We start from the raw sequence: 72,089 nt of genomic DNA, 5'->3' as shown, positions 1-72,089 counted from the left end.
CCACTCTCATGTCTGTAATCTAAACATTAAGTCACAGCAGACAGTCGATTAGCTTAGCTAATCATAAAGAATGGAAATAGGGGGGAAATGGCTAGCCTGGTTCTGCCCAAAATTTGATAAATCTGTATAACACCTCTAAAGATCACTAATCTTGTTACAATGAGGTTAAACCGGTAAATCTTTGACTAATATTTTTTCTACTTTTATGTTTTTTTTTCTGGACCTAAACTATGGAGACGTAACCTATTAATTAGTAAGCGATAGAAGTGCTGGGATGGGGATTTTGTGACCTTTGAAGTTAGCTGGGCTAGTTGTTTCCAGCCTATGTGCTGAGCTAACTAGCTGCTGTAGTATGATATTTAGCGTACAGACCAAGTGGCAACCTCCAGACCTGAAAAGTGAACCAAATTTAAGCTTTAGCTTGGATCAATCAGATTTTCTTTACTGTGCAGGATAGGCTTTCACAAAACAAAGCAAATTTATTGTTTGAATTAAAAACATTTCAACTTGTGTGACTTCGTAGAGATATGAATATCATGTAGTCGCGTCCAATCGTGCATTTTCCTTGACTTTGTAATGGAGCCAAACAAATAAATTCACCTTACACCTGGTGTGAACATAGATAATTGGTTGTTTTTTTCCGGTGAGTACATTGTGTATTAAGCCTGTTTTTTCCTAGCCAAATTACACAGTTAAAGTCAAATACAGATGCACTTTGCTAACATAGCCAGCTAGTGCTAGCATCAGCTAGTAACTAATGGTAGATGACCCACTGGGCTGGTAACCTGTCCAATATCCCCAGCTTCACCCTCTTGTTCAAACATGATCACTTCAGGCTCTGAAAAACAAAAAATGGTGACAGCCAAAATGCCAAACTTGAGGACTCAAAACTGTAGTCCAAAAGCCAATGAGTGGTGTCACTGTGGCGATGATAACTTCTTTTAGAAGAGTGCTATCAATCTTCTTCTCTTGGAGAAAAAAAAGAATAAGCTTATGTCCCAAACTGCTCAACTATTGCTTTAATTCCTCACCTTCTGCCCCCTCGACTGCTCTGCCCTCAGCAGATCAGCCCTGCTGCGCTTTTCACATTTGCACATGATGGCCAGGTTTTAAGCCTGCCTGTTACATTTCAGTGGTCGACCCTCTTGACACACAGGGACGTGCACGTCCGCTGACTCACCAACCTGCTCGTCTGTCACAGTGATTAAGTGTGATCAATGCTGCACAGCAACCATGGCTGTGCTAATGTACGATAATAAGGCCTGTACAAAAGGAGCCGGCAGAGATGAATAAAGTGGCTGAGACAAAGAGAAGTCACACATAAACTTAACATAGGCTCTAAATTATAGGGCGTTGCTTTGATGCTATATAATGAACTCGGTCAAGGTCCAAGGTGCTCATATGTGGTGTTCAGGCACACCAAAGTACACTTAACATGTACAGCGTATGTAGAAATATAGGAAGTAGAAGAGAGAGAGTTTAACTGCACCCTTACAACATTGTATGTGTATACTGTCAAGTATGGTGTAAATATCTGAGAGTATGGGAACAGAGAACACGACTGTGAGTGTGACTACACAAACGGAGATGGAGAAAGAAAGAAAGAAAGAAAGAAAGACAAAGAAAGAAAGAGAGAGAGGGGAGAGAGAAAGTGGGACAGACAGCAGCGACACAAGCTCTTAACTCCCTCCTCTCCTGCTACAACCCCCCTCGTTCTTCTCTCTCTTTTGCCACCGAGGGGAAGCGAAGGAGGTCACCCACTCCTACGAGCACTCAATCAACCTGCGCCGGTGACCTTGCTCGTCCTGGATTCAGTGCCCGCTCCCTCTGTTTGTCTGCCTGCTAGGCTGCCATCCTGCTGCCATCTCTCTGCAGTCGGTGCCAGGTTACACCGCCAGGAGCACAGAAGTGCCGTTCCACCAGATGCACACTTTTCTGCCCGCGCTGTGCCAAAATTTCAGTGGCAGACAGCTCTGTTTTACGTCAGTGTTTCATATTAAGGGAGGTCTTTGACAGGGATCATGACAGAACATGCCCAGGTTAATTAGTATGTGGGGGATCTTCTCCCTCTTTATATGCAATGGTGACGTGCTGCTGGAAAGTGATTTATTCATTATGAAGGGGTGGTTTCGCCAAAGTTAAACTGGGTGACTGAGCAACATGTATATGCAGCATCAAGTGTCAGAAGATCCTGTGAATTACACATGGAGACCGTGTCAGATATTGACATCATTGACATAAATTAGTACTCCAACTAACAATGATTTTCATTATTGGCTAATCTGTTTTTTTAAATTATTCGTCCATACAAATATAAGACACAGAACGATAACAAATCATTATTTTCACTGTCATTTCTAGATTAATAAATTGCTCTATAAAATCTCTAAAAATATTTTATATTATTTAAAATACTTAAAAAAGATTTTTAATTAAATATAAAAAATATATTTTTTAAATATTTCTGTGAATAATTTACCTTATAATTCATATTTTTAATTTAATTAATTTAAAATTAATATAAAAGATAATAAAAAAATAAAAGACTAATCCAAAAATCCAATATATTTAATACTTCGACATGAAACAGAGAAGCAGAAACGTTAACCAACTTGATTTTTTTTTAAAGTAGTTGGTTATTCAATTCCTGTTGATCAAAGAGACATGCCCATTACAATTTTGATATATTAAAATGTTGTATTGTTTTATATAAAAAAACACAGCATGTGTAATCCAGCAAATCTACACAAATATTCTGCTAATTATCACAAAAGAATAAGGAAAACAGCAAAGTTCCCATTTCAGAAGCTAAAATCTGAGAATATTCAGCATTTTAATCATACTCCTCTTTATGTCACCCCAAAAGAAGTGACTCCTTAAAAGAAAGTCAAATTTAACAAACATGCGGTGTGCCAGCAGAGTGACATGACAGTTTTAGTTTAGGAGAAAGTGTCACCACTGAATCCTGGCAGCATCCCAACACAACAGATGGCCAAAAACATATAGCTAAAGTAGAAATCTGCATGCCATTGCTAAATGAAAGGTGCAGCTTCTCGTCTCCAAATAGTAAATTTTTACAAGCATCATTCCCATACTGCCACCCCCAATTTGACTTTGGACCATAGGTTAAGAAGTGTTTTCCAATATAGAAAAAGAGGAGGGCAGGCTCACAGTGAGAATCGCTGTAATATTACAAAGTCAGACTTGTATTACAAGACGGTTACCCAATACTGTAATAATGGAGGAAACAGCTGAACTCAGCCAGCTACTGCTAGGGTGCAAATTAACACACAAGGCTGCAGATATCTCTATCAGCTGTGACAGTCAGGTCACATTCCTTTGTTATGTGCTGTCAGACGGGCCTTCCCCTACGGAAAGTTAGTTTATAACTGTGGATACAGCTGCAAAGATGGCTCCGCTGACCACAGCTACAAAAGGCATGGAAAGACAACACATGGGCCGAGGCAGACGAGGGAGGAGTGAGGTGCGGAAAAAAAGGATATGTTTTTCTGAATGGATGGCAGGAGAGCTGAAGACTCTTGGACTTGGTCATGGATTAGCTTGTCCAGTTTGTAGATTGTGTGTGTGTGTGTGTGTGTGTGTGAGAGAGAGAAAAAGGGAGAGGCAGACAGAGACAGGAAAGTGAATGTAATTCATCTTTAAAAGGGCAGATTCCTCTGTGATGTATGGTGTGCAGGGTGCAAGTGTGTGTATGTGTGTGTTTGTGTATTGTAGAAATGGGCGTGGGAGGTGTAAGCTAGCTAGCAACAACTCCTCTTATCGCTCCACAGAGCAATGTGGAGAATGAGGATTCTGGGTTCAACCCTGCTGATCAAAGACACAGGGAGAGGCTGATATAAACCCCCCCTCCAGTCCTCTTCCTTCTCAGCTCTTTCACTCCCTGACACACACACACACACACACACACACACACACACACACACACACACACAGAATTACAAGCTCAGCAAACAGCATGTAGGCTAATGCTATGAGTAATAACATTAGACTGAAAAAAGGCAGAGATAGTTTAACTGAATATGTGAGCTGGACATTTTTAAATGAAGAATAGCACCGGTTTTAGCCATTACTGAGTCCAACACGCAGTATACTGAAGAGTCAGTCTGCAGCATTTTATTATCAATGAATCCACTTCATCACTCGTTTAGCCCATTAAATGTCAGAAAATAGTGGAAAATGCCCACACTACAGTTGTTCTGATACCAGTATCAGAAAAATACCTCAGTTACAGCATAAAATGCTGGATGGGTTTTTGGTGAGGTGGTGGTACAAGTCTGATTTCACATTGTCATATCATTAATCAGCTACGCGACAGAGTAACAACAACAAAACGTGTCATACGCTACCCGAACATCCTGCCCTATTGGTACTGCGCTTTTCCATCTCCACCAAGGTTGTTAGGTTTTCGGTTTCCTTTTGCCTGTCCGTTTTTCTGTCAGCAGGATTACTGAAAAACTTTCAGCCTTAATTCAATGAAATTTGGTGTAGTATTGACCAAGGAAGAACCAATTTATATTTTGGAGCGGATATGAATCACAGAATGGAAACACATTTTTTTCCCACTTTCGTTAACATAACAAGACAGGCATTTGTGCTGCATTCATGTGGTGTTGGAATAATAAAAAATTAGTCATTTCATGGCTCAACTGGTCCGTTTCCTTTTGTTGTCACGCAAATACTTAAAACAGCTATATCAACCTGTTGTTTAAATGCGATAAAATACAAAACTTGTTTGTAGTTTCCATGTGGTTTCCAAATTATGACCTAAAGCTCACAAACAAGCTGAAGTTGAAGCCAAACTCAAGAAATGGGACCATGTGAGAAGCATGTGAACGTGCCATTGGCCTTGGCGGAGGTCTCCGCTTTCCGAGTGCCATTCTAGTTTTAGTAAATGGGGTCGGACCTACAGCATCATGCAGACAGAGTCAATATACACTAGGCCCAGGCTGCCTGATGAGATTAACTACAGTCAGAGTTATGTATTATACAAATTAGTTTTAAATTTGCAACTCAAACTGCAGCACTTTGCACTTCACAGTCTCATCACAATGACTGTGTGCAGAGACCCAGGAGCCTGACACATAACTGCCTGTGTGGGTGTGCATGCATAGAGAAGGTGCGAGAGGGATCGAGTGTGCGGATGTGTGTTTTTGTGCATATTAAGTCCCTATAGAGTCACTGTTCTGCTCCTCAGACTAACAGTATGTCTATGTGTTAATTCAATAAAGGAACAGCAGTGGAGTCTAAGCCTCTTAATAAGCAGTATGCCTTGTTTCTCTGTCTCCCCGTCTCACTTATTCGTTCCCTCAGTCCGTTCTGCTTTCCCACCTATCCATCTGCTTTATCCTCCCTTCGTTGTCTCTTTAACGCACGTCTGTCTCCATATGTTCATTCCTCCTCTGCCTCTCAACCTTTCTCTCCACACCATCTCTTACTGTATGCGTTCCCTCCCTATTCCTATGTTTCTTTTTCTCCATTTATCTCTCCTTTCATCTGCCACAGTCTCCTCCTCCCCCTTTCTCTCACCCTCCCTCCACGTTTCTGTTCTCGAATGTGAGTGGTGGGTCTGCGGGGTCCTTGTTATCCAGCACCTATCCAGACACCCCTCAGCTGGGAATCCAGACAGCCAGACAGAATGACAAAAGACGACCAGAGAGGAGCAAAGACTGACAGCTCGGCAGCTACTGCCGCAAGACTGACAGGCAGGAGGAAAAGCATTAATAAAAAAAAAAAGCAAATGGACAGGAGACGTCCGCAGAGGCAGCATTGAGACACACAGACGAGTAGTTTGACAAGCAGACAGAGAGGCTGTCAGTAAGAGACTCCCAAACAGGTAGGAAGACAGATAAAGGCAGGCAAGTAGGACGTAGACAGGTAGGCAGAGCTGCCAGACAAGCAGGTCATTACAGGCCGGTGAGTAGCAGCCAGCCGAGCTACGAGCCCAGCATCCCAACAGGCCAGAGGGTCAGTCGTTGCACGGCTGATGAACACTGCCTCTGTCTGGGCCTGGGATGGTACTGCAGGCATTAATTGATCCCTGCATAGAAACGAATAACCCTTTAATTACTGCATGTTCAGCCGAAGACTCAAAAAAGGCGTTATCTCCTCCTCACACCTGGACAAAGGCTTCAGGTAATATAGGACGACTGGAGTGCAAAATAGTAAACATTAAGATCACTCTGGGATTCAGGTTCAGCTCAACCAAGAACATTCAGAATGTTAGTGGGGACATTGCTATTTGAGTTTTAGTTCACAAACTGCTTCATAGCAGAGCTGAAATGTTGAGGCAGGTAATCGATTAGGTGATAGACAGAAAAGTAATCTGCAATGATTTTGATAATCAATTTACTGTTTGAATATTCTGGTTTCAACTTCTTAAATATTACTATTTGAAGATTTTCTAATAACAAAATAAATATATTTTGGTTTTGGGCTGTAAATCTGACAAAACAAGCTCAATGTCAATATCCGGTATAAAGAAATTGTGAGGGAGATTTTTCACTATTTAATGATTTAAAGAAAATCCCTGTAATATTAATTAATAATAATAAATAATTAGTGAGTAGCAGTGCTATAAGATATATGTGGTTTAATGTGACTGACTAATACAGTTAAAACATATATATAATAAAATAAAGAAAATCTTTCAATCTAAAGCAAACAACCAACAAAAAAAACATATTTAAAATGATTTAAAGAAACATTTAAGTATGAACTAATTTGACTATAACCTTAACCACAGTCCCAGTGGCTTCCTATACTAAGACCTTGAAAAGGAACTGCAGTCAATTTAAAATGAAAACATTTATCCTATGATGGAAAGGAGACCACCACAAGAACAAGTCTAAAAAACTAATCTTGGGCTGTATAAATCAAGCCTACTTTCTTTGTAAAGAGAGACTTATTATATACAGAAAATCTTAAATATTCTGATGTGCCCATAGACTTTGAAAATGGCCCTGGCATTTCCCCTTCTTTCTTTTAATCCTCTGTCGAAATGTGTGTGCTAATGTGGGGCTAAACATTAAAGAATGGCACAATCTTCTCTGCCTCACTTCATAATATTAGAAACAGTTGTGAGCGTCCACAAACTAGACTGTCATTGAGCGTTGCTGAAATATGTTGCTATAATTCAAGTCAGGAGGAATATGTTAAAACATATGCATTTCCTTAACTGTAACGTAATAAAAACATCATGTTACAACAAGAATGTCCTGGAAGAGTGTTACAGTGACACTCAGGAAGTGAATTTACCAGAACCAGGCTCGTAGCACTGCTGCAGTGCTCCAGTTTCACCATATGGTGAAGATTTTACTTCAGGCAAACGCCCTCTGATTCCAATCACTCTGACTCAGCAAAATCGGCTGCCGTTCCTCTGTTCAACAGATGTGGCAACAGCTTCCTTCAGAACAATCCACCCCAAAAGCACAAAACATGCTAAAACTTAATTACAGCACCCCAAGTTCTTAAAATACAACACTAATAGACTGTCTGAGGGTTAAGACCAACAGATTTTTTAGTGCGTAACACAGCCTACTTGGCAGAACTTTCAGTAGCATTGCAGCACCTTCTTTCTTTCATCACAAAGTTAAGAAACAGTGTGCTTGCTGTAATCTTTACAGTCTCTGCTGCCAGCTATTTCCACAGGCTATGTGCATTTTTTTCTAGATGGTCTGTCACCCAGATCCCTACACCCTGGCTGTCTTCCTACTGGGTCAAGTCACAATGACAGGAAACTAGGAACCTTCTTCTTTGGGAGCGATACAACTGGCTTCATGGAACCTCAGAGAAATCAATGTGTTCACATCCTCACAGCCTAAAAAACAACCATTAAATACTATCCATCATTTCCAAAAAGTTGAGATAATTCTAACTGCCAAGGAGTCATTAAATTTAATGCTGCCAAAAACAAAAAAATAAATCCCAAATGAAATCACGCTGGCATAAATCTAGCCTGACTGAGGCAAATTTTCCAAAAGAGCCTTGTAGTTTCCATCTTTTACCAATTTTCACTGGTGGACTGTAGGTAATTGTTTTAATTTACCAGAATTCCACACCCCCAAAACAGCCAATTTATTTATGTTTTGTACTGGTTAGCTCTGGCTGTGGTTAGCTAACCACAGGCATCCTCATTTACTTGCCAACATACTGTTAAGATCAATCAAGAAAAGGCATGCGAAAAGACCAAACAAGAGGGAGATGAAAAAGACATGCCTGGAGGTGAGTCACAGAGGAGAAACAGCAAGCTAAATGCCTGTCTGAACTGGGTGTGCAATTTATCATGCTCTGCAGGAGGTCATTTAGAGGAGGAGGAAGGGGGACAGGATCCTATTGACACAATACATATCATTAGCTGTTTGTATGGAAGAATGTAAAGGAACAGAGAATTTGGGCCACATTGAAGTTGGCCTTTGGGATGTAAAATCACTAAAATCTAACTGGTTCATCATTAGTTTTGTTTCCATCAACCATTTTCTAGGCACATTTTCAAGATTCGCATGAGAAAAGCTTGACGGAAACACCAAAATATGATAAAATTTCCAAAAAGGCACATAAAGGTTTTAACACTCGCCTGAGGGAGTTTTTTGTGTTTTAAAAAAAATTGTTATTGCGCTAAAAGGGAGATGGAAACACTTTTCCAAATTAGTTCTGAAGTAGCAAACATTTAACATTAAGCTGTTTCCTCTCGGTCAGAAAACACAGAAAGAAAAAGAAAAAGAAGAAGTTTCTGCTGTCAGTGTCTTCTCTCATGGGTGGCCAAAGTTGTCTCATGAGCAACCTCTTTTGTTGTTTTTTCTTGCGTGCAATCTCTACTTCTTCCACGGTTTACTGATGGATTATACTACAGCAATACATTACACTACCATCTTGATGGAAACATCCCCAATTCGCATTTTCTTTATTGCAACATTTCAAAATTTCGCTTAAAATTTGATTACACTAATGGAAACACAGCTGTAGAGGATGTTTTTGCCAAATGGGAAGAAATCCCCTCAGGGCTTTGCTAAGATATTGCGTTCACAAGAATGGGAACGATTTGAGGTTACAGTGACTTTGACCTTTGACCATGGAAATCTAATCAGTTCATCCTCAAGTCCAAATGGACATTTGAGGGAAATTTGAAATTCCCTCCTGGTGTTCCTGTGATACTACATTCACTATAATGGGACAGACGGATGAACAACCTAACAACATAATGCCTCCAGCCAAAGCTGTTGCCAGCAAAGAGACATAAAAATATAAAGTGGAATATTACAATTTAAGTTAACTTGGAGTTACCACTTGTACTTACAACTAGGCCAAGCATTTGGCTGCAGCTTCCACATGGAAACACAGGAAGGATTAGCAATTTAGGACAGCAGATTCAGAATGATGGTGATTTTTTTTTTGACAAATGTCTATCCACTACCGCAATGTGTTTGCTTTGGTCAGCTGCAGGAGGTTGAACTAACCACAATCCTCCTTCCTGTCTCCCTCCGAGTCTCTTCCTGTTCCAGGCTAACAAACCATTATGTTGCCAGATCAATCGAGACGTTGAATGCTAAATGACTGGTCACGCTGGAAGCAGATGAAATAACTGGTGGTGATTCACATCCCAGAAATGTGGCACTAAAAGGCCTGGAGCTGATTTCCCAAAGCTATCTCAGCACTGGAAAATGGAACTTGTATTATCAAAGTCTTTCTGGCCTTCAATACATTAAAATAACTTGGGTGGTCAGTGTACTAACACGCTATTCTAATAATGTACTCAACTTTAGTTAATACATGAAGTACAAGCAATGAGCTGAACTTGACCCATACAGTAACTGCAATGCAGATGTAGCAGGGCAAGCAGTCTGCTTATTTGTTCAAATGCAGGATGTGGAGAAAGGGTCCATTGAGACATATAAGGGAATTAATCACTTACCAAGATTACAACATGTAAGAGACACGCTGTTTCTTAACAATTTTACCACCCCCATGAAATTATACAGCAAGACTGTCACAGCTACTGTAATATTCAAGGGGAAATCCACCCTAAAGAAAACACTTTTCCCCCTTGACTAAAATTATGTTTAGTCAAGATTTGTGAATGTGAAGCAGCCTCTCACTAAGCTAACTGTGAGAGTATGTGAGCTGATCCAATGACAGTGAGTAACAGATGTTTAGTGTTAACAAGAACTTTACATGAAAAAACAAGCACTTTTTTTTTGTGAAAAGCATCTACTCATAACAAAATGGGTCACATGGATGTGAAAACAGAAAAAAAAAGTGTAACACTTCTTGTCAAGGAAGCAGCTACAAGCTTTAAGCTCATGATGACATGACAAATTTGATTCCGGGTTTTTCGGCTTTCTGGGTTTGAGAGAGTGTTCCTTGGGATCACAAATATTTATTATACTGTCTAAGACCAAATAAATAGCATATGTGAATTCTGCTTTGGAGTGGATTTTCACTGTAGGGCAAGCAAAGTTCATAAAGAGTGATCACAGTTAGGTTACCACTGACATTGTGGGTCAGCTTTCTGGAAACTAATGTTTGAAATCAACAAACACATTAAAATTCACATTCTTACAATCATCCATCCATCAATTTTGTAAGCTACTTGTTTTGTTCAAGGGTGAAAGCTATTTCTGTATGACACCCTTCATTTTGGTATGTGATGTTTCTCTTATTTCTGACACGTGTCTAAAAACCGTATGAACAGTTAAACTGGGTTTAAAGGCCACATATTGTTAAAAGTAAGATTTAAATGTCTTTTTCTGATTTTTACCCTGAATCTGTAACAAAGTTTTGAGGGATATAAAGCAGATCTGTGTGCTTTATAAATACTGTAATAGTATTGAAATGCTAAATCCATGGAAATCCCTTTATGTGAGCCATAGGACTTCTGTAAGTTTGTGATGTCATAACTATATTTTATATAGGGAGAAGATGCAGCTACAGTTCTGTTACAGTCATACCCGACTGCGTGAAAGTCAAGGACGAAGGGGGCTTAAAGAGGCAGACGCTAAATCGGAGCATTTCAGACAGAGGGTGAATACAGGTATATTCAGACATACAGGATGACAAAAATGTGTTTTTTGAACATTAAAGCATGTAAACATGTCCCTGTAGAAACCTGAAATACAAGTATGACCCTGAAAATTTGCATAATATATCCCCTTTAAACGCAAAGTGCTCAATGACCTTTCAATCCCTGTTTTAAGTGTCTGTAAACACCAGAAAAGTACGACATAATCTTCCTCCCCTATCATCACCATCTCTCCTCCTCCAGTCACATTTGCCCTTTATATCAACAATGAAATTCATACAGATGGCTGGGGAACATCAAAAGCTACTTCATCCCTTTGAAAGTGAATGATCTGATGTTGTATACTTAAAAAAAAACACCCAAAGCTCTACTTAGAATTCAACTACAAAGTCTCATCAGAGCACACGAACGTGGATTTCACCAGAGATTATGACCTCAATCTATTATTGACATGGTGTCTGTGGACATGAATGATTTAGTACTATTAGATGACATTAATCAGCTTAGTAACTGTTGCCTGCAATGATATCTTTAGTTGCATTCTAAATGAAACAGTTTGAACAGTGTGCCAGTAAGTGCCTCTGTCTCCCAAGTCCTTGGGAATGAACCCATTGAACTCCCATAGGTGTGTGGAATAACTTGAGAGAGAGAATCTGAAACCAACTTCCCCATCTAGTGGCCAAAAGAGGCCATTGCTTCTAGTTAAATGAGAGTGTGAAATCTGAAAAGGGCTTACTGCTAAACAGTTGAAACTCTTAACTACATTCATGATGGGTGAAGATAAACACGGAAGCTGTGACCACAAGGTAGAAGAAAATTTGATTTATTGTGGTTCTTAACAATTTGTTGTTGTTACATAATCAAATCATAATTTTTTGGTTGGGTAGTCTGTGAACATACAATTTCTAAACAACACATTTGATAGCTCAAAAGAGCAACTCATTACAACAACAGTGTTCCCGTTTCTCGAATATTAAAACACAAAAAATATTATAAATTTATAAAAACTATATTTTCAGTTATTGGAATACTAGTAAAATTATGAAATAGAAGAACCATTTTCAGTAACGATCACTGAAGCAGTAGAACAGCTTGGTTTGGTAGTTTATCTAAAACAATTGCTTAAGATCACAAAAGACTAACAAATTAATATCTGGCAATATAAAATCTGAATATAAAATACAAAATAAAACCTATAATAAAAAAACAAGCAGCTTGCAAATCTACCATCTTTAACCTAAGGGAGCATTAAGCTATTTGATGTTGAAGCTTTCCATTGAAGCTAACCTAGAGTAAGTTTAACATTTAACTACTTCCAGTAAGGTTTTAAATTAGAAAATAAGACAAATGCTGATGAAACAAATATTCTAAGCATGACTACTATCCACAATTGTACATTAGTAAATGAACATTGATTTCTACCAGTCCTATAAGATTAACAGCAGACGTCTGGCTTACTCGTCAGCGTCTGCGAACTGGTCTGGCTCAGTGGGACTGTTGAAGCAGGACCACCGGAGAGGGCGTCGGTGGTGTACAGCTGGGCTGTAATTGGCTGTAACTGGCAGGTCAACTGTGTCCCTCTGCTTTAGTGTCAAGTCCCGCAAAGAAAAATGGATGACATCTTGTGGATCTGGAGGATGCATAGAATACCAGTAAAACATCTGTACTTGGCTGCTTGACCTGAATCTTAAGAGCAGTTTTCATGAGCTAAACGTTGAATAAACCTGAAATCGACTGTTCATACAACTATATATATATATATACACACACACTATATATAACCCCTACTGCAAAAAATATAACCCCTACTGCAAAAAAGGCTAATGTTCATTCATTTACCTTGAATAAAATACATATAGTTACTAGAATATATTTCAGGTATTTTGTAACACCAACATATATTCTGAATATAGTGCTGTGGAGGTTGAAAGTGTACTTTTTTTTTTTACCGTAGGGTGTGACACCAAAATTGAGCTTTTCCCAGTCGGTCACTTTGACATCTAGGATCTCATTTTCCCAGTTTTCCTCCTCTACTGGAGGCATCGCTGGAGGTGCTTGGTTCTCCGGCCAGCCTCTATAAAAACTGAAAAATGTATACATCTTAAACTAACTTAAGCATTCCAAAGTCTGGCAAATCTATTCCGAGCAAGACACAAAAGGAAACTGTATGGAACCATATTCAAAACTATTCACCATGCACTAACTTGAATTGCACAACTTTCCGTAAGAATCCGCCAAAAACACAGTGAAGTTTGCAATTTATACAATGCAGCAACAGCCTTGTAACAGTAACTCTGTCATATATAGGATATTTGACTGACATGTGTGAGTAATAATGCCTGATGTACATTTTGGACAGATATATTCAAAGCAGCTGTCGAGAGGGTGCCACACCTTTTCTTCTGTTTGCTTCTCGCCTTTCTTCTCTGGTTATTTTCTTTTGTTGACAGGCTGGGTTGTGATGACATTTGGTCTGAATTGCACAGCGAAGCAGCAGTGTCTAGACTGATGGCCCCATTCACCGAGCTACCAGCTGGAGTTCGTACGCTGCGGTCCCTGCCAGCTGCTGAAGCATCAGCGACAGCTGAAATCGTGCTTCCATGTTTCCCAACTGTCCTTGGGGGCACTGATTTTACACTCTTGCTCTTGAATCCATGGTTAATATAACCATTAACTACGAATTTTGGTTTGGTATCGTTGAATGTGCCAGCTGTTGTATTCCCACTGGTTCTAGTGTCAGCACCTGCCCAGCCATTGTGAACAACGGCTCCATTAACTAAACCTGTGCCTGGGACCTGACCGTTGGCTTTACAGGTGTTGTGACGCGTTCCACGTCTTCTATTCTCAGAGGCCATACCATTCTGAGGCATCACGTCACCTGTAATGAATAATCTGAGGGTTAAATATACAAGTGCTCAACTCAGGGTTGAACTTCTACAAAAAAATATATATCATATTTTAGATATTCGCACAATTAAATTAGGTTCATTCATGGATTCAAGGATGACTGCTAATGATTCTGTGGATCCCATAACCAAGGCCCTGTGTTAGAACATCTGGGTTGTACTGGTCAGAAATAAAACAATTATAAAATTCAAATAATAAAAAACCCCCAGCTCATTTAACTTACCCCTGGGACATTTTAAAATGTGTTGCTAAATACACTAGAATTAGCACAAGAGCACATACTGTACAGCATGTGGTTTATTAATGAAAAAAATGTTGTGGAAGAATACCTCAGACAATTTAAATGATTTGGTTTCTGAGTAAATGTTGGACGTAGCAAGCACCATAGTTGCGTGATACATCACACCCCTCCATCTTTTCCTTTTACTGTTTGGTACTAGATACATTACTTGGCCACATTATTAGATATAGACCCATTAGACCCAGTAAACAGCTCTAACACATATTCTGCCTTTTCAAAGCTATTATGGCTATTTTTTTGTTGTTAAAACTGTTAAAACTTTCCAAGAAGTGGTAACTCAACTATCTGTTCACCACTGAGGTCATAGTTCGTGATGGTGTTATACTAGACTGTATTATATCGAAATTAGTTTTTCTTCCACTTTCATGTTTGTAAATAGGGTGGGCAAAACAGAAGCAACACCTTAATACAATGCAGTTCAACACCACTGCGAACGACAACCTAATCGAAAATAAAAGGTATAATTAATGTCTGAGCTTGTATTGGAGTGCATTATATTGAACAGGTGTGTATCATAATTAAGTGGTCATTGAATGTAACGTTATACTGCCAATTTAAAAACTGAAATCAAATACACTCGGTAAGGTCAAAACCAACTGTCAATTAAATCCTCCCACTATCGTTTTAACAAGTTCATGAGTTCACATCGACGTGAATCAAAAATTAAAAAAACAGCAAAACTTTTGGTAGTAGTCTTTCCAGCCGCCCATTGACTGCCAGCTACCTGCTAGCATCGCTCATTGGCTAACTTAGCCTTGTGACTTGTGCTTACCATGGGGAACAAAATACAGCTAAGAGAAATCCCAATAAAGCTAGCTCAATTAAAGATCAATCACACAACTTAACTCTGACTTTCTAATTTCGCTACCTCTTACCTGTAACTGTAGCCTGAAGCACACCTGCCCTGTGCAGCACCTGTTTATATACAGTCTATGTGCAGCACACGACGTAGGAGTGGCACGTTCAACTGACTGGAAACGACCGGAAGCCGGGGTTGCCGACTCTTTCGAGTAATTATTCGCCGATAGGTGGCGCTAGAAAACAATAGCATTTTTGTAGAGTTAGGTGTTTATATTCAGTTTTAAAAGGTTTGAAGGAAAACACTTTACCCCTTGGAAACTTTAAATATTACTCGTCTGTTTATTTGGAGTTTGTTCTTTAGTCGGGGACAACAGCAGTTAGTTAACGTTAATTTAGGGACAGAACAGTGACCTTGCGGAACCAATGAGAAGGGTCTAACTGCAGTCTCACAGGCTACAAGACACGCCCATTTTACCACCCCTGACAGAACTTCCAGTAAAATATACTTACCTTCATCCAAACCACACTCTTTTACTGATCCTAACCGAGTAGATTAACTGTGTCATGTCGTTTATTAAAGTACTGTACTGTAATTTTGACCTACTTGTAGTCTGCTTTTCTTAAGTATTTCCATTTTGTATGCTCACAGTACACATTTCAAAGGGAAATGTTGTTTTTATTGCACCCTGAGAAACACTTCCAAATACAACCTGCTTTCAATCAATAGTGACCAGTATACATTTTTACATCAGTCATCTAGCTGAATAATCATGGAGTATTTAAATGTCTCTGCAAATGTTTATATTTACAGAACAGCATGTACAACACAGTGCCAGCTGAGACATCAGAAGCATACACCACTGCAGGCATAGAAGAAAGTGAGTTGTACACACACACACACACACACACACACACACACACACACACACAAGGAGAAAAAAAACACAATTTGAAATGATTTCATGAGCCAGCATCACTGCCAAAGCCATTTTTATTGCTGTTTATAGTGACTACATCACATTGGATAGCCCTAATGATTCAAAATTTAAGAGCTACAAGAAATGGGTTGGTGAAAAATTTTACAGCTTAATGTATGGTTTAAATTTACTTTTTTAAAATCTAGAATGGCACGAGCAGCTATAGAATGAAAAGATTTGTGAAGCAAAACAAGACACAAATCAGCAGGTATTGGTAAATAAGTTAATATTGCTCATAATGCTCACCATTTAGTTTAAGTTAGGAAGACAGTTTACAACCATATAAAAAGCCAGGTTAAAGCAGATCGAAAAGCAATGGACTTACCGTGACTAACCAAAAAAAAATTGAGAAATGAAACAAATTACCCCCCACTGCATTAAAAAAACCATAACATTGAGAAAATCCCCAAAATGCTAACCTGACCTGCGTATCATACAAAGCATTGTGCTATACCGCTTTTCTAACAGGACACCTAAGCAATCACAAGTTCGTTCTTGATAAAACTGTATAAAATAGTTTTCATAGTATCAATCTGAAAAAGAGTGGTGAGTGGCACATAAATACAAATTATCACTATAATTACAACATTTACAAGTCAAGAAAATATGTCAGACAGAGACATAGAATGAACCTTCAAAAAACTATGTAAATCTATAGCAACATCATCTTGAAAAATGTCCTCAAAAGGCACAGACAGAAGAAAAGGTGAACCATGCAAAAGGAAACAGATTTTTCTTTTGTGCAAGGAAGCAAAACTCAAGTTTAAAATAATTACATAATACAGCAGATTGTATTGTTTCCCTTCGCCACATGATGCCCTCTTCATTACAGTACGGAATACTGTACATGTGTGTTACAACAAATCTTGACCAATTACAGTGATTTAAAGTCAAAATGCCTTTTTGGCCTCACAGAGAGTGAAATATCCAGTTGTACATTCGTGATATTTACAGTATTAGAGAGTTTGAGGGTTTTAAAAATAATCTGCAACCTGTAGGCTTCAATGAAATTGCTAATCCAGTTTTTTTAGTTACCAAAAGGTGAGTCTCCTGTGCATGCTCACGTACAATATTTGAGTTTATTTCACTGAGCATACAGAGATGATCCAGTAAACCGTTTTACAATGGCTACCAGTCACTCCCGACGTGAATCCACCACAAACCCTGTACATTCATATCCTTTTATTTCTGTGCAACATTGTTGGGTCTATTGCTAGCAACAGTGTAACCTTCTCATGCCAATGCATTGCCAGCAAATAGCAGCCATGGAAGTTACAGTTTAAAGACACTCCTTGGTTGCAGCTTCTGCTCCATAAAGTGACACTCTACTACCCATCTGAATCAACTAAGGGCCACTTCTCAGTGAAAAAAAATCACTATATTGGACTGATTGACACAGCAAGGTTACTGGAAGACATGTTCTCAGGAATAAAACATATTCACCTTCAGTTATCCATCACCGACTTCACTAAAACCCTCCTTTGCTCGCTTACATGGTCCAATGTCTGACACCTCACTTCTTTAAAGAAGCAATGCTTTGCTTTACATTTTCTGCTTCTTATTTTCTTTCTCAGACCACTTTTTGACACTTTTCTCTTTCCTTTCTTAAAACGTGCCTTTCCAAATACGTCGTCAACATGCATTCTTCAGAGAACACCTACATGACAGAGGAGAAAAAAGGGGCCGTTTGCAGATCAGGCAACACATGGCTGGTCTGCCTTCATGCCTCTGAGGGTTAGGTTTACAGTCTGTCTGCCAGCTTGTTTGTCTGTCTCACTGTATTTTCCTTAAACATCGTACCGAACTGTACAATACAATTAATATTACACCAGGGTACAGTAGAACGCACATCAGGTTTGTTACATTGTTCCGGTTTTTATGTCCAGGTACATGTGTCCAGTGTACTACATCCAGTCCATCCTCAAAGCATGTTGAGTGCAGGATATTCAGGAAGAAAAATCACCTGTTTTTGCAGATGAGATAAAAGTTGTGACAGAAACTACAGTTCACAGCATAGACAGTGAATAAAAACAGAGCAGAGTAGATGAAGTTGAAGAGTCACAGTAGTATGACCTGCAGTCAGAGAGCAATCCCTGGTTGAGAAGACTCCCTTTAGCTATTTCCCGCCACAAACAGCAGGGGGCGATACGAGTCTATATATATGTTCCAGTTTCTAAGACGGCTCTGGTCCTCTCTGCTTTCCTGTACAGATTCCTGACTCGGGTTGCAGTTTCTGATCGGACAACTGGAATGATCCTCATTCTCCCGAGACAGGGAACGATTCTCATTCCAGTTGAGTCACTGCTAGTCGCCTTTGATCTCCAGGATGGAGGGGTTGTGGTCCAGGATGGACAGGATGATTTTGTCCATGTACTGTCGCAGACGTATGTTGATTTCTTCCTGCTCCTTCAGGGCTTCCATTAACTGGGGAGAGAGACGTATGTCAAACACTTTTTCATCTCAGTTTACCAACACAAATTATACGTTTTTTTAGTTTTACTCTGAGATGACAAGTGACTTCATAGAAATAATTTGTTACAGGAACACCTGCTTCAGTCAGGTACATTAATTATATTTGTTATGTATTTTATCTTTTCTTTTTATTTCACTGTGTTCAGCCTGTTTTGGGTGCTGGGTGTGGAGCTGCCAGCTAATGGCTAGACTCCATAAAAACATAGCGGCCAGGTGCCAGATCATAAGCATGCACATAAGGAGAAGCTACAAAAATGGTAAACACAGTGCAGAAAAAAAATATTATCATTATTGATTACACTCAACCTTTTTCTCGATTAATCTATTAATCATTTGGTAAATTATAATTACAAAATAGTACATTTAGGCCATAACAATTTTACTAAAGAAAGAAAACCAGCAAATTCCTACATATATTGTTCATTTTTGCTTAAAAAATAATTGATTATCAAAATAGTCGCCAATTTATATTGTTTTTCTTGTCTAGTGATTAATTGTTTAATCCACTGTTTGGTTCAGCCCTTCTGCTGCTGTGGGTACAGATTACATAATGCCTCTGCTATTTTATACATGAATAGAATATTTTAATGATGTTCCACTGTTGTTGTCTATGTGTGAGAAATGACCTCCATATTATGCATAATACATTCAAATCTACAATAATGTAATATCCAGAACACTGTCATGCTGTGCTGTGCCCCAGAAATACAGTTACACTCTAACTACTGTATGTACGTGATGAAATCCACTTAAAGGCATAATATGTTACAGTTCCGTATATTAAAAACTCAAAATAGGACTAGACCTATGTTATGTATTGTGTAAAGTTGTGTGCAACCAAAACTAATGCATACAGTAACGTTATAGCGTTACAACGAATGGTTAGTGAACTCTTCTGATGGAATGTTAACAAGTTAACACTAAGTTAGCTAAAGTTACTCGCACCAATTTTATTTAAATAACGTGAATGAATGTCACTATGTATATTAGAGTAACAGATGGATTTTTTATTTTGTTATTGTTTAGAGTGAGAGACCCCTAGTGTCAGAAATTACATACTTTTCATGGAGGAAGTAATGTGTGTATATCTTTCTCATTTTACCTGGTCTCTGGAGGCATTTTCTATCTCAGCAGCTAGAGACTGGGCCTTGGTCTGTGTGGCAAACAGGTTCTTTGCTTCATATAGACTAAGGCTGAGGATCTGGCCATTAAGCTCATCGTTCTGCTCCCTCAGCTTCTGGTTGTCCTAAAAATACAGAATCAGGGAGGAAGGTAGAGGAGAGAGAGATAGACAGAGAGTGAGATAAGTATCTGGACTACACAAGTGTAAAATGCTTTCCAAAAATAATGGCCGCTACTCAAGCCTCACTCAAACCTCATGACAAAACAGGCACTTGGTACCTCATCCAGCAGCAAACACAGCATCTATTTTGGCAACACCTACTGGACGTAACATGGGTTATTATGCGTGTTACAGAACAAACTGCTCCCCTGCTTTGTCTGGTGTGTTATGAAAGCTCCATGATTAAGTTGCCTTTGAGTGCTGACAAGAGGTCAGTTTGCTTTTCCCTTGCACCATCAGTGAGGGAATTGCAGCACTGACCCCAATTCAGCTCGAGCAAGTTCACTCTACTCCATTGTGATTAGTGGTTAATCAGGAGGTCAAAGGTCACAGAAGCAATTTTACCATCAGACCAGGACGGAGCCGAGCCCCAGACAACACCAGGTGCTGGAATTCAGGGGGGAGAAAGTCCTGGGACACAAATCGCTGGACACACACATACAGACATTTACAGAAGTGCACAGGCAGGCGTAAAATAGTGAGCTAATCCTAGTGGATGTCACAGGGCAGTGTCTCTCAAATTAGATAATTTATCCGCATAATTTGTCCGACCACGGACGATAAAATTAAATTGTTCTAAGTCTAAACCTGCAGGAAGCACCTCAGGATAAAAAAGTTGAGAGAGACAGGCATAAAAAGAGAAATATCTGCAGATTGAAGCTGAAATACAACCGTTATTATCATCTCTATTCTTGCTTGCCTGCACTTAGTGTGACAAGTTAGGTCTAAGGCTACAAATGGGAATTTTATCATCTTTGTCCTTGATAAGATACAGACACTGTACAAATCATCACTTCTAACTAACTGGCTATGCACCACTTATAGAACTGTTTCATGGCTTGGTGGTTTTAGAAATGTCTGCCTATAATAATATGGCCTTTTCTGTCGGCTTCAGAACATGGAAGCATCAATTCATATGCATAACATCAGTGAATACAATAAAATGACTCTGCAGGCTTTAAGGCAACTTCAAGGAGCTTTAGCATCAACTTTACGAGTCTTATCAGAGATATCTTAAAAACACTCTAATCTACTCCCAGGTCTCTGATATTTACTTTGCACCAGGTCTGTACACTTTGCAGGACTGGAAACACTAACATGACATTTGAGTCTGGCAGGCAGACACCTAGAGGCAAATGTCATAGTATCTGGAAATACAGAAACTAAAGAACAGAGAAAATTTACAGAGCACATGTACTTTGCAGCAGGTACTAAAGTGTAATGAAGCCGGGTTAAGCTCCATAACCAAACTATCAGTGCAACATGTCGTGGATGGTGCTGTAGTTAAGAGGGGATTTAAGGGGAACAGGTGAGCCAATGTGATTGATGGTTATTGTTACCAGCACTGGTAATGTAAGGTAATATATTCTGCCTAAACCCACCCTGTTTCAGTGTGATACACATCTGCAACCATGGACAAAACAAAAGTGTGGCTTGACTTATAAAATAAGCGCACTCCCTGTTCCTCTGGCAATACACACAACAATGTGTCATGGTAATGGAAACTATTATACTCCCTGTAAGAGCAAGGTTAAAGGGATAGTTCAGATTTTTTTGAAGTGGGGTTGTTTTAGGTACTTATCCATAGTCAGTGTATAACCTACATTAAATGGAGGTCATCACGCTCCTAGTTTGGAGAAGCAGGAAAGAGTACTAAAACGAAAAATAACCAATGTACTAGTGTGGACGGAGGAAGCTTAGTTTATGCTTTATTTACAATATTTTCACCACTTTACCTTCCTGGTAAAGCAGTTAAAATATTCCACATATAGTGTACACTTAAACTGAAACTGATGTTTTTTTAGGTGGCTTAAATCTGTTTTGCTGCTACCCCCATCTACTGTAGGTAATGCACTCAATATGGATTTGGGCCTGGTACAACCCCACTTAAAAAAAAACAGATTTTTGCAGTGATAAAAATAACTCAGGAAGCCCACCTCAATCCCTCTGAGGTACTTTGGGCAAAATTTCAAGGCGCTAATTTGTTGATTGTGTTTGAAAAATACTTCTTTGAAATATTAACAATCTGCTGCTTTCAAAAAAATCAACCATGATGTGTATTCTGTGAGAAACCAAGTATTCATACATAACAGGCAGCATTCAATCTGTGAGGATATCATTATTATAGCGTGCTTTGAGACTTAACATCCACGCACATCTTGTACTCTTCAGTGCATCCAAACCAAAGCTGTGAAACAGGCGCCGACTCACTTTCCATTCTCTAAAATCAATGTGGAAGCCTTTTATGATTACCTCCACATGTTAAAGCACACTCAGCGGCTGCAGTAGTCACAGAGCTGACTGTGCACAACAAAGAGCCTTGAACAGAGTCTTTCATCAGTACCTGCTTAAGCCTCTTGACCTCGTGCTCGAGCTCCACCTCTCTGGTCCTGCTGTTGAAGTCTGCCAGCCCAGAGGAAGAGCTGCGACTGCGGCCAGGCCTCTCGGTCTCCAGCTTGAAAAGCTGCAAATGCTCCAGCTCTCGACGTAGGTCCTCTATCAGCTACACAGAGAAAGGACAATGAACACTGGTGTTATATAATGCCAGTGCAGTATATTGTAGGTGTAGGTGTATGAGGCAGCATAATTGCAGTGAGACAGAGAAGAGTGAACGAGAGGAAACAGAGTGAGCAGTAGAACAAACAACCCACTCTTTGCATGTCTGATTACATAAAACAGTCCCTCCCACCTCCTGCATGTCTTCCTTTTCTTTCTGGAACTGCTGTCTGTTCTGTCTCAGTTTGTCCATCATTTTCCTGTAGAGGTCCATCTCATCTTTCAGGCGCAAACTGGTGTCCTCCAACTTGTCGGTCATCCTTTGCTTCTCCTGAGAAAGAATGGACATAAACAGACAGTCAGTTTACAGTTTTGTGTTATATCTTCCTATTTACAGTATGCAATCTTTCAAAGTCTGAAAACCCAAAGACATACACACATCTACAGTGATACAACATTTTTCGTATAACAGCATAGATCTTTGGTATCAAATATTTTCAGCGTGCATTAATTCATGGTATTTTCACAAACAAATATATGCAGTGCTGTGCAAAAAAATGCTGTAAAATAAGAATGCTTTCAAAAGTAGAAATGTTAATAGTTTATTTTTTATCAATTAACAAAATGCAAAGTAAGTGAACAGAAGAAGAATCTAAATCATCACCCTTTGCCTTCAAACCAGCATCGATTCTTCTAGGCATTTTTACCACACCTGCCTAAGACTTTTGCACAGTACTGTACATATAGAGCTAAGCTCTCTATTTTCTGTGACACACATTCTTGATTTGTGAGCGTTGACCACCGTCTGTTTAAGTGTTATTTACATAAGTACTGTCAGAAGACATAGGTGTTGTTTAACACCCAGTGGCACACCCTATGTTATACACAAAATGACAGTTCCTCATTATCTTTTTCTGTGTGTCTGCACACATCTTAATCACTATTTGTCATTTTTGAAAGGGACAGTATGACTGTTGACTTGCATGTGAAAAAGCAAAATGGAGGATAATACTGATGCAGCAGAATGAGAGATATAGTCTTTCTTCTTCCTTGTAAAAACCTGGTGCTTGCTTTACCCACAATGCAACTCTATCTCCAATAATTTGCTTGCAGATTTGGGTGTGTTATGCTAGAAGCAGCTTATGTAGCCTTGAGCTGCTAGCCTCAATCAGAGATGACGACAGTCTACAGAGGTCTGGTATGTACACTTCTTTCTACAACCCTTAAGCGTAAAAAAATGTTGGCATACTGTAAAACGTAAGTAAAAACAGAATGCATCAAATTCAGAATTCAGAGTGTATATTTACAAAACCTAAAGTTTATCAGTTTATCATAAAATATACATTCTTTGTAAAGTTTGCAATATAATGGAAATCACAAAGGCAATTATCACATTCTGTTTTGTTTAAGTTTTAGACTTTTTGGGAATAGGGATTGTAACTTCTCACCCCCAGATTTATGTCATTACCTAACTTCTAGTCTGATGCTGCCTCAAGTGACATCACTTGTGTAATTTTATCAGATTCTATGTGGCTCCCTTTTAATGTAAAAATAAGGACAGAATAAATAAAAGACAAACAAAATAAAAGAAAGCAAACATACCAAGGAAGATGAAAAGTAAACACAGCTTACCTCATCCAGTTTCTCTGTCTGTGACTTGAGCCGGGACATGCTGAGAGACATCTCGCTGTTCTCCTCCTCCAGCTGCTTCACTCTAAAAACACAATATCCTGAACATCAGTTTACTTTTATACATTTAAGCTGAGTGTGTCTCTTAATCAGCTTTAAGAAAACATCCACAGTATATGCTGCAGAGGCAACTGACTAACCCCAGGAGGGATCTGTGAGCTCTGTTTAGCATACAGTTTTACATTCTGCATGATAGCTGAACAAGCAGACACGATTTAATAGCAAAAAACACTAATCTAAACTGTACCTCAGCATCTGACAATACACAATAAAATCATACATTTGCATATTAATAAAAACATGTAAGAGTGAGTTTCTCACCGGTTGGTCAGCAGCTCTATCTGTGTGCTCTTGTCTCTCTCCATCTTGCTGTAGGACTCTCTGTGTCGTCTGAGCTCCTCCTGCAGATTTAGTTCTGCTCGCGTCTCCTGGTCTTTCAGCTGCTCCTCGAGCTCATGAACCCTGAGATGATGGACACGTCAAACAAAACTCATTCAGTTCAGGATTACAACTGAGCTGATGGTTACTTCTTTTGAAACAGTGAATACTGAGTTTCCACAATGAGAAGTTACAGAGAATGACCTGTGAAATATACTGTGATAATGGGCTGGTCACTTTTTGTTCAAACATAAATCATGTATATTTCTGAAACCCAGTTCTCTGACTCTACCTGTGTACGAGCTGTGTGTTCTCCTGCTTCAGCTTGGACTTGATATCACCGTTCATCAGAATCTCATTCTCGAGTTCTGCCACCTTCTTCTCCAGAGCGCTCACCTGACACAAACAGAGACAGTTCACTAAAACCTGAATTTGTACCATTAACACAATTATATGTAAGGATTTAAGATGATGTATGCTGTCAAATGCTGGCCAGTCTTCAGCTGTATAAAATAAGAGACTGTAGCTGCCGTGACATCACCTATTGGTTCTTGGACTATTGTTTTAAAGCCTTGAGTTTGGCATTTTGGCCATCTTGATTTATGGAGCCAGAAATGGCCATATTTGGAGAGGATGGATCTGACTGTGAACCCAAGGACACTATGCACGCCCATGTATACCTGACTGCACCTGGTTCCAAGGCTACGCCATGCACAGTAAGCTTCCATAATTCAAGGTAAACCAAAAACAAGTTTATGCTATTTAAATCTACAGTGCCATGTATACGCATTGCACACCTCTATCCTGATTAACGGGTTGCCTTGTCAATCCCAAGAAAGTCACACCCTAAAGCATACCTTCTTGTATTGTCTATTTTATTCCAAATGGGACAATAATCTACAAAAAGAACATCAAGCTAAATTAAAGAAGACTTGAAACTAGCGATTGGGATCATAAACTAATTAGAAAAATGTTTACTGAGGTAATACATCAAGCGTAAGTAGGGTAATTTTGAGGTGAGTTGCCCCCTGCTCACCATTAGAAACATCCCTCAACAAAACTGTAAATATCACATAGGCACTACACAACATTTTCCAGATTTCATTAAAAAAGTATTTGTGCAACTCCCAAGGTTTTAAAGGCATGAAAATTTGCAGACGTAAGAAGAATCCTGACAAGGCTCATCCTCCGTACATCCACCAGAAACAACTGTGTGTTACTCTCTGTGATGTTTGTGCCAAGAGCATAAAGAATGCTGAAGGTGAGATATATTTAATCTTTTATGACTTTTCACAAGAGCTTAGTTAAATAAAGGTCAGATCAGCATATTCATACCTTCTCATTGATGTCGATGTCACAGGAGTCGATGCTGTCTCGGAAAAGGTCTTCTGTGCTGCCGTTACTGCTGCTCAGGTTGCTGTTGTGAAGCAGCTGCCTGCTCAAACACACAGAGACACACAAAGTTCAGGAATCTGCTCTGAATAGATTCAGGTGAGGACCAGCTGGTTTCACACATACTGTATTTATCTGAGTGTGTGTGTGTGTGTGTGTGTGTGTAAGAGAGAGAGTGTAAGTGAGTGAGGTAGTGTGCTCTGCTCTGCAGTGATCATACTGTGTGATTGCATAGATGGTATAGGACTGTTAGGACGGTGCCAAGCAGAGAAGATGGTGCAAACAGAATTTAAATGAAGACAAGTGTGTGCGCACACACGCACATGCACACACACACACACACACACACACACACACACACACACACACACACAGCTGTAGATACCAACACATGTGTGCATATATTTGACTATGTCACACAATCAAGTGTGACATGAATGTGACATGCCGTAATGTGACTCCAGCTGCCCTATTTTTCCTTCTGATGGAAATAACAGCAAGCTTCTGATCCATTACTGTGATTAGCAATGAATGGAGGAGAGGAGAGGAGAGGAGAGGAGAGGAGAGGAGAGGAGAGGAGAGGAGAGGAGAGGAGAGGAGAGGAGATAAATGACAAAAAGAGGAAACAGAAAGGAGACTGAACAGATAAAGAGAGCAATAAACTGAAAGAAGTAATCAAACCAGACAGAGAGAACAGTAGAAGGAACAAGTGGAGAGAGCCAAACCTTATATTGAATACATAGATCAGGGCTGACAGGCCATTTTCACTCTGTCACTATAACTCAGTTACTGTGGGTGGAAATAGGACAAAATTCCAGATACAGAACATTTCACTCAGTACAGACCAACAGGCTGTGAACAGAGAGACATGGCTGACACTGAAAAAAGCTGTTGTCCAGACTCTCTTGTTCTAAACTTCAGAACAAAAAGAAAAGATCCTACAGCACGCCTGCTTTCAGATGAGATTAATTCAGTGTAGATGTCGTGCGTTTTCACTGAATAACCGGTTACTAATTAACTGGTCGGGCAGCTGAGTGATAACTAATCTTTCTGTGTGTGTGTGTGTGTGTGTGTGTGCGTTTGTGTGCCTGTGTCAACAAACAGAGTAAACACGTGCAGCACAGGCTGTAAAAGTCATAAAGTACAAGTGACCTTTTCTGCAGACACACACAGACACACAGACAGACACACACACAGACAGACACACAGACAGACACACACACACACACACACACACACACACACAGGTGAGTGGCTCACCTTCCAAAAGCAGTGCTGGAGATTTTCCTGCTTGGGCTACAAAGGGAAAAACAAATGACATTTTTATTACAGTGAACTGCCATGGATACGTCTAGACTCACAGCTTAACAATGCACTGGAACTAACTGCTGATGCCGATTAAGATTTTGGCTATTCAGAGTGACAGTCATGCAGGAAAGAGAGAGGAGAAAGAAACACTGAAGGACATGTCAATGATAACGCAATTTCAGTGCGGGTTCAGTGAGCGGGGGGTTTCTGTCAGCTCAGCAACTGTCTCGGGGGACAAAAGCCCAAAGACTCTTTCAGTCTGACGTGTCTGTCTGCGCTGGGTTTCACATCGGATTAACAAAAATGAACAAACATACCGTAGGGCCGCGCAAATGACAGTTGATGTAGACATAAAACTAACATTATCAGCAACTCCTGGTATGGCTTAATGCTAGGGCTTGGCAGTTTCTTTATTTCTCTTTTTGAAGTCATTGGACAGAAGTTTCATAACAGCATATTTCAAGGGTTTTGAGAGAAAACTAGACTACTGTCACTGACACTTGGTTCTGTTTTCAGGCTTCACAAATTGTTGCCCATGACAGGAGACTCTGGCCTATTGAGAGCTCCTCTTGGCTGTTTCAGATAGTGGAAGGAGTGAAATATAAAGATAATTGGATACAGCGATGAAGGCGGGACCCTGTTATTCTTAAATAAAGGCCCTAAAAGTGTTTGTAAGAGGAAGTTCGGCAGCCTGGTGACATTACTAGGGCTTGGAAGAAAGCCTTATTCAATGGTGGACAATCCTGCAAAAACGTATTTAAAAAAAAAAAAGCCTTCACTATTGGTGAAACATTTTAGAGATGGAGAGCACATGGCTGTTGCTAACTTAAGTTCATGTTTATGTTGCTCACTAGCGCCTCGAATCACAGCATGTCATCTTAAAGGGCCATTAGCTAAATCATGTAAACTGTTAAGAAGCCAAAAGAGATGTATCTTATTCAGTGTAGACAGCAACTGTGAAAAACACATAATAAAATGTTACAATATTTTCTTCACCAAGAAATAACTGACAAGGGTGTCTTAAAGGCTGATCTTTCAGGAGGATCCTCTGAGTATTTAGATAAAGCAAAGTTTCCCAGAGAGTGTATAATCCTGAGTGACAAAACGATTCCCCTGCAGCTAATGTTTCACTTAACCTAATGTCCCCTTTGAAGAAGTCTAACAGGCTAAATTGTAGAGAAGAAATACTGTTCGCAGAATTTATCTTTTATCTCTGAACTTTCATCAGCACAATATGCACTCATTTATAATTTAACATTTTATGTGTGAGAGTGCATGTGATCTATGTGATCTTGTCTCAGTCTCTTATGTACAAAATACACTAATTAAAAAGTTTAACAAGGTTTTTGTTTTTACACTGTTAGAATTATGAGCAGTGCATTTTAAGGTCATGGTACAAAACTTCTTTAAAACTTCTTAACCCACCGTTTCTTCTTCCCACAAGTAACATGCACAGATGTTCTCAAAAGTAAGTTCACAGTGAGTACTGCACTAGACAAAAAATATCTCAAAACTACATTACCAATATTAAACAGGAAGGTAATCCAAGCACTCCAAAATGTAAGAAAAATAAGGAAAAAGCCTTGATTATATTACAAAATCATTTTTCAAAAGCCGTCATGTTTCGACCACTGCAGGTCTTCGTCAGGACTTTAAACAAACACAAACCTGTTTGAACAAACCGGTACATTCTGATTTCTTTCCCATTTCTCAACAGCAGCGTACCTATTTTGGACCTACGGTCTAATAAACAGAGCAACCATTCATCTCTTTCTCCTGCATTGCCACTATTTACTATTTTTATCACTGAGAGCAAGAACTCAGTGTTTACATGGACATTGGTTACTGTGGTGGCATGTATGTTTTCCTCTTCTATTATTCATTTTCAAACAAACCACAATCCACCCACTAATTTCATGACTTTACAACCCATGTGTCACTAAAGCCAAATTAATTAAATTAATTGGGTGTAAAGGAGCTTGACACGCCTAAGTGATCCTTTAAATACTGCATGCTGCTTAGTGGCGAAAGCTCCTTCTGTCCATTCTGAATCCATTTAGTCTTGCCTAAAATCAATCACTTTGCTGCCCGTTTCTCATTTCTTTTAGACAGTTTCATATTCATCCTTCTTCATCGAAATCCATTCCCACCACCATCCTACTCAGTCTATATTCATGTCCGATGAGCTCACTCCATTCAGAGTAATTTCTCCAATCGATTTACTTTTTCCTTCTCTCCCACTCTTGCTCTTTCCACTCTCTAACTCATACTTCGTGCCCATCTCTTCTTCATTATTCATAAGGGGAAAGTATAAAGTCTAATTAGGAGAGACATGTTGGATTACAGGGCTGTTTTTCTCTGGGGAGAAATTCTGCTGAGTCAGCAGTCCGAGTCCCGGTTCACACTATTATTCAAAAACAACATTCGGTATTCTCGAAAACCATGTCTGTTTGTGTGCGCGTGTGCACCTGTGTCTGCAGGTAGCCAATGGAGTTATTAATGGCCACAGATTATGTTTCCAAGAATAGATTCCTGATTACAATGGCTGATGAGGTAAGCAGAGGAGCGACGGCCTTATATAACAATCAATTAGTGCTTCGGTGTGTGTGGACATGTGAATGATGCTGATACGTTCGTGAACATTTTGAGCTTACATTAATAAAATTATTCTGAGAAAAGAACCCACAAAGCAAAAAGTAACATGGGTCAACCTCACTAATCAAAACCCTCTGCGTATATCCTCTATAACCAAGTATATAATATTATATATATAATTTAATTTGTTTTATTTAAGATTTGACTTTTCAATTTGATTTTAGATTAGTTTAAGCTTTTGTGTGCTAGTGTTTCTTTGGTTTCAGTTTTTGAAGAAATTCCCTTCATGTATAATGAACTTCTTGTAATATACCATTATTGTACTGAAAATATTACCTGCCAGGATAATTAACACTAATTTCTCACAGAAATAGGTCACCCCAGCTGTTTTCAATTAGAAGCTTTTGTTTCTAGAGTATATGCCCCAATGAGGGGCCATATTAAGTTTCATTTGAATGAAAGTGGCAGGAAAAATTGCAGTCAGTGAATACATGCTGGTGATTTGATTTGAGTTGACTGGCTTATTAGAGTGGAGTGGTTAGCGGGAAGTGCGTGAGGGCTAAAAACTCATAGCTGCCAAAGCCACTCCTTTTTCAAGTTGTACTAACAGATGGTATTTGGTGGGTGTAGACCTTGTGTTATACCGTGCTGTGTGTGTGTGTGTGTGTGTGTGTGTGTGTGTGTGTGTGTGTGCCCTACCTGTTAGCCTTGAGGTTTTTGAGGCGAACCTCCAGGTCATTTAGCAGATTGACCTTTTTGCTGCACTGAGAACAGTAGACATCCATCAGTTCACCGGTGTAATGCTGACGCACCTTACGAGGAGTCTGCCCCGCACTGCCAACACACAGAGACATGCACAGTTTTCATCTGACAATAAACTGAGAAGGATTTATTTCAAATTTAACTGGCAGCGATTATACCTGCATGTGTAGCAATATGACCAATTGAGTTTGTAGAGTTAGTAAGGATGATATTAAACCATTGAGCAGGTGGCAAGATGGATATAAAATTGATCTGGCTATCCATTATGTAACAGCAATAAAAAGTGAAACAGACAGAAAGATAAAAGTTCTGACCATCTATGACACCATACTTATTTTCTGAGACAAATCCTTTGACTCAAAGGTGCACAGTGATAGCACTTTGGAATGAATATTTGAAGCCAGAAATAAAACTGGCAGTCTCCACTGTGTTTCAGATAGCTGGGAAGACGCAGACACTTCAGGCAAGACATGAAAAACCATGACCTCATTATGAGATCTGTTGCCAAAATAATGAGAAGCCATAAAGCATTAGATGTACCTGAAGACAGGGCTGTGTATCAGTCATACCTTGAAGATATCGACTGAAATAACTCAGTACCAAGTAGTATCAAAACATCACCAGTCAAACAATATCTGCATTTGCAAGTGTTCTCTGATTTAATGCATCGTGTGATAGGCCCAATACAGCAGCAGCTACAACCCATAGAGTCTGTGGTGTGTAGCAAGTGTTGCATGGTGTATTTGATGGAGTTCAGTGTGACAAGATATCAACAAAAGGTTTAAAAGTATGGTTATACTATACGTATACGGTGTCTGATACAAATAAATGTGATGGCGGAGGCATTTTCTGAAACTAAATGCTTCCATTTAAATGATGAGGGTATCAAATCAAGTACTCTATTGGTGTCTGTGTCCCTTTAAGGCAACTGGTATTGGTTCTGGCATTGTAATTTTTCACACAATGTCCGGCCTTGCAAGACACACTCCCTTATTTTGTTACAGTTTCCAATAACTCTCCTAAATTCCATCCCAGCTCAGTGTTTGTACTCGAGTTCTCAAAATCTTCACTTCTGGTTTCGGAGTTGGCGAGCGTAACTTTAACCCACTTTGTACTGTAGTTGCTCAAACTTCTTTCCCATGCTGAGTTGTCTAAGACTTCTTGTAAATCCTCGCCTCATTTTGAATTTAAATCTCCATGCCAACTCCACTCGGTGAGTTTTGTCTGCTTGGTATGCGTGGAGGGAGCATGGAGCAGTATTGCCTCTCTATCAGCCGGGAGACTTAATCCCATTAAACACAAGCCTTTGATGAATATTAATGTGGCCTTAAGGGCAAGAACTCCTAAGCTACATTTCTACAGTCAAAACTCAAATATATGAGGCAGGTAATGATTCTGCAGAGCGAAGCCATAATATTTAAGAGTTAAAGCTACAGAAAATGGTCAATTATAACTTGACCTCTGAGAAACAACAATGAAGCCTACACATAACTGAAACATATAATTATCTGCACTTAGCAGCACACTGGGTGCTGGGACACTGAACATTTGTGGCTTGGCCTGGAATTAATGATACGATAGGCTAACTAATACTTCATTGGCTAATTAAAGCTATTTTTTGCTGAACTTGCCTCGACCTGTTGTTTACCTGTACTTTCACCACAACACTCCCTGTCACACCCAAAACATCAGGAAACTCATTCTTTAAACAAAGTTAGTCATCAGTAAATGACATAATCATCGTCATTGTCCACTTAGTTCAACACTTAGGTGTGTTCCTATTAATGTTGCAACAAGCTAATTGGGGTAAAAAGAATGTTGCGAGTTTGAGAGACAATTTGACAAAAACAAAGTTTTTATGGAGGAGGAAGGGGAGAGTATGGAAGCCCTGAGAAAAAAATTCTGGTGATCCATTTTCTCATTGTGATCTAAATGTTTTTCTCATCTGTGTTTGTTTATGACTTAACAACAGGTGAGAAAAATATTTTGCCAGGATAATCTGTCTAAATTTCTTAATTTTTTTGCAAGTGAGTTTTTTGTTTTGTTTATGTTTTTGGTCAGGATCCCTTTTTGCAACAAAAAAAAAAAGTTTGTTGCTGTAATAGTCATTTCAGCGACAAGAGGCAGAAGTTCACCACTACCCCATGTTCTAAATAGGACTAAAAGTATTCATGTTTTCTCCAGATGAGATCTAATTTCTCTGTATGCACTCTAAACACAAGGTTTACATTATATGTTAAAACGTATCTCCCTTGAAAAAGTCCTGGTTGCTGATGGATAGAACGCTAAGCGGGATGTGACTGAAACTCAACACCACAACAACACGCACCATTTTTAAAAGCCAGCGAAGTAGTGAGTAGTCACAACAATAATAATGCCATGTGCATGATGTCCATGTGCATGAACACAGCGACAAGAAACACAGTTAGCTCTGCTCCTTCCATCTCGGCGTCTCCTTCCTTAGTGTTTACGTTTGGCGCCATGTTAAATCCGTCATCCGACGCATGTGATGTCATGGTCGAAACTTTCGCTAAGTGATTACACAACGATCGAAAAACCATACATCACCTCAGGAGTCTAGCAAATCCCTCTGGGGCCTTTTTTTGTCATTTGAGAGGGCGTGGCCTGAAACTTTCCCAGCGGCCACTTTTTACCCTAATGGATACGCGCCTATTCAGAACAAGGGACAGTGGTGCACTTCTGCCTCTTGTGGCCTGAATAAGTATTACAACATAACAACACCCAAAAAAAAAAAAATAATAATAATAATAATTCACCTGGCAAAACTTTTTCACGTGTTTTTTCACAGATGAAAGAAATTTAGAAATATTATCTTTTCCACTCCTTCATCTGTTCTTAAGCGCAGGAGAGAAATGCTCCAACTCTCTCTTACCTAGAGGGCACAGATGAGCCGAGATCAGAGTACCCGTTGGTTCGAGTCTCGTCGTCTGGGCAGGGGCTGCTGGGAATGTAGTCTGGTTCCTCTCCTTCTCCGTAGTCTTCAAACTGCTCCTCGTTCAGAGAAGCTGAGGATCGTGTTGATAAGTCAGAGGTCACTGAGACGCTGGTGTGACCACACCTGAGGAAAAAAAAGAGTGGTCTTATACTTACACTGCATTTATTATTATTTTCATTTTGGGTGGTGAATTAAAACAAAAGCACTTCATAAGTAATGGCAGAAGTACAGAATTTGTTTCAGATTCTGATCTGATATTAATGATGACACATGATTACAAAGTAGCCCTTGATATATTGTCCTTTTATTTGAGTTTATAGGACATTTTCCTCAAAATGTCACTTGTACACTGATACATTTTACAAAGGCAGTGGAGAGAAAAAAACTGCAGCTGTGGCTATCAGACTTGTATTTAAAAATAATGTTTTTATATTTTTATTCCGACAGCAAATTTTGTATGCAGCACTGGAACAAGGAGAAGAAGTAGCATAAAAAGTTGAAATCCAAAGACATGGAACAAAGCTTACTTCTCCCCAGGGAAAAAGAGATCCCCCAGTGCGTCTTCTTTGTCTACAGATCTGATCAGCCCGTCTGAGGTGTCGGACCCTTGGGTGCTTTCCACTGCGCTGTCTCTGTCTGATTCCCTCTCCCTGCCGTCGTCTGCCACCTCCTCCTCAGGCTCCTCCACCTCTCCCGGGAACAGCTGGCACTCAGGGACGGGGTCAGGATAGGCCCGCGTGCACATGATGACCGGACCAAGCCCCTGCTCCTCCTCGCCACCCTGCAGAACAATAGGAGGAAAGGCAAAGACAGAGAAAAAGGGAGGGAGAGAGAAAGTTAACACACACATTTAAAGACACTGTATTTTTTTCCGTATCGTATCGTATCGTATCGTATCGTATCGTATCGTATCGTATCGTATCGTATCGTATCGTATCGTATCGTAACCAGAACTAAAATGCAACAATGTATTTCAATGCACATTTGGAAGATTCGCATGAGAAAAGCTTGATGGAAACACCAAAATGGAATACAACTTTCAAAAATGTGCATTAAATGTTTTTACACAACAAATAGGTGCTACTACACTAGACGGAGAAGCTTTTTCTGAATAAGTTCTGACGTATCAAACATTTAACTCACATGACTACCTGAGCTGTTTCTGCTCTGCCAGTCAAGACAAGCTGACATGAAAGAACAATTATAAGTTGCCCAATTGAATCAAATTCCTGAAGACTTTTCTCCATTTTCTGCCATGGGTGACCAAATTTGTCCGATTAGCAACCATTTTGTTGTTGTTGTTTTTTCTCTCTCGGGCAATCTACTTCTTCTACTGTTTACTGACGGATTAGCCTACAGCAATAAAGTACAATACGTTGATGCAACTTTGTTTATTTGCTCGAAACCAGTTGTTGGAAGCATCCCTAATTCACATTTTGGTCAATGCAACATTTCAAAATGCCACTTCAAAATTATTGTAACTATTGTTTCCCCTTGGTTTTGACCAAATAAACCCAACTACATCTTAACATTATAGTCATGAAGCAAGATTTATATTAGGTTGGATTTCCCATTAAGTAAATTCAATCACTGTGGGAGTGGTCTTAAGTTCACACAGGAGGTCTGCAGGGCGAGAAAGGGTAAAAGAGCAACAGGTCAAGGGTCAGAGGTCCTGCTCCATCTAGTTTCACTCGTCAGCAGCTCAAGTCTCGTCTAATGCAACAGAGGACGAGGGCTTATCTCAGCATGACTGAACAGCTGAAACACACTGCAGCGTTAAGGAGGAGGGCAGGCAAGGACGTAATGAGGCAGGAGAGAGAGCAGGGTGAGTAACATGTTGGGTAACAGAAAGAGAGAGAGGGAGTAAAATAAGCATGGGTGGCTGTAGGGATGGAGGTGGAGAGGAAGAACAAGAATAACAGAGAAGAATACAGCTTACAAGCGAGGAGAAGTAAAAGAGGGCATAGGAACAAAGCCAAGAAGGAATAAAAAGGAATGAGCAGAACAGTGTGAGGCCGAGATTAGAGACGAGAGTTTGAGAGCTGTGAAGAAAGATAGAAGAGGCAGAGAGATAACAGAGTAGCTTGAGGACAGTCAGGTGGGTATCAGACATTACAGACTAATAAAGGTTTCAGACGACTCTCTGTCTCCTTCATACACACACACACACACACACACACACACTGACTTCTCATCCTGAGCAGAGCTTACACCAAAAGGGTGTTAGGAAACGTCTAAATATACAAATAACAAAAATGTTTGGTAACGCTTTATAATAAGGTCCTTAATAACCATTAATTAACAAGTAATAAGGCATTGTAGCCTGCTTTAAATCCGGTAGTTGCAAAAAGCATCGTTAACTTATAGTTAACTTAAAATAGATGAGCACTAAAGTATATTTTAATATCAATAGCCAAATAAAATAAGATTAATAAAGGCATGGCAAAGACGTAATGGGTGGGTCATGGGTGTTTGTAATGCCATTATTAACACTTATATAAGCTTATAAACACACAATAATGTTAATAAGCATCTTGTAAGGACTTACAAGGGCCTTATTACTTGTTAATTAATGGTTATTACAAGGACCTTAATATAAAGCGTTACCAAATATTTTAATGGAAAGACTCTCTATAGATGAATATCAATAATATAATCTTTTATGCTGCATTAGAGCAGTTCACTGTCTGTCTTTATATCTGGATAAGGTTACAGTAGTTATAGGACTCATATCCTTCTTTCAAACACTGTTTGATACTTTGACATGATGGTAAAATCTATCAGTAGGAATGCTGATAATGCTGATAATACATTATGTCCTACACTTATAATACTTTATAAACCGTATAAGTTGCCATGCATCCTTATAAAGTTTATAAAGAGTTTTATCAAGCCTTATAAATACATTACAAATGTCTTATGAAATGCATTACAGACATGGCTGTTATAGAGTGTTCCCATTTTAACCATGTAAACCTAAATAATCAAGTAATAAAACGTGATTTATATTTGATTCTTACTTTAAAAAAGCCTAAAATTAGTTGTGGAAGTTTTTACGGTCTAGGTTGGCATTAAATGAAGTAAATCCAACTTTTAAGACAGAAAAAAAAGGGTGGGAGTTAAAAGTTAAAGTAAAAATTGCATTGCATAAAACTTGAATTTTCTATCAAACAGGAAGTATTTGACATAATGGGAGAGGGTACAGAGCCAAGCAAAGTTGGTCCCAAGTGTCCTATTAAAAAGAGAACGCTTGTGAAAAAAAATGAAATGAAAAAACAAAGTGTGCAATAATAGCTTATTGAGCTTGATTAAAAAGAGAGTTTGTGCATGAAGATCCAAATGAAAATACAGTAAAGTCTCTTCATTTGCACTTTTGATATGGTTTGGAAATTACAAATATTATTGCAGAAATTTAAATTCTGTTGGCGACTGTTTAGAGCTGATTTTCTTTTCATATCTGCATAGTGTATATTCAGTATATTTGTTTACATCCCTTTTCCATGCCCAACCAACTAAACACACACACAAACCTGTCAGCATGTGTACAACTAAATTAAAAAATACTCATTGAACTCAAAACCTGAGGCTCTGCACTGTGACAAAGAGCCACCGTGGGGTTTGGAGCTGAGTCACAGAGAACAAAACGAAGGATAAAGGTCTCTTTAGCATTCCTCAGACCAGTCTTCTTATTTCCCTGCAGCAGAATAAAAAAACAGTGTGAGGCGAGGAAACAGGCAGCTCCCCCCTCTGTGCTCCGACACAACAACTCAGAAAACTGAACACAGCGGGGGAGTTTGACACCTGTTGTGCTTGTTCTGAGGAATAAAGAACAGTTTTTTTTTCATATGTAGTTGTGGCTCACATAATATAAACAAATAATGTTAGAAGAACTTGTCAAAATGCAGAACTAAGCCCCTCAACATGGGTTGAGATGATGAGAAATGCTTATGCATAAATTTACATTAAGCAGAAATAATAATCTGCAAAGTAACACATTTTCTACTTGATAAAGCAACTATATTCAGTAATAATGAATTCCTCTTACTCTTCATATAGTTATAAATAGCTTAATTTTAATTAACTACATAACTATGCTACACTAATACAATATGTAAAGGTTGTATTTAATTTTAATTATTTAAATTGCTTTATTTGCCTTTTATGAAGGACAGAAGCCGGCAAAATCTAAATTTAATAAATAAATAAACTACTTAGTAAATAAATCAATATGCCAAATTCACAAATAATATAATATAATATAAATATAAAATAACAATAAATTAACATTAACATTAATTAATTGATAAAATGTGACATAAACTAATATTTCTGATATATAAAAAATACACAAATACAATTTTGGGGAAATAAATGCAAAGGGACAGAAATAAACGAATAAATAGCTAGGTAAATAACAGGGAAAATTAAAAAGAAATTAATACAAAGGTCAATAAAAAAAGAAGAAAATTAAAACAGAAATAATTTATGTCAACTATATCAATTAATTAAAGCACACATTTACTTTTAACACGTTAGGTACATTTAATAGCATATTGTGACTGCTTCTGTCCACCATTAACACTCTGTTCAGAAAGAGACATGCACTGCAAAAAAGCCAACTTGTTTTTTTTTGGCCTAAAACAGTGATTTAAGTTGGTAAAACTTGGAAATATAAATTACTGACATTTAGGGCAATAATGTAAGTTAGCACAACAAAGGAAGCCAGTTGTATGCTCAAAAACAAGTTGGTGAGTTGTTGTTACTTATATCTTAAAGTTGGGGTTCAAAACAAGGGACAATAGTTCTGCTAACTCTTATTTCTTTGTTGTGAAATTCGGTCATTAGCGAAAGCTAGCGGCTAACTGATGCTAGCGGCTAACTGATGCTACCGGCTAACTGATGCTAGCGGCGCTGCTTGTTACAGCTACAAGAGTAGCCATTAGCGTATCAATGCTAACTCAAAATTGTGGTCACATTAGCTGACGTTTCATATCAATTTTATAGAAGTTTGTTGCCTTGAAATTTCGAGTTCACCCAACTTTTCTTTTTTTGCAGTATGATGGACATTGAGCAGCCAGTCACGAACCACCTTTAGGACAACAGAAGCACATGTGCCGTCATTTAAACTGCCAAAGAAAGCTTTTCTGACAGCTGTTGTTTCAGGCAGAGACACTGATGGACAGCAACATACTACTTTGCACCCTGCCAGTCACTCTGAGCTGCTTTGATGAGAACCGTAAAGAAAGTGATGATGGAGGGAGGAGGTGTGTGTGTGTGTGTGTGTGCAGTTTGCCTCTACCTTCCTGCTCAGAACGGCCTGGGGGCTCTAACTGCCAAAACATGAGCCGACAGAGTGTTTTGAGTTGCTCTATTCCCCGGAGCACAAACACAGCTGGCCTGCCAAACAGAGTCCAACCTGCCCGTGGCTTTGAACCGAGAACGCCAAAATCTGCTGCGCTTTTAACTGTCTGAAGCCTGACACGCCTTCACATCACCCTTAAGCCAAAGCAGGACTTTTATCACTATTTAATGTTTGCTTGAGCCATTTCAGCTCTGTTACTGACGATTTATCAGCAGCTTTCATCAGGTGAATAAATATAAGATTGTCTGAAGCCTTTAACTATACCATAGTAGACCCGGGTTTACAAACATCTACTTTATACTATAGTGTTTTTGTTTTGGAGGACAATATATTACGGTATCAATAGCATTTAAAAAAATATTTAGAGCTAGTTTATTTGGAAGTTAGATGTGTGCAGGAGATTGTTTGCAACTTTTGATCTGCTCCTCCCTCTTCTTAACACCTGTCTCATGAAATATACTGTATGTAAAAAGTTCCTTGGGTCAATAATACAATAAAACCAAGCTCACATAGGGCTGTCATCAACTAAAGAAATTCTTAGCCAACTAACACTAACACGATTTTGTCAACAGATCCGTTCCACTAACAATTGTGAAATTTAACACTTTGAATCTCCTTTTTTTTTTTTTTTTTACTGATATTGTGCTTGTAAGTTTCTTGGAAATAAGTCATTCATCGTCAAAAAAAGACTAATCAACTGAAGATAGTCAACTCCAAAACAACTGATTTGTGGTCTAATCGACTAAGACGGAGCAGCCCTAAAACGTTTAATACCCACAAACTAATAAACCAAATAAGAATCCAGATTTCAATCTTATAAATATTAGTAAATTAAGATGATCACTTCTAATGTGTCCAAATGCATCACAGCACTGTATTAACTGAAAGAGAAATTACACGTAGTTGTGCTTTAAGCAACATTTACATCCAAGGATTATAAAGACTTTATAGCATTTCTCTGCACAGCATGTGAGCTGTTCAACATGTTTTTTTTCATATATTTAAATAAAATAGGAAAAAGATGTGCGATCTCTCTGTGAGTCTGTTGCTGCAGGGTCTGACCTAGTTAAAACACAGACATCCCATCTCTCCTGCTTCTCTTTCCACCCTCCCAGGTGAGCCTGATGTCAGAGAAGAAAAAGATGGAGAGATGAAGAAGACAAAAGAAACATTCTGTCTCCTTTTTCTGAGATGAGAAATTCAGGTTGAGTGAACAGACCTGTGCTCTGTGTTTGTGGTTCAGTCTAGTCTGGTGATGTGGTTTTCTTTAGGAAGTCAATGTGAATGTTTACATGTTTGTGTCTGTACGTACCTAAAAGAATGTACCGAATAGTTTAAAGCTTCATTTGTGATTAAAAAAATTCTAAATCGACATTTGAATACATTTTTGCATGTCTATTAATTATTTTTAAGTCTGTATTTCTGCATATTTGCAGGCTGAACTAATATTATATTAGTATTATACTACTGGCAGAATTATATTCCACTGATGGCTGCAAGGAACTTGTACTTGTACGATCCAAACATGTCCTCCAACTCCAGAGGATTTTAAAATCCAAAAGTCAACATTTATTCAAAAAAGATATATGTAATAATTTCCAAAATGTTTTTATGTAACAAAATATTTTGCCCTAGTCCACTCTTTGCTGTTTAGCCTCTCAGAAACATTTTTATAGCGGTCAAAGAACTGTTTGCTCTCTTGTTGGTACCCACAAAGGGAGACACTCACATATAGCTTATGAGTTATACTTATTAAAGAAAGTTGATTTAATAAAAAAAAGACGTCAAGAGAGTTACTTAATCCATGCCTCATAAAATATGATGACGGAGATTTGAGGCATCATTCAAAAACCTCAATAGAAGCTTCAAATGTACACACAGCCACAAGTGTATATGTAAATCCGCTCTTTGTTCAACTACCCCCTAAGCACAGCCGTGTCCAGGAGCTGCATCTAAAGATGAGCTTCTACATATCTGCAATCCTCACTGAATTACACTGACATATTTATTACATGTCATTAAGTACTTATAATGTGTGGCTTAATAAGCATATGCACTCTATAAACGTATACAAGTGGAGTCAGGCACAAAGATTGTAGGTATGTAGTGTTGTTGTGCAACAGTTGTGCAGCATGAACAGTTAACACGGGGTAAAGAAGAGGCTCTAACAACCAGGCTCTCAGGGAAGAATGTATTATTTACATCCACTGCAGCGGCAATAGAAATGTAAGAAGGGAGTAGAAAAAAGATAAAGGGACAGAAAATAAAGGCCACTTCTCTACAGGAGACTGAAGAGAGAGGGATCACTACATGTCAAGTGGAGAGAAATAAAAGAGAGATGGTAGAGCAGAGAAAAGTCCAGAGACAACTGAAACTAACTTAAATACAAGCACTGCTATATAAGTGTGCAACACAAACACCTCAACTTCAGAAATCTTTTTTCAGTAACTGGCAAATACTTTGACTTCCTACTTAACTTTCGGTTCAGTTTTGGCAGCAACTTTAGTTTTTCAGCAGTGCAGAAATGGTTTATGTAACATGAATGATGAAACCAATCACAGCATGTGGACACAGTCCTGAAACTCAAAATGTTGAGTAATGTATTTGTCATGCTGCAGTTGTTGAGCAACACAGTGGAAGATAACAGCATTGATGTAGCTGCAGTCAGAGACAGTTATACAGTTTAAGTTAATTTTATACTTTGAGTCAATAATTAAATAATTTACTTTAAAAGGATCATATTTTTGTTAATAATATATTTTAAGTTCATGCACAGACAGGGAAAGATGTGTATTCCATAGCGGAACTAATGTTGTTGTGTTGTATAGGGGTGGGGCATTATTTAGACGCACTCTACACAGCACACGAGTAACAACGCACCTTGCATGTTAATTAAAAGATGACGATAAGAAGATGTTGAATAATGATACAGAGTGAATAAGACCCGACTTTGAAGTTTCCTTTCTTACTCCCTTTTGAGTTAACGCGGCCAATGAGGTATGTTTACGTTATGTTTACATTATATACACATGTTTAAGATGCTCACGGAGTAACGTGGTGCGCTAATTGCGTTTCAATTTATGTAAAATGTAAACAAAGTATATTATTATTTTATTAAGTAAATCGAGTACATTATGTAAGGTATTTTTATGTTTGAATATATTTCTTTAATGTTATTCTCTATGGAAAATGCTTTGTATTATATGGAAAATGCTTTGTATTATATGACACTCACTTTATGATTTGTTTATTTAATTTATCTAGTTCTCACGGCATGACGGCGATGTGCAAATAAATGCCCGTGCATAAAAGTAACGACTTGTGTTCGTGATTTCAACTGAGGGAGTAACAGTGAGAACTCAGCCTGCTCCGACACAAGTGATGAGATGATCTTCTGCACCAGTTGTGGAAAGAGCTGCAAATGAGTTTCATCGAACTCTAGCGTCGAGCAGACATAAGACTGTGCATACGCCGGTAACATAAGCAAGTGGCAAAGAGTTCAACAGCATCGCGTGGTTACACCAAGGATAAGTAACACATTCAAAACAAGTTGAATGTTAAGAAGTGGAGTAGCCTCGTTAACTGCTTTAAAGGGACTATAAGTGCCAAAAGTTCAGTGTTATGGTGTTATGTGTTTCTAAGTTAAAGTCAATGCTGATTTCATTCATACTGAGTAATTTGAAGTGTGAATAACATTTAAAGGGGCGCTATAAGTATCAAAGTGGTAAAGTGTTAAAGAGTTACGTTACTAAGTGCCTGTTGATGCTGGATTTACTGTAGTTACACCTTTATTCAGTTACAGTATGAACACTATTTGTGTAAATTGCTAAGTAGTTAAAAAGGGAAGTGTTCTTTGTGCATTGCAAGTGAAGATAAGCGCATTTGTATTGTGTAAGGGTGTTCATGACACATTAAGTCACTCTAAAGAGTAGAAGGCTAAGTTAATTGCAATTAGAGGCAACTTATACTATAAGCTGTTTAGCAACATTTAAGCTAAGTTAGATAATTAACTAGTTATGTACAAACAATATTGAAGATGTCTGAGTATGAGTATGCACCTAATAAGTGGGACTTTGACAGTAAGGGTGAAGCTGTAGGGTTACAGCAGCAGTCTACAGCCCAGGATAATGAAACTTTAGACACAAACATATCAAAAGAGATGGACCTAAGCGCAGAAGCACAAGCTGCTGCGAAAGAAGGACCACGAAGGAGTCAGAGAACCCCAAAACTTACTGAAAAGGGTCAAGCACTCTATGATGCCAAATCCAGAAGCCTTCAGCATCGCTTCGTAATTAATTATGACAGATGGAAAGCTCTTGCTAAGGAGGTTAAGAAAGCACTCCAAGGATCACCCTCAAGTGAGATCCTACAAGACCTCATGACCAAAATCCGCTGTGCTTCAACAGATGTAAAAGGAGTTTATGAAGACTTGCGCCAACACATGGTTCCTGATGGGGAGACCCGACGACGAGTAGACACTTGTCACGCTGTCACAATGCAGATCTTGAACTATGCATGGAACCATCAAGAGAAAGATAAGGGTCAAGAACTTCATAAAGAGCAAGTATGCTGGGCTGATATGAGCTCTGTATTCTCATCATCAACATCTCAGAGGCTCAGTGCAAGCATAAAATCAAGACATTCAAGTCTGGCCTCTACTAAGAAACAAGAAGCTGAAGCAGAGCTAGCTGCAACTCAAGCTACTTTAAAGGTCCTAGAAGAAATGGAACTTGAGAAACAAGAGCTTGAAAATCTTGAAGCCGAGAATAGACAGAGGCTTGCGCTACAAGAAGCAGAAAATGCTGCAAGAAAGAAGGCATTAGAAGAGAAGCGCAGACAGATAGAGCGCTTAGAGACAGTTAAGAAGATGAATGCTGCAAAAGCACGACTGCAAGTCTACCAACAAGAAGTTGGTTCAGACGAAGAGATATCAGAGTTGCTCCATGATTGTAAGCTTACGCAGGAGAAGCCTGCACCGAACCCAGGAAGTTTGTCAGTACATCATACTGTACCACCACAAGGTGCTGCTTATGTACAACCTGCTGTGATGACACAAGCTGCCACAAGAGGGCAACCTTCTGCTAATGTTCATCAGGAGGATAGCACTACAGCACTGGCTAAAGCAATAGCAGAGTCCATAAATGCAAGCCGGCTTCCAGTACCAGAGCCTTCTGTTTTCAGTGGAGACCCACTAAGGTACAAAGACTGGAAAATGTCTTTCCAAACATTGATAGACCGAAAGAATATTCCAGTAAATGAGAAGGTCTACTACCTCCGCAAGTATGTTAGCGGACCTGCAAGGAAAGCCATTGAGAGCTACTTCCTGTTAGGCACAGATGAAGCCTACTATGCAGCCTGGGACATCCTAGAAGAAAGGTACGGAAGTTCCTTCGTGATCGCTAAAGCCTTCAGGGATAAGCTCACTGCATGGCCAAAGATAGGACCCAAGGACAGCACTGAACTAAGAGAGTTCTCAGACTTCCTTCGAGGTTGTCAGGCTGCAATGTCTCAGCTTAAGAGTCTTGAAATCTTAAATGACTGTGGTGAAAACCAAAAAATGCTCAGCAAGCTTCCTGATTGGTTAACTGCCAGGTGGAACAGAAAGGTCATTGAGATTGAAGAAGCAAGCCAGGAATTCCCTAGCTTCAGTCAATTTGTTGACTTTGTCACAAAAGAAGCCAAGATAGCTTGTAACCCAGTGACCTCACTTCATGCTCTGAAGTCTGGTGATGGTGAAAAAATGAAGACACCAAAGACTCGAACCGTTGGTGCAAAGGTATTGGCGAGTAACTCTGAAGAAGGTCCAGATGTTAAAGAGTGTGTCTTTTGTGAGAAGCTAAACCATGGCATCCAGACATGTCGAAAGTTCATGAACAAGTCTATAGCAGAACGAGTCAAGTTTGTGCAAACGAAGAAATTGTGCTTTGGATGTTTAAAAACAGGACACCATTCAAAGAACTGTGAACGGAGAAGTGTCTGTGACACATGTAAAAGGAAACACCCAACATGTTTACATGAAGACCGTACTAAGGAAGACGGAAAGAAAGAACAACGGGTTGACGAACGTAAAGAGAGTGGGAAACACTCAAAGGAGAAGGACAGAACAGATTCTAAACAGACCCATGAAGCGTCTTATGAAGCCACATCTAACCGGGTGGTTCAAGACATGAACTGCACCTATACATCCACAGTTATTCCAGTCTGGCTGTCCACGACAAGTAACCCAGAGACTGAGGTTCTCGTATATGCACTTTTGGACAACCAGAGTGACACCACCTTCATCTTGCAAGAGAAGGCAGAAACTTTGGACACGCAGAAAGAGTCTGTGCATTTAAAACTCTCCACATTGTCATCCCGAAGAGCTGTCATTCCAAGTCAGAAGATTACTGGGCTGCAGGTCAGAGGCTTTTATTCATCGAAGAAAATCCCTCTCCCAGTAACCTATTCAAGAGAGTTTATTCCTGCCAATCTAAATCATATTCCTACACCCAAGACAGCAAGGGCATGGCCACACCTAGAGCACCTTGCCGAAGAGATTGCACCTTTAATCCAATGTGACATTGGTTTGCTCATAGGTTACAATTGTTCTCAAGCCTTGCTGCCAAGAGAAATTGTGTCAGGCAAAGACAATGAGCCGTTTGCTCAAAGAACGGACCTTGGCTGGAGTATAGTCGGCTGTGTCAATCCCTGTGTCGACTATGGCGATGCCATTGGAAGCAGCCACAGCATCTTTGTGAGACAAGTGACACCGCATCTTGAGTCACCTACTCATCTAACAAGTGAAGTCCGATACATTTGCCGAACACAAGTCAAGGAGTTAGTCACTCCGCCAGATGTGATAAAGGTGCTCGAGTCAGACTTCACAGAGAGAACCGTTGAGGATGCTCACTTCTCTCAAGAGGATTTCCGCTTCATATCAATAATGGAGGAAGGAATCAGAATGAAAGCAGATGGTCACTGTGAAATGCCTCTGCCATTTAAGGAAGACAGGCCAAGTCTACCAGACAACAGGAAATGTGCGGATCACCGTCTCAAGTGTTTGAGAAAACGATTTGAGAAGGACAAGCAGTACCATAAGGATTATGTAACCTTCATGAGCGAAACAATAGCTCGCGGGGATGCTGAAAAGGTACCAGAAGATCAACTTGACAAGAGCCCTGCATGGTACATCCCGCACCATGGGGTGTATCACCCACAAAAACCAGGGAAAATAAGGGTCGTGTTCGATTGTTCAGCGAAGTTTCAAGGTGTGTCGCTGAATGATCACCTGCTTACCGGGCCAGAAATGACAAATACTTTGATAGGTGTCCTCTGCCGGTTCCGCAAAGGTCCAGTAGCGATAATGTGCGATATTGAACGCATGTTTCATCAATTTCACGTAAAAGCAGAAGACCAAGACTATTTGAGATTTCTCTGGTGGGACAATGGGGACTTTAAAGCCCAACCATCAGTCTACCGGATGAGAGTGCACTTGTTTGGGGCAGCCTCATCGCCTGGCTGCGCAAACTATGGCCTCAAACATGTTGCTATCCAAGGGCAAGGTCACTTCAATGAAGCATCCATTCGCTTCATTGAAAGAAACTTTTATGTGGATGATGGACTGACAAGCGTGTTCACAACAGATGAAGCAATACAGTTGGTCAGTGAAGCAAGGCAGCTTTGTAGCGCTGGCAAGCTACGTATTCACAAGTTTGTTTCCAACCGCCAAGAGGTACTTGCATCAATCCCCAAAGAAGAGTGTGCTGAAACGGTACGAAATCAAGACTTAGCTTTGGGTGAGCCTCAAATCGAGAGAGCGCTAGGTGTTAAATGGTGTGTAGCTTCAGACCAATTACAGTTCAGAGTGATTGTGAATGAGCGTCCACTCTCTAGAAGGGGTGTTTTGTCAACAGTTGCCTCTATCTATGACCCGCTAGGCTTTGTAGCTCCTTTCATTTTGGTCGGGAAGCAAATACTTCAGCAGATGTGCCGAGACAAGATGGGGTGGGATGACCTGCTACCTGATGACCTTCGGCCACAATGGGAGGAATGGTTGTTGGATCTACAGAACCTAGCTGATGTCAAGATTCGGCGATGTTACCTTCCAGAAGGTTTCAGAGAAGTCCAAAAATACGAACTTCATCACTTTTCCGACGCAAGTGTCACAGGGTATGGAGAATGTACATACCTCAGGGCAATCAGTGCATCAAAACAAATCCACTGTACTTTGGTCATGGCCAAGGCAAGAGTGGCCCCCACAAAGGTCACCACGGTGCCACGACTTGAGCTGTCAGCAGCTGTTGTTGCTGTTCGGACAAGTGACATGCTTAAAAGAGAGTTAGAAATGAAAGATGCCAAGGATTTCTTCTGGACGGACTCAAAGGTCGTTCTGGGATATGTCAATAATGACGCCAGGCGGTTTCATGTTTTTGTTGCGAACCGTGTCCAGCGCATCAAGGACAGTACAAATCCAAGCCAATGGAGACATGTGGCCTCTGAAGAAAATCCTGCCGACCATGCGTCGAGGGGTCTCAAGGCAAAGGAGTTGATTGCATCCAACTGGTTTACTGGTCCAGATTTTCTCTGGTGTGATGAGCTTCCCAGTGGAGATATTAAGGTGGGAGAAGTTGCAGATGAAGACCCAGAGGTTCGTAAGGCTGTGGTACACAAGGTACACACTATGACAGCAGAAGGTTCATTGATTGATCGTTTCCTAAAGTTCTCCAGTTGGACGAGGCTGGTCAAAGCCATCGCAAGACTTGTGCGACGTGCCAAGGAGCTGAAAGGGTTGGCATCAAGAAACAATGAAGCTACAAGTCTTGAAGAGAGAAAGGATGCAGAACTTACCATCATAGGCATGGTCCAACAGGCAGCCTTCTTTGATGAAATCCAAAGTCTTCAAGACAAAGGGAAAGTAACAACCAAAGGCAAAACCAGTAAGCTGCACAGATTGGACCCCTTCGTGGATGAACATGGTATCCTCAGGGTGGGAGGTCGACTAGAGCACGCTGCTTTGCACCCCCACATCAAGCACCCAGCAATCTTGCCAAAGACCTGTCACGTATCAAAGTTGCTGATAAAGCACTACCATCAGCAAGTGCAACATCAGGGACGTGGTATAACAATGAACGAGCTACGGTCAAATGGCATCTGGATAGTTGGATGTAGTCATTCTGTGTCATCCTGTATCTACAAGTGTGTCAAGTGTAGAAGATACAGAAGGCCCACTGAAGAACAGAAAATGGCAGACTTACCCCGTGATCGTATGGAGACAGCTCCTCCCTTTACGTATTGTGGGATGGACTGCTTTGGTCCATTCTATGTCAAGGAAGGAAGAAGGGAACTAAAGCGGTATGGCCTGCTATTTACTTGTTTGTGCTCTCGTGCGGTGCACATAGAGCTTCTTGATGACATGACAGCTGACGCCTTCATCAATGCTCTTCGTGCCTTTATTGCACTACGTGGAAATGTCCGACTACTTCGATCAGACCAGGGCACTAACTTTGTTGGTGCAAGACGTGAACTCCTCGAAGCTGTAAAGGAGATGAACCAAGAGTGCCTAAAGCAACTAGGCTGTGAGTTTGTCATGAACCCTCCATCAGCAAGCCATATGGGTGGGGCCTGGGAAAGGCAAATCAGAACAATAAGAAGTGTGTTGACATCCATTCTGGATCAGTCTTCTCGGAGACTTGATGGTTCGTCTTTGAGGACTTATTTCTATGAAGTTATGGCGATCATAAACAGTCGACCTTTAACAGCACACTTACTCAATGATCCAGCTGGACCGCAGCCACTTACCCCCAATCACATTTTGACAATGAAGTCTTCAATAGTCTTGCCACCACCTGGAAAGTTTGTGAAAGAAGACCTTTATCTTCACAAAAGATGGAGGAGAGTGCAACATTTAGCCAACGAGTTTTGGTCTAGATGGAAAAAGGAATACCTGTTGAACCTGCAACAGAGACAAAAATGGCACAAGACACACAGAAATGCAAAGATCAATGATGTGGTGATTGTGCGAGACGATGCTGTTCCAAGAAATGAATGGAAGCTGGCTAAGGTCACTCAAGTGTACCCTGATGATGATGGATGTGTGAGGAAGCTACAACTGATGATCAGTAACGCAGCACTAGATGGACAAGGGAAACGACTCATTAAACCAGTCTTCCTAGAGAGGCCCATCCACAAGACAGTTACCCTGCTTGAAGCTGAGTAGTATGTAATACTGCCTGCTCACAGTTCCTTGTTATAGATTTCATAAGTTCATTAGAGAAATCACCAGTGATTTGGTGGGAGTGTAGCTGCAGTCAGAGACAGTTATACAGTTTAAGTTAATTTTATACTTTGAGTCAATAATTAAATAATTTACTTTAAAAGGATCATATTTTTGTTAATAATATATTTTAAGTTCATGCACAGACAGGGAAAGATGTGTATTCCATAGCGGAACTAATGTTGTTGTGTTGTATAGGGGTGGGGCATTATTTAGACGCACTCTACACAGCACACGAGTAACAACGCACCTTGCATGTTAATTAAAAGATGACGATAAGAAGATGTTGAATAATGATACAGAGTGAATAAGACCCGACTTTGAAGTTTCCTTTCTTACTCCCTTTTGAGTTAACGCGGCCAATGAGGTATGTTTACGTTATGTTTACATTATATACACATGTTTAAGATGCTCACGGAGTAACGTGGTGCGCTAATTGCGTTTCAATTTATGTAAAATGTAAACAAAGTATATTATTATTTTATTAAGTAAATCGAGTACATTATGTAAGGTATTTTTATGTTTGAATATATTTCTTTAATGTTATTCTCTATGGAAAATGCTTTGTATTATATGGAAAATGCTTTGTATTATATGACACTCACTTTATGATTTGTTTATTTAATTTATCTAGTTCTCACGGCATGACGGCGATGTGCAAATAAATGCCCGTGCATAAAAGTAACGACTTGTGTTCGTGATTTCAACTGAGGGAGTAACAATTGAACATAGGGAGAAGCTATTGTATTGCAATTACTGCTACAATACTGGCTGCTAGCGAGGTCAACAGATACAGTGTTTTTGAGTGTGCTACTCCAATTCTAACCTCCACCTTAAACCTGAATAACTAAACCGTCTTAGACTTAACTGATGTCACTGATGCGTGCAGCTGTAGTGTTTGTGAGTTCATGAGGTCACCAAATGGTATAAAAAGCAGAAACGGGCCGACCAAGGTGCGTGCGAAACCGAATGTAAACATGATGACTTTACAAACTTTAGGCAACAGCCTAATAAAGCTAGAGTCTTGTGTCCTATACTAAAATAATTTGCAGAATCTTGAGAAATGTATATTCTATTCTATGAATAATTGTTGAATTAGAAGTTCATTATATAATAATAGAGCATATATTGGTGTCCCTCAAGCAGCACGATCTCATGCTTCATTATTCATTAAGGCACATTATACAGGGTTAAATATTAATGTCCCATTCCTGACAAACTTTCTAGCAGATTTTGTCTCTTTGTCAATCATTCTTGGTTTGTTTTTGTCGCAAGTGGGACTCAAAGAAAGAGCATGATGGTGTTAAAAAGTCAGCATGAGAGCCTTTATTCACTTGATGATTTAACAGTGGAACAACCTTAAGCCCTCATGCACTGAGCAGGAACGCGTCTCAAAGTCCTGGAGTGCAGGGATTGGGCCTAAATTGTGTAAGAGAAACATTTGGAACAAAAGTGGGAGGCAGGTGGGAGGAAAAGGTGCATTCAGAAATATACTGTTAAGTTTTTCTCAGAGTCCTCCTGCTCATGTTCAGTTGCAATCTTATTTCCTCTGACGTGACCCGTAGTCAAATCATTTAACCATTCAAATACATGATGCAAATTCCTCATGGACATACTGTACATATCCCAGTGCTCAATCAGTAAAGGTTATTCTTGGGAAAATGTACTTGTCATTCATAGGAAACTAAATGTATAATGTACAATGTGTTGTTCTAGAGGGCATGGGCAAATCTTATCATTTTATTTGATGGACTATTGTCCAAAAACCCTTTATAATTATCTTCTGAAAAATATCTAAAAAATAGTTTCTTTCTCATCATTGTCTTCACTCTGACATCCAGTAAACACAATGATTTACACTTTTTTCCAAATTAGAACCAGAGTCAACTTAACTGGCCAAGTATTTCGACTCTGGTCTTCAGTAACTAATAGATGCACGTACACACAATGCCAATATGCTCGTGTTCACAACACAAGTTTACATGCACACACATACACACGGAGAGTGACAGGCACTGTGACATAAACTAATTACTCACTGAAATGCCAATTAGTTTGAGGTTAGCGTTCAATCTCAAAGTCATCAAAGGCCGACACTCTTTATCAGGTTGGACAACAACAACGACAGCAGCAATGTTGTTGTTGCAGTCATCATTAAATAGACAGACTCCCGATCCAGCTCTCCTCACACTCCTTTAGTCTATGCTGAGTGCTGAGAGTCAATACCAGTTTTAGTGCTGAACAAATCATTAATCTGCTCTTCTCTGGCACAGCCGAGAATTATGTGGATGACGATGCATTTCATGGCCCTATTGATCTACATGTAAAAAAGAGTTAGAAGACGGCTTTGAACCTGCCAGAACATGGCAGGACAACAAAGGTACAACCTGAATATCTTCATTTCTCAGACGAAAATTAAATCATACGCTTATTTTTGTTTTTGTTTTCAACATTTATGCTGAGTGGAGTCCCTCAGAGGTCGATCTTTGGACCAGTCCTTTTCTCATTGTACATGCTTCATCACTTGTTCAGCAGCTCTAAAGACGTGTCATATCACTTAATGCTGATGATGCATGAATGTATTGTTCTGCCAAACCCAATAACCAGAATAAACTGTCCTACCTCCATGATGGCTTTGCCGCCATCAAATTAAGTGCAGTCCAGTCTATGACTTTTGATCATCATGTTGCTAAGCTTGTCCAGTCTTGTTTTGCTCAGCTGTACGAGTGTTTTCGTAAAAACTATAAGTTCACACTTTCTCCTTACTTCTCCTGTCCCGATTATACTTCCTGTAAAATTCAGAATAAACTAAAAGAACATGTTGATGACATAAAAGGCTCTGCATAATGTTGCTTCCAGTTACAATTCTGATCTCCTCGTTTTTAATTCTACTCTACTATACTCCAACTGCAAAACAAAAGGTGATCGCACCTTTGCTGTTTTAGCTCCGAACCTTCTGGAATCATCTCGTCCAATCTGATTTGCTGAATCTTTGGAAAGTTTTTTTTTTTTTAAATCTGCAAAGGCAAGCCTTTTTATAGATCTCCATCCCTGTCTTATGTTTGGTTAATTTTAGCTTGTTTTTAAATTATTATTTTATTTTACTGTATTAACTAATAGTGTGCGTGTGCATGTGAAGCTTTACTTTTACAGACTTTGTGGAACATTTTTGTGGTTTGTCATTTGAACAAAACTAGATTAAAGGAATTATACAGCTTAAAGGAGTTTCAAAAGGTGTTGTTTCTATTGTCTGTGTGTTGCATAACTAGTTGGACAGTTACCATCTTGTTGCTGTATACAGTCACTCAAAACAAGTGTTGAGCAAAAGAGCAGGGAGGAGAAAACAGAGTGCCACAGCAGAGTAGGGAGGGACTGGGAGAGCAGAAGCACGAACTGACATCGACTGGATCGATCCACACTGATGAAGCTTTGATTTAGTGTGAGTCAGCAGCAAAGGGACTAGAGGATGAGCAGAAGAGTGACAGACAAATTGAAAAAAAGGGAGAATATAGAGGATGGATCGGGGGGAGAGAAAAGAATGGAGGGCAGCAGAGAAAGAACAGCAGTCTCTCTCTGCTTGTGTTTGTCAGAGTGAGCTCAAGAGATAAGACGCGTTTCTCTGCAGAGGCTTTTTACATCTCTTTCTCGTTGTTCATTTCATTCTCTCTTACTCTGTTTCTCCTCATTCTTCTCAACCCTGAGCCGCTACCACACAAACATTCACCTATAAAGTGAATCGTTAAATGCTCCTGCTTTGATATTCAGCATTTGTGGATGCTTCTGTCACTCTAGAGCCACAGATCCCACCAGAAGGTATCAAGAGACTCTGGGACAGGAGAGCATAAGAGGCTTTACAGCACCTTAGAAAATATTATAATTCACATATGTGTATAAAAAAAGGCTGAAACAACTTGTCAATCACTCGTTTAGAACCACAATCAGATTTATTGAAAACTAGGATTTCATGTACAAGGTTTTTTTTAGGTGGATAAACATGATACATATACATACATATACACACACACACATATATATATATATATATATATATATATACATATATATATACATACATATACATATACATATATATACATATACATATATATATATATATATATATATACATATATATATATAAATAGAATTTTTAAAAATTATTATATTGTAATAGAAAAAATTATAATAAAAATATTAAAAAATACTATTTAAAATGTAAGTGTTGAATGAAAGTGCAAGACTATAAGGATAGAAAATAATACAATAATATTATAATAATTAATAATTGTTGTATTTAGTTTTATATATTTGTATTGTGGATTTATGTTTTTTACGATGCTCATTTTACAATGCCAAATCTCATTTGGATGTGCAATATTTTTTATTGTATGTAATTAAGTAATTGTGTTGTTATGTTGTTTATGTATTAAGTTGATTTCTTTGTGTCACGATTGCACAACAAAAATTTCCCTTTGGGGACAATAAAGTATATCTCATCTCATCTTAAAATAATCAACACATTAAACTATAATGGAATAATAGATAACTGCAAACTGTAATGGATACATAAAACCTTTAAATAGTCTTTAGTTGCTGAGTGATCATATCCGCACCTATGTTGATTGCTGCAAACCCACTTTTGCAAAATACCTGACCGTAAATACTGTGTGTGTGTGTGTGTGTGTGTGTGTGTGCGTCTCTATAGTAAGCAATACTCTTCCTACGCATGCACACACTCACACATTACACAAAAGGGAAGTAATGACTCATATTTCACGACCATTTTGTTAAGTCAACACTGTGTGAAACTTGCAGCAAAGTACACACACACACACACACACACACACACACACACGTCCAACTGAAATAAACACCTGGGACACCCCACTGCGAGAAAACCTCTCCTCCTCCTCCCTGCTCATTCATCTTTAAGTCAAAACTGTAAGTAAAACATCAACACTGGAGCTTTTGGAGCAGCCTGACACACACAACTACACATATAAAAACCCATTACCTCTATATGCTCTGCACAGGTTTCACTGACTAACACACGTTTGTTTTCACCTGAGTCATAACAGGTAGCCGATTTGATTACCAGGAATGCAAAGCTGGACAAAGGACACTGTAGGGAGGGACTGGATCGGCACACTGGAGACTGTGTGGATGTTTTCTCAATGAAACCCAGTTAGAAACACGCAAGAAACCCCAACAGGTGAAACATTGTGTGTGCCTGTTTTCTGTCTGAATCAAGTAAATGAACAGAAAATGTCCTTGGAAAGTAGAAAGACGAGAAAAGCAGGATCTTTTTTTGGGCATCAAGGGGGGGAATTTTAAGGTAAAAATAAGGACTCAGATCAGGTTTAGGAAAAGATTAGAAGGTTAAAACCAGGTCATGGTGACAGTTAATGTTAGCGGTTAACAAAAGTGTGTTGTCAGCCAAGATTCTGTGTTTCAAGTGTTTCAATCCAAACGTTTGCATGTGGGTGTGTATATACAGTAGGCCCGTTAAACAAGGAGAACTTGAAATGCACCCCTTCATTACGGGTGATTAAACTGTTCTATTACATTGTTTATGTGTGTATGTGTGAAGAAAATTCCCCGAGAACATGACAAGACAATTTACGCTCTATTACTGGTAGATCACAAAGCTGCGTGCAAAGCAATCGTTGTATTGTGCTGACTCCACAACATTAAGTCAAGGCTCTGCATGTGGAAGTGTGTGTGTCAGTGTGTGAATGTGTGGTATCAGAAAAAGACTGGTCCAAAAGTTAAAACAAAGCACTGCGTTGTTCGTTCTAATCCCCAATACTTGAGAGAGAGAGAGACGAGAAAGTAATAAGGAAGTTAAATGTTTGTGTTGGCACATGTTGTTAAAATCCAAATGTGGGCCAAACAACATCGCTGACATATTGAAGTGTAATTTAGAGAAGCTGCCACACTTAGTAGGCAGGTGTGAGCGGGTTTATTAGTACATTTGCTCCGTGCATGCCAACAACCTGTTCTGAACTCTTCGACAACTGCTTACAGAACCTTTGAACAAACACGCTACTGCTTCATATCCAAACAAGGAAGTTTGCATTCACCCACAGAGGTCAAACCAAAGTCACGAGTGTTTTGTTTTCAGCCCGACAACACACATCGTTACACAGCCCACTGAGGCTGCGACTCATGATTAATGTTGATCAGAAAACAGTGAAAAATGTCCCTAACCTTTACCCAGAGCCCAACATGACATCTTCTTGTTCAGCCCAACCAGCAGTGTAAAACCCAAATAATTTTACATCATTAATCCACAATGATATAAAACATGTTCCAGCTTCTGAAATGTGATGGATTGCTGCTATTATCTGAGAATTTTTGCTCAATAACTGACTGAATAACTAACTGATTATCAAACCTTTTTCTATTGAGGTCAACAGTCCACTGATTCAGCATTTGGGAAATGGTCAGTCATGTTTCTATGAATTATCACCATCACTAGCATTATTATCTCTCTGCCAATGAGGTTAAGTTTCCTGTTTGCTGGTTTGTTTGCCTGTTTGTCAGCAGGATTACGGTAAAACTACCGGCCCGATTTACATGAGAGTCAGTGGAAGGGCGTAGCTTGGGGCAAAAAAGACCCCATTACATTTTGGAGCAGATCTGAATCATGAGGTGGATACATTTTTGATTAACTAATATTCTTTCTTTTTGTGTCATGCACACAACGTGCCCAACCCTCACAGGTTTATGGGACAGGAAAGTGCAGTTGCAGCACCTCATCAGAAAATTATAGGTTATTTTAGAGCTCTTTCTTGAACAAAATATTCCATCTTCGCTTCAAAGCTTGATGAATAAAAACAGCTACACATAAGGTTCCCATCCTGAACGACAACTCAAGTTTTTCAAAGTAGTCCAGCCAAAAGAAATCAACATAAATGAAGGTAATTTTACAAAAAAGGCCCTCATGTCCTCGAAGACAAAAGGGAACAAAATATAACCTCATTCTCAATTTCACAGATCTCTCACAACAAACACAGTCTGTCCTCTACCCGAGTGGCATAAACCATGCCACTCTCTAGGACCAATGGTAATGTTCCTTAGCCTAACAGTGCACATCTTTGTCTTTTGTTTAAATGACTCACATCATTTTTTCATTTTTGTTAATGGTCTTGCTGGAGGTCTGCGTCCTACAAGTGCCCTTCTAGTCAGTAATTGCAGGAAGATGAATTAGATTCTTTCTTCAAGAAAAAGCACAACGCCCTGACTCATATGTAGCAGCGCAAACACTTCACTCTCAGTCTCATTTATTGTTTCAGTTTGTCCTCTCAGAGCCAAAGTGTGTTGTGTCTAGCGTGCTGATTGTCCTCTCTGTGTCATCGAACTCACATCCAGTGAAAAGAAAAGAAAGTCTTTCTTTGACAGGAGTGCTTTGTCTTTCTCTTAAGCGACTGTTTGTCAGCCCTCTCGCCGGCAGCCCTTGAATGGGGTGCACTTCAGTGTTCGTTAGCGGCAGACCCTCAGCAGGTGGTCAGGACTCTGCTTCTTTTCAGCTGCGATCTCTATGATTCAAATTCTGTATTCTGTTCTAACAACGACTCATTTAAACAATTTCGAAAAAAAGGAGAACAACAAATATAAAAAGCTCAGAGACAATATATATGAAAATGTATTATTGTTAAGAAGAATAGTTTTTTCTCTAGGGATTCTTCTTTCTTCTCTCTTTGTATCGATGTATCAGAAAGTATGACAGAAATCATCGTGAGGAGTGACTGTTCTAACTCCTGCAGATTAGCCTTCATTCATCCAGCACAGCTCAGCACTGCATGTTAATCTAGTTATTCTAGTCCTGGTGTACACACAGTGCACTGTCAAAGACTCTTTCCTCAATGTCAGTCTTGTTTGAGGAAACAGAAGAAAATTACTGTAAAATAGACTATTTGCCCTCAAGCAAAAAATATATTAGTACAAAATAACTTTCCTTTTTGTTCTTTCTCTGGGAACAATCAACAGATAATTTCCTGCTTGGCTGAAGGAGAGTAAATCTCATTATGTAATGTCCAGTCAGAGACCAGGAGCATTCACTGACTGTAGAGTCTGACGTCACATGTTGAAATCCCCACAATACAAATGAAACTCACCTTGCCTTTCTATTTTTAGAGTAATGAATTGATAATAGAAGGCACTCAAAGTACAGCAAGCATCAGTTGTCCTGTCAACAGCAAATATTTTGTTTTTGTTTGTTTTTTTAATTCTCTAGATGATCCAAATTACAGTGAAGCGTTTTTTTAAATGACTGAGTTTACTGAAATAATATTTACACCATCTAAAACGTTTTAGCCTTAAATTAAATTTGTTTTAATATAATTAAATCACTCCTTTGCCATGTTTATTATGCTACAGTACACCCACGTTTTCAGTGTGGCTGGTTCAAAATGGAACATGATTGTTTTGGTATGAACGTCCCTTTTTCCACTGAACTACATGCTGAATAAACAGACTGGAATAACTTGAATTACACTTTTAGAGCATGATGCTTTGAGATGTTACAAATTAGAGAATGAATCATAACAACCTACAATGTCTTACATTTTTGTGCCAAATATAATTCCTGTTAGACAACAAACCTGTTGTTCTCACATTTACACTCTGCCTCCATCCATCTATCTGTACCTGGACATGCTATATCTGTCCTGTTGCCTGCACACATCTTTTGATCTCATTCACTCTCTGTCATTCCCTCTCCTTGCAGCAACCCCGGTTTCCAATTAATCCCATTACCATCAGAGAGATGTTGAACCGCAACAGAGTCACCAGTGACTGAAGCAGGGAGAGAGAACAACACTGGAGAGTGGACGGGGATGAGACAAGAGCGAAAAACAGAGGAGACAGGACAGTGCAGCATGATGACACAGACACCAACAGCTGAGCCGGGCAGACAGGGAAGCTGTGAGGCAGGGTCAACACACACATTCAAACACAAACTAGGGGGGACAATGGACTCTGCGCTGGCCCCCTTTAACTCCCCAGTCCCCCCATTTAACACGTAAACTCTCCCTGCTTCCTTCATGTTTTCGCCCCTTCTTTCACTAAACCCCTCACGTCTCTCCATTGAGTCTTTTCTCTGTTTTGTTCTCATTCTGTCAAGTGATCTTTCATCACCCCCTATTTTCCAGCTGGTTGGGTGCAGTCTGGTTGCTTACCCCGTTTACTAGTGAGGGGAGTCCATGGTCAGCAGATCCCCTCTTTCCAACAGCAAAACCCTCATCCACTGAAGTCATCCACTGTTCCCTGTTCACCAGGGCTAAGTCCGTTGTGTTGGCTCACACACACACACACACACACCACCACACACACACATACACACACACACACAGGTGTTCCCTTCAAAGGCAAGAGAAGGAAGCGCCGGGATAGTCCAAAGGGTGAGTCCCTGTTAGTGGTATAGTCCAAACAGAGGCAGGATGTATCACTTTAAAATACTGCACCGGCTGCCTGGCTTCTCCTCCACCGACAGAGACAGCCGCTCTCTCTCTCTCTCTGTAACACGCACACACACAAACTCACACACACACACACAAGCACAGACTCTGCACCTCACACACTTTCCCTCTCTCGCTGACTGGTTCGCCGGCTGACTTGCATTCACACAGTGAGAGCTCTGATCAGGCAACAGTTGTTGAATTCATGGCCCCTCCTCCCCCTTCCCTCCCTCTTGCAGGCGGTTGCCTAGCAACTGGCTTCTGTGGGTGGGGCTTTGCAAGAGTCCTCACATTGCTGCACACTCTGCTCTCGGCTGCCGCCTACTCAGGCCACATTTGCATATCAAGCCCTGCCTGCCTCGGAGCAGAGTCTGTCTCTGCTGTTAGAAGAGGCCAGTGCCTGTGTGGGCCGAGGAGAGGGGGAGGGAGGTGATTGTTGTCACTTTAAACTGAAACAGTTTGTCTTCAGTGATGCAGCAGATTCCACAAGATGGGTCAAAAAGAAAAGACATACTGGTTAGTCACAATGGGTCGGAGAAAAAAGGGGGGGGGGGAGAAGGGGAGATGAATTTGTCATATGAGTTCAGAAACTCACTTTAAAAACCTTTAAAGACAGAGTGTAAAATATCTTTTTTTCATTTGGCCAATTAGACAGATCTTTCATAATTACTTTATGTACTTAATATGTAATCATCCCACACCCTCTAATTTGATTGTTTTTTTTTGTTTTTGTTTTTGTTTTTCTTTACTGTCTTTTATAGCCTGAGCAGTATGAGATTTTTGAGAATTATACTAATTTTAGATGGGAAAAAGTTCACAGATGTGGCGGTTGATATGGTGACTTTTTGAGTTGCAATAAAAACAGTCCTTTTTTGTGTATATTGAGTGCATTTTTTCCTCCAATATGACTATGCAAAGTTATTCAGAAGACTGCTTTCTTAAGCAAATCCCCTCAAAAAGAATATTTATAATGCATTATTATACATTCTAGGAATGAACACTGAGAAATTAAAGAATAAATCAAAAGATAAAAATATAGCTGAAAAAACATCAGTACCATATATTCAGTATCAGTCAATTGCTGACCATTTAAATAAGGATGACAAATAAACAGCTTTATCACAAAATTTCTAACATACCCCAATCATCGTGTTCTGCATTAAATATAAACTGTATAAAACATTTTTATCTAAGTGTATATTGGAAAACATATACAACAATACCAATAACTACTGATATGTCTGTGAGAGGCAAATATCGGCCGATAATATTTAATATTGGTAAATAATAATTTTGCTATAAAAGAAAAAATCAAAATAACTCTGGTCAACTCAAGATTCTTCTATGTTACTGAACTGAATAACTTTGGGACTGCTGGTCAGACAAAACAAGCATAGAATTTGACATTCTACGCCGACTTCGGCTATTACAAAGTGTGAAAATGATGTATTTATTTGACCATTTTCTGCCATTTTATGGACAGTGAACCGATTAATCAAGCAAATAACTGACAGAGTAACTAATAACGGAAATAATCTTGCAGCCGTATATATCATTATAATAACCAAAATTAATTCCTCATACAATTCAAACATGAACTCACTACAATCCAGTTACTTTACACTTACAAACAAAAGGACATACGGTACTTTTGGGTGAAACTCTGGTTAATCCAGTGTCATATGATTCAAAGTAGAGAAAATCCTCTGATCTCTTATGAAATCCTTTAAAAAATGCAAAATATAAAGCTGTTTTTATGGTAATGTGCCAAAACTCAAAGTCAACTCATATATATAGAACATCTGATCATTGGTTTAAATGTATCTGTGAAATGGATAAATAAATAACATATCAGTATTTTGATAATTTGAATGGATGAATGGAAACTCAGAATTCCCTTTGCACCCACAACTCTAAAAAGCAAAACTGTTTTTGCTATGCTAATTTTTCAAAAACAACTTTTTTATGCTGTACCATTTCTAAATAATTTCACAGAACTTAAAGTCCTTCTGATGTGCCCTCAAGCATTTAATCTATTCCTCAAAGAGTCCACAGAAGCTTTAAATAAATGTAGGGAAATATTCTCTGAGTGGGCTCTCCATAATGTTTACCATTATTTCTTTTTCAACTCTTATCTCGGCTCCTCAGGGCATTTCAATCATTCTCTCAGCTGCCACTCTGTGCTTCACTCCTCATTTGTATCTTTAATTTTTTCCTTTTCTAGTTGGATACTGACCAGACTCTCTTATCAGAGTCACTGAATCAAAAAGCTTGGAGTCAGCTCAGAGGAGCCCAGGATTCTTCTAATTAAAGCAACTTAGCGTTGTTTGGAGGATTCAACTTGTTTCAAAGACGGTCTGCAGCTTGTTAGCCTAAAGGTGAATGTGCCTCGAGTTCACTGGTGCTAACATATGATCATATTATATCATCAATCTCAGCCAACTTTACACCCTCATGGGACACAACTGAAATGAGGACCACATGGACTTTACCGTGATGGATATGATGGCAGACAAAGCGCTGTTATACAGCACCATAAGCATGTTTTAATGACCAGTGGGACGATATCTGCGTCCCTGTGAAGCTATACATCTTCCACAAAGACAACAAGATGACCTGGTTTCAGTTGTGCTGCATGAAGAAATAGAGGCAGAGGATAAAATCTAATTTCTACAAACCAGTAGCAATCCTAAATCTCATGTGCACAACCTTATAGTCCTTATATTTAATCTAGAACTGGCTAATCAATTAAAAATATTCTTCATATTAATGTAAATGTATACATGCTTGTTTATAAAAATGTCCTTAAACATTAATCTCTTGACTCTGAAATAAGAGTCGAGGCAAGGTGAATGACAACTTTAAGTTGGTAACAAGAGTTTCAGTAGCTATGGGATAGGATAAGTAGGGTAAGTCTTTATAGCCAGTATAGTCTGAATCTATTATATTTTGTTTGTTTATTTTCACTTACATATTATTATATGTGCGCATGCCACTTATTATGAACGATATGTATGTTTATTTGTAGGATGCAACCCCTAGTGGCCAATAATTACAGTGGGAGGAAAGGAAGAAGTCAGGTGACAGTATAAAGACTGACAAAGTACGCAAAATGAGGAGGTTAGACTTGATAGACAGTTCAGAAAAGCACAGACTTTCATCCACAGACTTTCATCCAAATCCGATGTTTGTGTCCTGTGTGAAACCAAAAGTCATCGTTGAGTTATTTAAATCTAACTTCAGTTAACTATGTCACGTTGTACATCATCTTTTATAATCATAAGCGCATTTACCTCACATTCAACGTGGTTGTATCACTTGAAGGAATTATTGGTTTATTTATAAACATTATAAAGAACAAATTCAAAACAAGAATTTTTCACTACAAATAATTTCAGATTTCTGCGTTATTTTGGACAAGCTGCTGTAATGATCCACCTTCTCTAAATATTGTCATTTGAGAGCATCCCTGGCATATTTCTGTTGTCCTACTTTCATTTGAAGGACCCGTTCCCCCATGCTGTGAAACATAAATCATACTCTACACTGCCATCACAACAAATCCCCCCGGTCTCTGTGCCACTTGAAATAAAAGGAGAAGAATGATAGTTTATGTGTGTTGATATGCTATTTGTGTGCCTTTATTTTCATTCTATCACCTTCTGGCTGTTTATAGATCGATTCATATACGTCTAAAATCTCATATTTTCTGGGTGTATGGATGTCTGTTTCCAAGCTTTTGTTTATATGGTGTTATATAGCTCAGGTTTCACCACTGCATGTTTTGTTCCAGTAACTGGACTCTGGCAGGAGCTGATGGCAGCTGAGCCAAAACCTAATCCTGCTAAAATTACACAGAAATGATAGTGAACTTATTACCTTCTTGGTATCCCTGTCTCTCTCTCTCTCTTCCCCCTGTTGACATATTTTCAGTGTCTCAGTGTTCATTTCATGACTCATACTCTGCATGCCAGCCAATCTCTGTCTCATAATATGTGTAAGGGAGACTTAGATGCTCGAGTCCTACATGGTGCTTGATGTGAGTACTGTAACGCTGATGGAGTGATGAGAAGAAGAGGGAGAGGTGGTGAAAAAAAGATGAAGAGGAGGAAAGAGATATGATCCAAGCGCAGGGAGCCAAATAAAACCTAATTATGTGGAAAGGAATGCACCCTTCCTACAGTCTCCTTTCTCTCTCTCTCCCTCCTGCTCTCTTTCTCCTTCACTTTTAAAAGATGTTGGCAGTGGCTCGGCCAATGGCCTGCGGCTATTTGTTTATGTGCAATTTGTTAGAGGGCTGGCCTCTTTCCCCCTTTTCAAAGAAGCCATTTACAATTCTATTCATGTCTACCTGCCTCATTCAGACAGCAACACATAGTTATGGACCAAGGGCCTGGATTTCACTACATGCTTTCACAAAGTGTTAACACAGTTATGTTAATGCTATTCAGAGAGGAGAGGACATGATTACATTACTTTCTGTAATGGTGTATAACAGAATGAAGGGAGGTGGAGTATTTACTGTAAGTGAGATGGCAAAGAGAGGGGAGAGGGGTGGTGGTTTAGAAATCTGCATTATACACTCATAGGTTAATGGACACAGGGCTACAGTAAACACACATACAACCTAAATGCATACACAGATATAGTAGTAATACACACGAAAAACTTAACAAATGTTGCAGCTGAAACAGCTCTGTGGGGATTCTCAACCAGCTGCTGGGGTTCGCAATGCAGCAAGACGAATGATGGAGAGAAAGAGGGTGGGGAATGAGATGGATAGAGAGAGAGAGAGAGAGAGAGAGAGAGAGAGAGAGAGAGAGAGAGAGAGAGAGAGACCATGGAGTAAGGGAGGGAAAGGAGAGCAGAGGAAGCTTACAAGAAATAAAAAATTAAGCAGAGATGCTACCAACCCACTGCTTATTTATGCCGAGCGCTGTGAATGCCCAAAACTCTGCATCTACTCCTCGTGGACATGAGGAAAAAAAAGTTCAAAAGCATGTCCATTTTCATATGTGCTGTAATCATGCAGCCACACACGTGCATTTAAAATTAACCTGTGACGACTACATTTTGTTTCAGACCGGCCAGCAGTTCTGCCATCCATCCTTAGTCTCACTATATAGCCTCAGGTGAGTTCCTGTTGATTCTCCAACCTACTGAATTTCTTTGTTGCTCCTACCCCTGATCATTTTTCAAAACCCCAGTCTGAATCATGCCATGGACTGAACCACAGATTTGATTCTTTAATCCTCTGAACCCCAAAACCTGAACGTGTTTGGCACAAAACAAAACAAATCATCATTATCGTAGCAAAAAACTGTAATTAAACAGAAATGATGGTGAGAATTTAAATATATATTTACAATGCCCCTTAAACAAATCATGTGTGACAGATGCTTCTATCATGACAACAGCCAAATCTAGGCTTAAAATAGTGAGATTTCTCCAAAAATAAACCATTTGTACTAACCATATCCTGTAAAAACATTAAATTCTGTGGACCTCTGCACAACTGGGAATTCAATAATTCAGTGAATCTCCCTACTTCTAGCCATGATTTTGCTATTTCCATAGAGGTTCAGGACTTTTATATTAGGCGTTTTTCCATCAGGTACTTTTCCCTCTAGTGAGCCCAACTTCACTCACTGAGCCACTACTATCTAGGCGACGCTGATTGGATACGGTTGAGGCGGCGATTTCACGCATGCGTGATTCATTTGCAGACTGGTGCAAACTGGATGCTGAGGGGTTAACATCTCCTGTTCTGCTGACTGCAGCTGGGAGAGACTGCTGTGGGAGGACTGGGCCGCTTGTGAGTGCTTTGGGACGGCGCTTGCTACTGGTTTAGAAGAGTAATGAGTCTCCAAAAGTCTCCAATAACACCAGAAAAAGTCACTAGATTTGTCACTAGTCGCTTTTTTGAAAAAGAGTCGCTAGAGGGGTCTGAATAGTTGCTAAATATAGCGACAAAGTCGCTAAGATGGCAACATTACTTGCCGCATCGGTCTGTGTTGTCGAATTCGGACTCCGTTGGTTAGCCGCTACAAAAGTACCTATATGGGAACAGAGGCCAAGGGGAACTAACTAGTGGGTGTAGCCAAAACACTAAACACTAAAAAGTACTCAAAAAGTACTCAGTGGAAACACGCCTATTGCTTTGACAAAGGAAACCGTAACAAAAAGCACCTTGAAACTGCATGGGGTTCAGAAGGTTAAATGGTGTATCATTTCTGGCTTAATTGATAACCACACATAATTAGGAATGTTCCACTTTAGATGCCATAATTATCCATATACATAATTATACTGGCTTGGTGTTTGGAGGAGTACAGTATATTTAGCTGACATCTGTTACAGAGCCTAAGATCTGACAACACGCAAGCCCTAACTGCACAACTTGAACTAGTGAAATACACTATAATGACGATATAGGTGGTGAGAGGAGCGGGTCATGTAGAGTGCGAGTCAGTCAGTGAGCGATAAAGGGAGTGAGAGATTGAAAAGGCTGAAATCTGCAGTATCATTCCTGCTGCTATCTAAAGTTTACTAGGTTTGAAAGAAAAAGTGAGACCATGAATCGCTGAGTCACAGTATGTTTGACTGGAAAATGTAGAGGAAGAATTTTACAAGAGGAAATCACATATGAAGAGATGGGGGGGGGGGGATATAAAATCAAATCAAAGAATGATGGAGTAGAGAAATACATCCGTACAATATGAAATTTCAATTTAGTTTTACTACATCAGAGGGCAATACACGAACACGAAACAGATCCCCTGTGTAGACAACCACAGAGAGAGATTTAAATATACTAACACACATATTCACACAAACGTACACACACAAAAAGATATGAATACTATCAAACAAAAAGTAGGAACAGTATCCAACTTCCTCAGACTTATTCCTGCATTTAATCCAAGCAACAATACACCAGTCTGTGCCGAGAATCATTTGCAGAAGTGGCAAGCAAGAGTAGTACAGTGTTGCATTGACCTATGCAATATTATCCCCCTCTACTGCAGATCTTGTAACAACATCTATTATCTTTGAAATATGAGCAATAGCCACAACAACAAGGTTTGATTGCGTTCACATAGTTGCAGTTAAAATGAAATTTAAGTAGAAAGGTATCCACTAACACTTGTGATATTTTAAAGGAATCCTGCAGGTCAAATATGTAAAGAATGAGCCGCTTCCTACAGTGGGATATGTCTATCTATTGGTTACTATATGGCTGTAACATGAGTGAAACCAGGCTACTGGGTCAGTTTTGCCTGCAGGGAAAACTCTCACACAGCTGTGGAGGTATTGATTACTGTTCACATGGTGAGGAGGCATCTGTTTATGGAGGGACACAATGTGCTCTGGCATAGTTATGAATGGTACAGGTATCCAGTTTACAATATGATTTAGACTCCACTTAGGATGGTATGCATTTTGCAAACACATGCATGCATAAACACACACACACACACACGTTCTGTGAGAGTGTTGTGTATGCAGCAATAAAGCAAATGCCTGTGTAATTGAGTGCAGCGGAAACACATATTTTCATATTTTCCTAGTTCACACGAGTACAAAACCTTGTTGAACAGACAACTTAAGGACTATGAATAAACTTTGTATTTATTTTTCATCTTTTCTTTCTTTCTTTCTTTCTTTTTTTAGATAATTTTTAGGTGGCATTTTCACTTACAAATTCTTGTTTACCAGCTATTGTAACAGATAGAACACATTAAGATTCAACCTTTTGGCTGCATATCAGAGCAATACTTAGTGTGATATCAAACTGTGGGTATAGATAAATGGCTGGATCGATGTGTACATGTCTCCAATGTGTGCTTTAACACGCCTCACATTTGGAGTTTTATCCCTATGGGTCAATTCCCTGACAAACTGGTTTTATGATAGGACGTAGAGTTACTGTTGGGCATTAAAATGTGTAAAATATTATCATTATCAGCTGGCAGGCCTGTCTGCTAAGAAGATTGCAGTCTAGTGTTGGAAACTTCCTCATGATATTCTAAGTCTGGCTTCAAAACTTTTTGGACCTTTCTTGCCTGGAAGTATAATCAACAAGAGTTAACGTAGCAAAATCAAACACTATTTTAATCTGGACAAATCTGATATCTAACTTCAAAGACTTTCTATCTAAAAAAGGATGATCTGAAAAAATATAAGCAGTTGTAAGTTATAAGCAATGTTGCCGCAAAGACAAACCTAGAAAAGTAGTAACAGTAACAGTACAGAATAACTTTCAAAAGGCAACTCTGACTATATTGAAGCTTTGCCCTTTTTTAAAGTGATCCTTAATGTGATGTCAGGTCCATGTATCACCTCTACCTTAATGAGTCAAAAATAGATCGCTGGTGAAAATACACAACACACAGAACCCTCCTTGTCTGTATGCTGAGCAGGCCACAACTAGCATCTGACCGACTACAGATCAAAGCCCGATGATCAATACACGATCTGGCCGCCCTGGCTGGAATCTATCAAATCACTACCAGACCACTGGGAAAGCAAGCAACACATGGATCAATGAGGAAGTGGGGAAGATGAGGTCTGATTAAAAACTCAGACAGGAAGTGAAGAGGTGGTGAGAGAGACAAACAGAAAGAGTGAAAAAGTCTGAAAAGTAGTTTCTCCACAAAACTTTAACCATTATTTCAAAACCCCTGGTGTGTTTGCAGCTCAGAACCAAAGAAGAACGGCTACAGGTTTTTGCAGGATGTTGAGCGTTTAATGGAGGTTTTCACTTCCTATTTTAAAAGGTTACAGTGGGCAGAAAGGGTACTTGATGTGAGCTGAACCGAAACAATGAAGCTAGACAATGGCTGCTAATTAGCCTGACAGACAGAGGGGGGAAACACTGAACCATGAAAGGAGTTGTTGACCAAGGTCATGGAATATAAATGCACCTTATAAAGAGACGAAAAAACACAGACGGTGCAAACAAATCAACAGACAGTGGGCGAGGTATTTGAAGAAGAAGAAATCTATTTTTAAAGCCTCAACTGATCTCAAACATGTTTTAGTATTTTCTCTGAAATCGACACATTAATTCATTCATAAACTTGCATAAAGGCCGTTGCTGTTTCCACATTATTATTATTATACTCAGTACATACAATGCACTAAAACACAAACATGTAGTAACTTAACAGAATACTGGACATGCAGCACTGGAACCAATATAAATCGTGCAAATTGGGAAAATTAATCACATTTTCATCTGTATTATCCTTGCTGGGATGAGTTAAGAATATCTATTAGTTTATAATAGTATTAAATTAGTTTAAAATGCTTATACGTTTGTTTCTAAAGCTTGGGAAAACATCAGTATGGTTACATTGTTTAGTATTACTTGTACTTTTTGTTGCTACTCCAGTCTCTCCTTTTCTAAATAATGTTGTCTTTTAAGTCTGTTTGGGCTGTGCATATATTATTTATGCATGACACAATAATAATAAAAACAAACTCATCTGTTTTAACAGGACACTGGTGGTAACCTGTTAAACATCTGATGAGTTTTTTTTAGTTTAAAAGCTGTGCAGCAGTGTTGTGGTTTTAAGACACCTGTGTGCTGAAACAGGAAGTTGGCCGCTGTAAACATTTACACCACGATGACTCCTTTCTGTCACTCACATTTCTCGTTTGTGTGGGAAAAGGGTTTGAGTCTGCTGTGAGATGATTGTGTGTTTTTGTGCATCACACTGTTGTGACATTGTGGAGGAGACCATTTTTTGCTTGAAAACACCTGTTGAAACAGTTTGTGCAAGTGTTTAACTTCCTTTATGGCTGCACTGTGACCCTGAGGCGGAGGCAACATAAATGTGTGAAATTGCCTTGTAAACTTGCACAGTGCACTAGTCTCCTCACTGTTTTAATGAGATTGTGTTAAAATGACTCTAAGCTACTTTTATCGCGGATAGTTTTTCATCAGAAATGTGATGATACTTGGGCCGAACTAAAAACTAATATTTAACTGCTATTTTTGCCTGAATTAAATACACAACAGTCCCTTAAATGTTTGTGGCTCTTGAGATAGTTTCCAGTCAGTTTGGTGAATCAACTCCTCAGTGTGCTGCAACGCCGTAACTCCCACTATGACTGTGCGTTTGTATTTCTGTGCTGTTTATGAAAGTGGGGGGAAGGAAAGAGAAAAGGGGAGAAAAGGAGGAGGCAGCGATCCAGAATTGAGCTCTTGTGACAGCTTTTCTATTCAGTCCACACATCACAGGACAATCAGCGACCTAATTAAACAAACAGAAAGAGAATGAGGGAGTAAAAGAGAGAAAAAAAGGACAAACAGAGAGGAAAGATGAAGGGAAGAAAGAGAAAGTGATGCTGGAAAAAAAAGTGTGGACTGCTCGAAAGCCAGTGAAAGAAACAAAGGAGAAAAGGAGGATCAAAGACAGAAAAACTGCACAGAGATGCAGGGCATGAGAGGATCTGAAGAGCTCATGGAGAAAATCAATGATTAAATCAGGCAAGGCCCAAATAAAACATGAGCAGCAGAGTAGGAAGAAAGTAAAGTATGGAAAGAAAGATATTAACAGGGGTAACAGTGTTTTACACACTGGCCTTGAACAACATAAGAAGTGCTGGCTCAGAGAAAGAAAGGGTGGGTAACAGCACTGTTGCAAGCAATTCAGTTTATCTGCTTTGAAATGAGGAAGACAGGTCTGGACACTAATTATGGATAACAAGACAGAGAGACAGACAGCAGAGCTTTGCCCAGACCTCCAGCTCTGGTCAAGGCAGATAGCAGAGTAGAGAGATGAAGGGAGAGTGACAGTAAATTAAGGAGAGAGGGAGGACAGTGTGACAGAAAGTATATTTAATAAGACTCAGGGCACATGGATGGCACCAGGATGTTTTTTTTAACCACTACCACAAAGACCCAGTAGCAGTCCAATTTCCTGTCTACAGCCTCTGACAAGGCCAGCAGTAGAGCATAAACTGCAGGAAAAATCCACACAAGAAGAAAAAAGAAGAAAAAAAGCAGACTACTGGATACCAAAGGCTGACTAAACGACAGAGAGTGTATCCTGTTGGTCACACTGATTCAGCGATCTGACACTTTCATGCACGGCATCATTCAGATTCAGTCTGACAAAGGCACAGTGCAGTCTGTGCAACTGCTGTGACTGAGAGGGTCTTTTTTAGTGGAATTGCTTCTTAATATATTAAGTACTGGTGATAAACACGGCATACACGTGTTAAATACAGTGCAATCTCTAATTTCAGCTTTGATGGTGACAGATTTGTGTGTTTCTGGTTCATCAATTGATGAGTATTGATAAATGTGTGATTTACTGTTATTTAGACATGCATGTAAAGAAATTTGTCTGCAGAGGGTAATTTATTTTTGCAACAACATAGATAATCTACATGCATGGTTGCTTTTTTGTGTTTTGCTGAGTACTGTGACACTTCCTTTTTCAATCTTTGCAGAAAGGACAACAGCTGTGCCGGTTTGCATGCTGTCTGTCGTGCACAGAACGATGGAAAAGGCACCCAGGCAGAGAGAGAAGTTGTCTAGAAATGAGCAGCTAAAAGTGATGGCAAAGCAAAGTGTTCAAGAGGGGTGTCATCAAAAAAAGAAAGGGCCAGGAGAGATCACCCACGCACATACTCATATGAACAGAACAGCTGCATGAGAACATACAGTACATTGTATAGACTTTTTATCCCAACAAGTCCTCTAAATTAAATGCCAGAATATACCCTGTAGAATGACACATTTTCTGGTCTGGACACCCCCATATGCAGAACAATATTATATGTTTTTGCCTTCCAAAGTGATTAAAAGACAAAAAGATAAATCACTTATAGATGACTTACATTTTATTGACTTTTCTGACTACAGATTTTTTTCTTAGACTTAAAGTAATTAAATAAAATACAGAGTTTTAAAGCATCACCTTTCTTCTTTTTTTTGGTCTATTTCCATCTTCAATGGAAAAGTGTCATGTCATACTGGCTATCAAATATTATTACTGAGAGAATGTTGTTAAACACAATCTTGACAGAACACCTGGCATATTAAATAGAATCTGCAAGCACAAACAATATACTAAAGATCAAGAAGTTGGTTGTTGATAACTATGTCACATTTTATTTTGATCCAGTTAACATTATATAAACATGTCCTATGTTTTTTTTTCAGATTTTATTTTAATTTAAAGAACAATTATGCCCTATTTTTCTGTGAGACAGAGTTCTCGCACCTTCTTAAAGATCGGAATTCAAGGACGTTTTAAGGACTTTCCTGGCCCAATTCTCTCAAATTCGGACAAAGATCAAGGTTAATTACTTTTACAGAATTTTAATAATGCAAACTATCAGTAACTTCAGTTACTTGCCGCTGTTTAACCTGCATTATTCCACTTCAATAACTCATTCATGCATGTGACCATTTCACTTTAGAGGCAGATGCACTGCAAAAAAAGAAAAGTTGGGTGAACTCAAAATTTCAAGGCAACAAACTTCGATAAAATTTTAAGTTGGACACTTAAACTAAATATTTTAAGTTTTGTTTTTGAGTTTGCTCAACTCTGAATTCAGATGTTTGTCAACTCAACTGTAAGTTGTACTAATTTATAATTTTACATTGTAATAACTTCTAATCCTTACTTCTGCAATGTGCTGAATTGGCACGATTAACGCCGCTATGAAATGTGAGCTAATGTTGCAACCACAATTTTGAGTTAGCATTGATATGCTAATGGCTACTCTTGTAGCTGTAACAAGCAGCGCCGCTAGCATCAGTTAGCCGCTAGCATCAGTTAGCTGCTAGCATCAGTTAGCCGCTAGCTTTCGATTTCACCGCTTTCCCCCATTTCACAACAAAGAAATAAGAGTTAGCAGAACTATTGTCCCTTGTTGTGAACCCCAACTTAAAGATATAAGTAACAACAACTCACCAACTTGTTTTTGAGCAGACAACTGGTTTCCTTTGTTGTGCTTACATTATTGCCCTAAATGTCAATAATTTATATTTCCAAGTTTTTCCAACTTAAATCACTGTTTTAGGCCAAAAAATACAAGTTGGCTTTCTTGCAGTGTGGTACGTTAAACAATGGTGCAACTGACTTTTGTCTATTATGTGTATTTTCACAAAGTTTCAAGGATTTCAAGAAATCGTGGAAACCATGCTGAGAGTGTACAACTCCATTAGTCCAAAGTTAAAGGTGATTTACCTCAGAGTACAAGAACAGACTTGCATTACAGAATTAATCAGCTTCCAGTACGCAAGCACACAGAGATAAATGCCAGCATGTGAGCGTGTGTGTGTGTTAGTGTGTAGAAGCTCATGCTTCATGCTCTTCACCCAGATGCTCCTGGCAGGAGGTGACCTCTGTCCACTGACAGACTGTCTGGACCTGTGGCAAAACTCACACTCTCACACACACACACTCACACAAGGAAAGAAAGAGAGACTCAAAGCCTGCTCAAAGTCAGAGAGAAGTCATGTTCAATTACAGGTTAACTAGTTAAAGAGGAACAGCAGATATAAGCACCATGAAACCAGTTTCTTCAGCTTCCTCTCTGACTCCAGTCTCACTCGTCACATTTATTGCAGCTCACT

At 39.3% G+C, this 72,089-nt stretch overlaps 2 protein-coding genes across 3 annotated transcripts; both read right to left on the bottom strand.

Annotated features, from left to right (window-relative positions):
• Positions 1–11,842: 11,842 nt before the first annotated feature.
• LOC131963672 (uncharacterized) lies at positions 11,843–15,266 on the bottom strand. The gene is made up of 4 exons (XM_059328380.1): positions 15,119–15,266; positions 13,430–13,913; positions 12,985–13,118; positions 11,843–12,665 (listed from the first exon to the last, which is right to left on the bottom strand). Exons 2-4 carry the CDS (start codon positions 13,903–13,905, stop codon positions 12,490–12,492), a joined length of 786 nt encoding a protein of 261 aa, XP_059184363.1. The 5' UTR covers positions 13,906–13,913; positions 15,119–15,266; the 3' UTR covers positions 11,843–12,489.
• A 733-nt stretch (positions 15,267–15,999) lies between these two features.
• rab11fip4b (RAB11 family interacting protein 4 (class II) b) lies at positions 16,000–58,638 on the bottom strand. Of its 2 annotated transcripts, XM_059339529.1 has the most exons (14): positions 58,208–58,638; positions 33,939–34,192; positions 33,349–33,534; positions 30,393–30,527; positions 27,051–27,086; positions 25,734–25,833; positions 24,691–24,794; positions 24,342–24,482; positions 23,964–24,045; positions 22,525–22,662; positions 22,180–22,338; positions 20,181–20,261; positions 19,596–19,739; positions 16,000–18,445 (listed from the first exon to the last, which is right to left on the bottom strand). In XM_059339529.1, the coding sequence occupies exons 1-14, from the start codon at positions 58,283–58,285 to the stop codon at positions 18,326–18,328; spliced, it is 1,758 nt and encodes a 585-aa protein (XP_059195512.1). In that variant the 5' UTR covers positions 58,286–58,638; the 3' UTR covers positions 16,000–18,325. The 2 variants fall into 2 exon arrangements, with proteins under 2 accessions (XP_059195512.1, XP_059195520.1); XM_059339537.1 differs by lacking the exon at positions 20,181–20,261.
• Positions 58,639–72,089: the final 13,451 nt, after the last annotated feature.

Source organism: Centropristis striata, chromosome 1, assembly GCF_030273125.1.
Source record: "Centropristis striata isolate RG_2023a ecotype Rhode Island chromosome 1, C.striata_1.0, whole genome shotgun sequence".
Lineage (NCBI taxonomy): Eukaryota > Metazoa > Chordata > Actinopteri > Perciformes > Serranidae > Centropristis > Centropristis striata.
Note: the sequence above shows the minus strand (reverse complement) of the source record. Positions and strands in the feature narration are given on the sequence as shown.

What these genes read in the sequence shown, in the direction of transcription:
- LOC131963672 (XM_059328380.1), bottom strand. Translation starts at nt 13,905, where the DNA reads ATGCCTCAGAATGGTATGGCCTCTGAGAATAGAAGACGTGGAACGCGT. An exon ending in AGAAGCAAACAGAAGAAAAG is followed by an intron (nt 13,119 to 13,429) that starts GTGTGGCACCCT and finishes TACATTTTTCAG; the next exon opens with TTTTTATAGAGGCTGGCCGG. An exon ending in TTTTGGTGTCACACCCTACG is followed by an intron (nt 12,666 to 12,984) that starts GTAAAAAAAAAA and finishes TGCATCCTCCAG; the next exon opens with ATCCACAAGATGTCATCCAT.
- rab11fip4b (XM_059339529.1), bottom strand. Translation starts at nt 58,285, where the DNA reads ATGACTTCAGTGGATGAGGGTTTTGCTGTTGGAAAGAGGGGATCTGCT. An exon ending in CTCTTTTTCCCTGGGGAGAA is followed by an intron (nt 33,535 to 33,938) that starts GTAAGCTTTGTT and finishes TTTTTTCCTCAG; the next exon opens with GTGTGGTCACACCAGCGTCT. An exon ending in AAAAACCTCAAGGCTAACAG is followed by an intron (nt 27,087 to 30,392) that starts GTAGGGCACACA and finishes TTCCCTTTGTAG; the next exon opens with CCCAAGCAGGAAAATCTCCA.